The sequence below is a fragment of the Mustela erminea genome, chromosome X, assembly GCF_009829155.1.
Source record: "Mustela erminea isolate mMusErm1 chromosome X, mMusErm1.Pri, whole genome shotgun sequence".
NCBI lineage: Eukaryota > Metazoa > Chordata > Mammalia > Carnivora > Mustelidae > Mustela > Mustela erminea.
In genome coordinates, this window is record NC_045635.1 from 123,804,461 (window position 1) to 123,874,812 (window position 70,352).

General features: G+C 39.3%; 1 protein-coding gene across 15 annotated transcripts; it reads left to right on the forward strand.

The window, feature by feature from the left end:
• Nucleotides 1-13,795: 13,795 nt before the first annotated feature.
• FMR1 (FMRP translational regulator 1) lies at nucleotides 13,796-52,532 on the forward strand. Of its 15 annotated transcripts, none has more exons than XM_032329909.1 (17): nucleotides 13,829-13,980; nucleotides 23,880-23,932; nucleotides 27,666-27,759; nucleotides 30,339-30,410; nucleotides 30,691-30,839; nucleotides 31,803-31,896; nucleotides 31,983-32,099; nucleotides 34,318-34,488; nucleotides 34,583-34,661; nucleotides 38,550-38,659; nucleotides 39,544-39,678; nucleotides 40,201-40,263; nucleotides 42,522-42,608; nucleotides 45,123-45,318; nucleotides 46,863-47,045; nucleotides 47,524-47,606; nucleotides 49,787-52,532. In XM_032329909.1, the coding sequence occupies exons 1-17, from the start codon at nucleotides 13,930-13,932 to the stop codon at nucleotides 49,946-49,948; spliced, it is 1,899 nt and encodes a 632-aa protein (XP_032185800.1). In that variant the 5' UTR covers nucleotides 13,829-13,929; the 3' UTR covers nucleotides 49,949-52,532. The 15 variants fall into 15 exon arrangements, with proteins under 15 accessions (XP_032185815.1, XP_032185800.1, XP_032185802.1 ...); XM_032329911.1 differs by having other exon boundaries at nucleotides 49,838-52,532; XM_032329910.1 differs by having other exon boundaries at nucleotides 46,899-47,045.
• The last annotated feature ends 17,820 nt before the right edge of the window (nucleotides 52,533-70,352 follow it).

The following is a 70,352-nucleotide window of genomic DNA, read 5'->3' on the forward strand; positions in this document are numbered from 1 at the left end:
TTCATCTAGTCTTCTTATCATAAGACTTAACTGCCAGTGATCAGATTGACACCAGCCCTAAACCCTAGTGCTGAGGAATTAATTTCTCCTGAATAATTAAGTGGTTAGTTTCCATGAATAATAATAATAATGCTTAAACTGTAGCTCATTTTCTTTCTTACAAGACAAGATCACCATTTACTTGAAGAAAGTAGCATTTTCAAATACACATCTTCTAAGCCAAACTGATTTTCATTTCCTTTTTTATCATTCTGTATTTTGGTCAGCATCCATGAGTCAGATTTCATGTACTAAAAGAACCCAGCAAGTAGCAATCAGTTCTACAGTGAGGCCTTGCAAAATGCATTTTCATATAAATTGTGATTCTTGGGTCATACCAACCTCAGTGTAAAAGGAAAGTTGTGATGGCAGTTGCATGTTAGTATTTCTCTGTCCATGCTCCTCTTCAGCTCTGAAGAAACATTGGCCTCTTCAGTATCTCAAACATACTTCTGGTGAGTCCCCTGGCTCTGCTTCATGTGTTCTCCTAGAACCAGCCCTCTTGGTTCCTGTGGCATTTTCTGTGTCCCTCTTCTCCCATACTGACATCTCGTATCACTAAAATTATGCTACCATTGCCCTCCAACTAGGCCACTGATGCTCAGGCCCATTGCTAACAGTCCTACAATAAGAAAATAAAGGATGCACACTCCCATCACCACTAAAACACCTCATGTCATGTCTACTGCTTGGAGAAAATCATGGACCCAATCCAACTGACCCCTTACATCCTCTGTCAGCAAGCTTTGTGAGCTCTTTATTGTTTTTCTTACCTCTAGAACTCTGACATGATGCCAGGGATTCTAGAACTGGGATATAATCTGAATGACTGATAATACACTATACTTAGAATTGGTCCTCTTGTCCCATGGTGCCTTCAGTCCTTGAACCACATTTGCTTGATCTCTCCACTTCAAAGATAAGTTCTGTCATATTAGGCTTTTTATCCCTCATGAAAAACAGACTCATGGTGGGACTTCCTCCCATCAGTTTTCTGGACATACCTAAATTCTCACTGTGAATATATCTTACACTCATACTATTACACTTGGATTCCATTCACTCTAATTACAGTTGCTGTTAATGCTGTTAATTAAATAGAAACACCTAATTCACCATGTAATAATTTTTCCTCCAACATTTCCTTAATTCTTTCAAAAACATTTTATGTTGGAATAATTTTCAATTTACAGAAAATTACAAAGGATAATCTAGAGCTCGCATAAGCCCTCACCCAGTTTCCCCTAGTATTAACAAACACATTACCTTGTTATATTTGTCACAACTAAGAAACCAACTTCTGTACACTACTGTTAACTAAACTACAGATTTTATTTGGATTTCACTAGTTTTTCTGCTACCTTCTTTCATCTCTTCCGAGACCCAAACTAGAACATCACATTGTATTTTGTCATCATCTCTTTTTAGTGACTTTTGGTTTATTACTATTCCTCAGTCTTTTATTGTCCCTTTAATTTTTAAGTGGTTGAAATATTTTTATGTCAGTTCTATAGGAAGAGTCTGAGCCCTGCTCTGGCTAGATATTAAAGGTTATGCAAAATATTTTCCCCATCAATTCTGAAAAGACATGTTTACCAATAAAGAGAGGAGCAAGAAAGCTCTAGAGTATAGTTTTATAATATAACAATTACATATTTCTGAGGTTGGACTTTCCTTTACTCCTTCAAAATAGGCAATGTTTCCATCAAGGCCAGGGGCAAACATCTCTACATTTCATTGACTCCCTCTGCTCTGTTGACTAGCTTGCAAGTGTTGGCTCCTCAGCTATTACTGTCCCACAGTTGACACTATGGATTCAGAATGTGGCACTCACAGCCAGCTGTATAACCGATATCATTCCCATCTCGTTCTAAAAAAACAAACAAACAAACAAACAACCAAAAACAACAAAAAACCAACACCCAGTTTTGTTTAGAGCTGCAATGTGTCTGGTTAAAAGATGGCAATCCTCAGGCTTCCTTGCAGCTATCTGTGGCCATGAAACATCATCTAGTGAGACATCATGCCAGTGAGATGTCAGCAGAAGCCTATTAGAAGGGGCTTTTGAAAAGCTAGGATTTTCTTGATTTTTTGAAGGAGTAGCTAGCCTGTACCTTGTGCATCCTTTTCTTCCCTCTTTTTCTGCATAAACTGTAAACTTAAGGCCTGGAGAAGGAGCAGTCAACTTGCAAGCATGGGGACATCAAGAGCAGTAAGTAGAAAGCAGAAGGATTCCCCCATATTTGCTCCACATTGCCTGTCTCCAGGCTTCTCATTATGTGAGAATAATAAATAATATTTTAGAAACCATTTAATTAAGTCAATATTTATCAGGTTTGAGTGATCTGTAATCAAGTGTAATCATACTGATAAATAGAGCCCTGCTTGCAACATGTACTGACCCAGTATTACAGCATACAGTAACAGTTGGTAACCTTTTTAATCTCTGAGAAATTAAGAGAATGACAAAAATGCCAGAAGACTGAAGACAGACATTATTTCACATTTCAAAGAGGATGGAGAGACCTCCAAGCTTAGTCAATTCTTAGAAGAACTCTAAAGGAGATTGTTACTCAACAAATTCATGCTTCCGAAGGACTTCACATACTTTCCCGCAGGTTAAAGTTCACTTGATTTTGGCAGCTCATTGAGCTCAAATAAATGATCAAATCAAGGTCCACTTCAACTTGGAAACATTTCTCTACCCTGCTATTAAGAACCCTTCTTGGGTTCCTTGATGTGTGAAGAACAAGCCAGTCATGTGTTGCTCCCCAGAGTGAGGCAGTGTCCCATGTGAGTTTGTGGCTGGTAATGATAATGCAGGGCAGAGGACTATGCCCACAATCCAGTTCTAATACTTTTGATACAACACTTCTGGTGTGCAGGCACTAGTTAAACTTTTCACATAGATTATCTCATTTAATGCTCATGATCCCTCAGTGAGGTGCATATCATTACTATCCTCATTTTATGGCTAGGGAAACTGAAGCACAGAGAGATCAAATAAGCCCAAGAAGACTGGTTAAGGAAGAACCTCTTATCCTGATTTCAGACAATTTGAGAAATCCATCTTTTGGTTAATTTCATCTGTGCAGTTCTGAGACACTACGATAGTCCTATCTCCTTAAAAATTGCCCTCTTCTCATGCTACTGGTCCCTGTGACTTTGAACTTTCACAGAATCAACATTCCCACCACATCTTACATAACATATGCAAAGAATAAATGGCAATCAGCAAAACTCTAGTCCCTGGTATTTCAACATTAAGATGAATCTTTGCTATAGTTCTTTGAATGGGTGGGTGTCAGCATTACTCTTTCATTGTAGTCAAACTTACTCTTGCTCTTTCTAGTGTTTATCTGTTAGATTCATTTTTCGGTTTTATAGCTCAGATTCCATATGGCTTAGGTGTTCCATGAGTTAGAAGTGCATATGTCCGTAGGTTAAAGAAAAGCCAACTTAAGAAGGCTTAATCAAACAGAGGTTTATTTTTCTGACTCAAGAAATCTGGTGGTGGGTGGTTGCTGACAATGGTTCAGCAAGGCTACCTGGACATTCCCTAGCCTTATGTATCAAATCTATAATCAAGGCAGGCATTGCAGAGGAAGTAGCAACACCAGCCAAATTTGTCTGCTTTTCTCAAACAAGCACTTTCTCAGAAGCTTGCCAATAAACTCATGTTTACATCTTATTTAAAAGGAAGGAAGGGTGGGAGAAAGGAAAGAAAGAAGGAGGGAAGGAGGAAGGGAGGAAGGAATCATGTAGCCATTTTCACCTCTGGGTAGCTGGAAAAATGCATATTTAAGTTTTCTGGCCTCTAGGGTAGAGGCAGCCAAGGAAGAATGAGGCTGGGAATAGAAGTGGAGTTAGCCAGCCCAGTGCCTGCCACAGACTGCATGCATATTTGTTCTTAAAAGATAAATAGAAAATAGTACAATTATCTCAAAATGAAGTAGACACTTAACTGACCTTGAAAGTTAATAATTCCACTTGTGTAGGCTTATTGGTGATGTTTGGGTCATGAACTGGAGTCCTGATACACAATCCCAAGATACAAGAGAAATTCCAACTCAAATGTCTAATATAGAGTTCTGACATACAGAGAGCTTGGAAGTTGTCACTTCCAGACTCACAACAAGAAAAATGCTGGGCAAACAGAAATGACTTTTCTTAGACCCGGAGAACTGAGGTCACAGGACAAACTGCCAGCCCAAAATGTGGAGAGACAGGTGCATACAGAGAATTGCAGCAGAGATCAGATTACTGAAGGCAGAAGTTGCTGGAGCCAATTATTGGTAGGAATGCTTAAAAGGTGGCTTTGATGAATTGGTTCAGGCTGGCTGTAGACTTAGTTGAGAGTTAAAAACTTCTGGGGAACCAATCTTGAGGGGAGGCCTATATTTTCATGGGTTTTGCCTCCAGGAACCCATGAGGCTCTCACAGTGAAGATCAGAGAAAAAGTCCCTCCTGTTTCCTGCAGAAAGTGGGGAAAAGCAACCATTCTAAAATATACCTCCTGCTCTCCACAATAAAAGCCTGCCCTCTAAGGGAAATTTACTTACCAGAGCCAGTGCTTACCTGAAAGAAGGGCTACTTGCTAATGGTAGTCCTCTCTAATCTTCCTGTAGCACCTAAAGGGAGGGAGGAAAAAGGTAAGAAGTGCTTCTGAAGAACACAGACCAGTAACTCGGGCTTCCTAAAACTCTGACAGTTAATCATAAGATGATAAAATGGTTCCCCTCCCTGCCACCTTGCCACCACATCAACAGGGTTCCAGGGTAATAGATTAAAACTAAGGGACCTGAGTGACAGACTATCTAAGAAGGAGTTCTCAGGGAAACCCAAAGATAACAAAAGAGACAAAAAAAAAAAAAAAACCTAGGATACTAAAAGAAACTGAAGTATCTGCCACCTACAGCTGCAACAAATAAACACAGCTCAGGTCCTACCCAAATTAACATAAAACGTGAAACTAAAAGCCTAATTAACTCAGTTCCTATTACGCAATGCACCATGCCTTAACTTCAACAAAAAATTACACCATGCCTTAACTTCAACAAAAAATTTCAAACTTTATTATAAAGCTGTGATCACCAGGACAGCATGGCACTGGCACAAAAACAGACACATAGATCAATGGGACAGAACAGAGAGCCCACATATGGACCCACAACTCTATGGTCAAATAATCTTTGACAAAGCAGGAAAAAAATATCCAGTGAAAAAAAGACAGTCTCTTCAATAAACGCTGTTGGGAAAATTGGACAGCTATGTATAGAAGAATGAAACTTGACCATTCTCTGACACAACACACAAAGATAAAGTTGAAATGGATAAAAGACCTCAACGCAAGCCAGGAATCTATCAAAATCCTAGAGGAGAACATAGGCAGTAACCTCTTCATCATCGGTCACAGCAACTTCTTTCAAGATATGTCTCCAAAGGCAAAGGAAACAAAAGTGAAAATGAACTTTTGGAACTTTTCAAGACAAAAAGCTTCTGCACAGCAAAGGAAACAGTCAAGAAAACAAAGAGACAACCCAAAGAATGGGAGAAGATATTCCCAAAAGACATTACAGATGAAGGGTTAATATCCAAGCTTTATAAAGAACTCCTCAAACTCAACACACAGAACAGATTATCACATCAAAAAATGGACAGAGGACATGAACAGACATTTCTCCCAAGAAGACAAACAAATGGCTAACAGACACATGAAAAAAGGTTCATCATTAGCCATCAGGGAAATTCAAATCAAAACCACATTGAGATACCACCTTACACCAGTTAGAATGGCCAAAATTAACATGACAGTAAACAACAAGTGTTGGAGAGGATGTGGAGAAAGGGGAACCCTCTTACACTGTTGGTGGGAATGCAAGTTGGCGCAGCCACTTTGGAAAACAGTGTGGAGATTCCTTCAGAAATTAAAAATAGAGCTTCCCTATGACCTTGCAATTGCACTACTGGGTATTTACCCCAAAGATACAGATGTAATGAAAAGAAGGACAATCTGTACCCCAATGTTCATATCAGCAATGGCCAAAATAGCCAAACTGTGGAAAAGACCTAAGATGCCCTTCAACAGGTGAATGGATAAAGAAGATATGGTCCATATGTACAATGGAATATTACACCTCCATCAGAAAGGATGAATACCCAACTTTTGTATCAACATGGACAGGACTAGAGGAGATCATGCTTAGTGAAATAAGTCAAGCAGAGAAAGTCAATTATATGGTTTCATTTACTTGCATAGCATAAGGAATAACATGAAGGACATTAGGAGAATGAAAGGAAAAGTGAATTGGGGTAAATCAGAGGGGGAGAAAAAGCATGAGAGACTATGGACTCTGAGAAACAAACTGAGGGTTTTGGAAGGGAGGGGGCGTGGGTGGTTGGGTGAGGCTGGTGGTGGGTATTAAGGAGAGCACAGATTGCATGGAGCACTGGGTGTAGTGCATAAACAATGAATCTTGGAACACTGAAAAAATTAAATTATATTTAAAAATCATGAAAAAAATATGGAGACTGTCAAAGAAGATGTGACTACCTATTGTCTACAAGATATCCACTTTAAATATAAATACAAATAGATTAAAAGTAAAGGGATGGGGAGAGATATACCATGCTAACACTAATCAAAAGAAAGGTGAAGTAGGCATATTAATTTCAGATAAAGCAGACTTCAGAGCAAGAAACATTATCAAGGATAAAGATGGGTATTATAGGGGCACTCGGGTGGCTCTGTGGATTAAGCCTCTGCCTTCAGCTCAGGTCATGATCTCAGGGTCCTGGGATCGAGCCCCACATTGGGCTCTCTGCTCAGCAGGGAGCCTGCTTCCTCCTCTCTCTCTCTGCCTGCCTCTCTGCCTACTTGTGATTTCTCTCTCTGTCAAATAAATAAAATCTTTTTAAAAAAGATGGGTGTTATACAATAATAAAGGGATCAATTCTCCAAGAAGACATGAAATTTCTAAAGGTCTATGAAGCCAATAACAGAGTATCAAAATATAGGAGGCAAAAGCTGATAGAATTACAAGAAGAAATAGACCAATCTTTGTTATATTTGAAGACTTCAATACCATTTCTCAGTAATTGATATACTGAGCAGCAGAAAATCTGTAAGGTTATATAGTTGAACTGAACAGCTCTATCAATTGACAACTTGATCTAATAGACATCGATAGACTATTTCAACCAACAGCAGCAGGGTAATTTTTTCTCAAGTTCACATGGAACATTCACCATGACAGTCCAACTTCTGGTCCACAAAACATAGCTTAACAAATTTGAAAGAACAGAAATCCTACAATGTCTGCTCTCAGACCACAAGAGAATTAGACTAGAAATCAATTACAAAAAGGTAACTGGAAAATCCCCAAATATTTGGAGATTAAACAACATACTTCTACATAACACACGGGTAAAAGGAAAAGTTTCAAGAGAAATATAAAACTGTTTTGAACTAAATGAAAAACATTACAACTTATCAAGATTTATGGGTTGCACAGACAGCTGGGTGGGTCAGTTGATCGAACATCTGCCTTCAAACAAATAAATAAAAAATCTTTAAAAAATCCTTTACCAAGCTAGACCATGTACACTGCTATCAGTATCTGTCTCAGTGGTTCAATCTTGGACATGCATTATAATTACTTGGATGGCTCATTTTAAACACAGACTACCAAGGATGCCTGGGTGGCTCAGTTAGTTAAGTATCCACCTTTCACTCAGAAAAGTCCTGCTTCAGGCTCCCTGCTCAGTGCTTCTCCCTCTGCCCCTCCCCGCTCCTACGACATGAGTGCACTCTCTCTCTCTCAAATAAATAAAAATCTTTAAAAAAAAGATTTATGGGTTGTAGCAAAAGCAGTGGTTAGCAATGAACAATGAGAATTTGAAAACACAATACCATTTACATCAGCACCAAAAAAATAAGATACTTAGACATAAGTCTCACAAAATATGTCCCTATATGAGGAACACTACAAAATCTTGATGAAATAAATCAAATAATATCTAAATGGAGGGATGTTCCATGTTCATGGATAGGAAGCCTCAATATTGTTATCATTTCTTCCCAACCGGATTCATTGCAATTGTAATCAAAATCCCAACAAATTATTTTGTAGATATTGACAGACTGATTCTAGAGTTTAAATGGAAAGGCAAGACTCAAAATAGGAAACACAATACCAAAGGAAGGGAACAAAGTCAGAAGACTGACACTGCCCAACTTTAAGATTTACTCAGAACTACAGGAATCAAGTGAATATGGTATTAATGAAAGAATACAGAAATCAATGAAGAGAAGAAAGAGACCATAATTAGACCCATACAAATATAGCCAACTGATCTCTTCCAAAGGAGCAAAGGCAATTCAATGGAGAAACAGTAGTATTTATTTAAAAAAAATGGTACTGGAATGATTGGATATGCATATGCAAAAAAAAAATAAAGAATCTAGACACGGACTTTATACCTCTCACAGAAATTAACTCAAAATGTATCATAGACCTAAATGGAGACCACAAGACTATAAACTTCTAGAAGATAACAGGATAAAATCTAGGTGAACGTAGGTTCGCTGATGACTTTTTTGATACAGTGCCAAAAGCATGATCATGAAGAAAAAAACTGCTAATTTAGACTTTTTAAAATTAAAAACCTTTCTTCTGTGAAAGAAACTGTTAAGTGAATGAAAAGAGAAGCCACAGACTGGGAGAAAATATTTGAAAAGCACAATTTGATGAAGGCTGGTATCCAAAATATACGAAGAACTATTAAAATTCACCAATAAGAAAATGACCCAATTAAAAAATGGGCAAAAGATATGAACAAAGACCTTATCAATGAATATATATGTACAGATGGCAAATAAACATAAAATGGTGTTCAACACCATAAGTCATTATTGCGAATTAAAACAATGAGACTACACTACACATTTATTAGAATGGTCAAAATTCAAAACACTGATAACCCCAATAGCTTGAGAATATGTGTAGCAATAGGAACTCTCATTCACTGTCAGTGGGAATGCAAAATAATACAGCTACTCTGGAAGACAGTTAGCAGTTTCTTACAAAGCCAGACATAGTCACCATACAATCCGGCTACTGCACTCTTAGGTATTTACCAATGGGTTGAACACTTGTGTCCATACAAACCTGCACATGAATGTTTATAGCAGCTTTTTTCATAATCAACAAAAACTGAAAGCAAACAAATGTCCTTCAGTTGGTGGATAAACCATGTGTATCAGATGATAGAGTATTATTCCTCACTAAAAAGAAACATGCTATAAAGTCATCCAAAGACACAGAGGAATCTTAAATGCTTATTGCTAAGTGAAAGAAGACAATTTGAAAAGGCTACCTACTACAGGATTCCAAACATATGACATTCTAGAAAAGGCAAATCTATGGAAACAGTAAAAAGATCAGTGGTTGCCAAAGGTTTGTGGGTTGAGCTGATGATATACAAGTGGAACACAATGGATTTTTAGGGTAGTGGAATTATTTTATATGATACTGTAATGTTGGTTACATAGCAACATTACATATGCATTTGTCAAAACCCATACATTGTACAACACAAAGAATGAAACTTAATGTAAATTATGGGCTTCAGTTAAAAACTATGTGTCAATATTGGCTCATCGATGACAACAAATGTAAAACAATAATACAAGATGTTCATAACAGAGGACACTGGGAGGGCGTATCAGGGAACTAATACGGGAACTCTTTCCTATTGCCTCAATTTTTCTGTAAATCTAAAACTGTTCTAAAACATAAAGATTATTAATTTTAAAAGGTTTTTTAACACCCAGTTCAAAGGACAGGTCAAAGTGAGTTGAAATTGTCAGAGAAAGTGTCATGAAAGAAGTGAAGCTTTAGCTGGGTCCTAGAGGATACATAGGATTTCTAGAATTAGAAAGGAGTAAGGGCATTTCAGCTGGGATTGAGGCATGAAAAATACTCAGAGGGCTCAAATTGTGAAGGAGCAGGAAATAACACAAAATAAATCAATGCGAAGACAACAGGCAGCAATTTAATGGAAGCTAGGGGCCAAGGCAAGGCTAGTAGTGCTGAAGCATCAATTCCACTATCAGATAAACATAGGCATGGGAGCAGACTTGATCTCAGCTGGGTCCTCAACCCATGTTCATTCATTCATTCACTCAGTAAATATTTAGTAAGCACCTGATATGTTCCAAACACTGTGCTAGGCACTGGGACAAGCAGTGAATAAAAGAAACAAAATCTCTGTTCTCCATGAGCTTATATTCTAGTGAGAGGCAACCTGCCTGGTGTTTTCAAGAAACTGCAAATAAGCCAGTATGGCTGGAATGGAGTGAAGGGGGAGGTGGAAGATGAGAGAGATAACAGAGGCCAGAGTATGTAGGGCACTGAGGCCAGAATAAATAAGCACTTTGGCTTTGACCCTCAGACAATCAGGGAACAACTGAAGGGGTTCTGAGTAGCAGAGTCACTTGACTGACACCTGAATAGGGCACTGCCTCTTCCATGCTCAGAATAGACAAGAGGGTAAGAGTGGCTGCAGGGAGACCTGTGAAATTTTTGTGGTCATCCAGGTAAGAGAAAATGGGGGATAGGAATATGGTCTTAGCAGTGCAGGTGGTAAGAAAAAGATTATAAACTCAGGAAAATATTGCTGTTGGATTAGGAATGTGCTGGAAAGGGTCAAAATGACTCTATTTTAGGCCTAGGGAACTAACTTGAAGACAGGGTTGCCAGTGACTGAGAGAGAGAGAGAGAGAGAGAGAGAATATGGGAGAAGCAGGCTTACAAACAGGACTGAGCCCATGTCTACTTCAGCTAAGCTTGTCCAGAAAGGGGGCACTGCAAGAGTTAGAGATAAGAACAAGGCTAAGATGCAATTAAGTGGGAAAGGCTAAGTCAGAGCACATACAGGAAGTGAAGCTAGACAGGTATTTATTCATCAAACATTTCCTAAAATCAACCACTTTGTGCCAGGGATACAAAGAAAAACAAGACATCTTTCCTGCCTGGAAGGAACTCACAGTGTAATAAGGGAAATAGAAATATAAATAAGTGATTGTAGTACATCAAGCATCATAGGAGAGGTATCCAACATTTACTGAATCCCTGCCATATGCCAAGCAGTGTGGTGAGGAAGCAAGAAGTGTATACAAACTTCTACGAGAGCACAAACACAAAAATTCTTGCAAAGGTTCGTAAAGACGTTCACAAGGGCTTTCACCACAGTGTGACATCAAGAAGTTGTCAGTAACCTAGACACCCTTCACTAGGGAAACATATCAGTAAAATCTATGGAATACTCAGCTGCAGTTAGAATCCAAAACTAGGTGTACACACAGCAACGTGGCTATAGCTCAAGAACACAGTGTTGAGTGACAACAGTGAGAAACACATTTCCACCCCAATACCGTCTCTGTAAATGTAAAGGCATACACAAAACACTGCATGTCTTAAATTACCAAGGATCTGTATCAGCACATTGCAGTTGGTATCTAGAAGAGGAATGGGAATGTGTATCGAGTAAGACAATGAAAACTAATAGCAACAATATAAAATAATAAAAGTAAGAGAGGGGCCTGGCAGTGACTGATGATGATAATATGCTGAGAACTGAGGAGCAAAGTTAACTCAACTCTCTGCACCTGAGGTAAAATAGCTAATAGGAATCCATCTGAGGGGTGTCTGAATGGCTCAGTCAGTTAAGCATTTGACTCTTAATTTCAGATCAGGTCATCATCTCAGGGTCTTGGAATCAAGCCCCGCATCAGACTCCGTGCTCAGTGTGAAATCTGCTTGGGATTCTCTCTCTCCCTCTGTCCCTCCCCCTGCTCTCTCTCTCAAATAAATAAATATATTTTTTTTAAAAAAGGAATCCATCTGATAACTCTAAGGAGAAGGGTAGTTCTAGAGAACCAGAAGTGCATGTAGAGACAGGGAGGCATGAAAGTGAATCATAAGTTCAGGGAACAGCACCAGGTTTAGCGTGGCTTATAGAGGCTCTGCAGAGCTGATAATGTTTGAAGGCCTTGGGTGAACTGAACAACACCCTACCTGTGGGTGTTATAACCATCCTAATCAATCTGTTCTCTTTTAATACGTTGGCATTAAAGAGCGGGCTCTGCTCCTATCCACCCTGTGGTGAGATTCTGTTTCAGCCATCCTGCAGTCTTCATATCTTGTGACTACCCTGGAAACCCTATTCCAACGGCTCATTTTTGTGTACTGTGGCTTCAAGGAATGTGGCCCTTGGTCCACTGCTTTAAAACTGGAGCTCCACACCAGTAACACTGCTGCTCTGGACAGGAGTAGGGTGGGAAGGGTACTGGAGGCCGAAGCATGCCTCTAATTCTGGGGCACCTGCCTGGGGCAGTTCACCCCACCTCACCAACTCTCCCTGGTCACAGTCCAGCTGGAGCCATTTCCCAGTTCTGACCGCCCCTCGCCCACCCCAGACTGGGTCCTGTCCCACTATCATAGGTTTACCTAAATCTTCATTGTCCTTATCACAGTTGCAACCCCACATTTACTTTTCTGATAATTTGATTTATGCCCATCTGTGCCTCTAGGTTCCAAATTAGATGCTGGCAATCTTTTTCTTTTTACTCTTCACCTTACTCAAGCTTTCCAAAAGAAACCTAGCTCAAAGTGGGTATAAGCACAGTGTTGAAAGAGGAATGAGAAAGAGCTGGGATTTGTTGTACTGTGGCAGGTAAAGGGGGAGAGCTGCAGGGAAAACTGGTGCACTGGCCCCTGTAGAGAAGTCACCTGACTGCGGCACACATGCCCACTGCACCCTCCTGTACAGCGTGGGCACACAGTAGGGGCAAAATATTGGGAAAATAAAATGTAAAGAAATTAACAAGTGTTTAAGACATATTTTTTTAAATGTCAGGTATGAGAGTGACTCGAGGGAAGGGAAGCACATGTGTCAGTAGTGGGTCTGAGGGATAAGTGACGTTTCCAGAGGTCCTGACACAATCCACTGCCCCTCAGAGGGCGCAGTATGTATCCACAGGACAGCCCAAAATCTCTAGGGGAGGGGGTGGCATTACTCTCACCTTCTGCCTCTAAGGGTCACACAAGTCTGGGTCATCGTGGTTGCCACTGTTACTAGTTCAAAGTCGTCTTCAATCTAATTCTTCACCTTTAGTCTTGTCCCCTACTCCACCTCCAGCTCAGACTCTGCCTCTGTCTTAAAAAAACAAACAGCTCAGACTCGGATAAGTGAATACACTTGATATATACACAGCAGGACCTTTCCCACGCCTGTACCTAACCTTGTAGAGGAATAGACGCTCTGGCCCTTGCCAAGAGACCCGAAGCGGCTCGACTTCGGCCAGCCGGGCGACCTGTCACCGCCCTTCCCGCCTTCCCGCCCTCCACCGAGCCCGCGCACGCCGAGCCCGCGCGCCTTACGTTGGGCCCGGCCCCCAGCCGGTTTCCCAGTAGCACGCATGCGCGCGCTCCTGGGCCCACGGGGAGAAAGAGGGCGGGGCCGAGGGGCCAAGCCCGCGGGGGGGAGGGGCGGTGTCGGTCACGTGACGCGGTTTCACTGTTTACACGCGGAGCGGCCAGAGCGTTCGGCCTCAGTCAGGCGCTCGGCTCCGTTTCGGTTTCACTTCCGGTGAGGGGCCGCCTCCGAGCGGGCGGTGAGCCGACGGCGAGCGCGGGTGGCGGCGGTGACGGCGGCGCCGCTGCCGGGGGGCGTGCGGGAGCGCGGCGGCGGCGGTGGCGGCGGCGGCGGCGGCGGCGGCGGCGGCGGCGGCGGCGGCGGCGGCGGCGGCGGCGGCGGCTGGGCCTCTTGCGCCCGCAGCCCACCTCTCGGGGGCGGGCTCCCGGCGCGAGCTGGGCTTTCGAGAAGATGGAGGAGCTGGTGGTGGAAGTGCGGGGCTCCAATGGCGCTTTCTACAAGGTACTTGGCTTCAGGGCAGGCCCCATCTTCGCCCTTCTTTCCCTCCCTTTTCTTCTCGGCCTCGGCGGGAGGCAGGCCCGGGGCCCTCTTTCCGAGCGCCGCGCCCGGGGGCCAGGGTGCGCTCGTTGGGATGTTGTTAGGGAGAGAAGGACCGGACTTAGGGCCTGTAGGAAGCCCCTCGAGCCCCGCTGCCTCTCCTTTGAGAGGCCCCGGCGCCTGTTGGTATGAAAGCGGGCAAGGAGAAGAAGGTGTCCTCTCGGGAGTCAAGGGAGAGCTGGGGATGGGCAAGGGCCGGCGGCAGGTAAAGATCCGGCGGGAATGGCCGGTATCCGCGCGAAGTGACGGCAGCGGCTTCTTTCCCTTTCCTAAATAACCTCTCCCAGTGGGATCCAGGCCTGACGTGTGGGTAGTTGCTGAGTAGCGGGGGGCGCTTCCGTCGAGCCGCCTCCTGCCTTGCAGAGAGGGTTTGAGATCTCCTTTGGCTTCTCTTTTCCGGTCCAGCATTGGGACTTCGGAGAGCTCCTCGGTTCTGGGCAAGGGGTGTGGAGAAAGAGTAGTAAGAAGCTGTAATCAGTTCCGAATCACAATGGCAACTGATGTTTAGTGGCCTCTCTCACTGAATTTCAGAAGAGATTTTAGATCCAAAAGTTTCAGGAAGACCCTGACATAACCGAGCAGTGCATTAGAGAAGTTCTTAACCTTAAATATTCACGGTCCCCCTCCCTTGTTATAAATGCGCCCAAATTCAGCAATACGGATGCTTCAGCATCTGAAAACGTTATAGCAACTCTGGTACTTAAGGAAAACGTTTTTAACTCTCCAAAGGCCTGAATATATGCCGTGAAACTTAAGGAAATTAACGGAAAGTACATCATTACTAGAGAATTTTAAATCGTGAGTGGAAATAATTGTTTTGTACTCCAAGTACTTGACTGTCTTCTCTGAATGTGTAATTTTGCGGTGGACGGTATTGAGGTTTTAAATAGACATGCATAGTGTTACGGTGGATTTTTCTTTTTTAAGTTACACCATTGCAGATCAACTAATATCTTAGATTTTCAAAAGGAGGTATAAAAATATTTTAATGTATCGGTCGTGCGTCTGTTGGTACGAACTTACTGTAGATTTACTGATCTATAAATTATCGCTTTCTCTTGAATGTTCCTCTGTAACTTCTGTAGGTAATATCCCATCTTAGTACAGTATTTGGGCAATACAAGGTACACGTGGAAATTAGCTATTTCCGTTGTCCAACACAATTCTTAAATTTATTATAGCATAACTTAAACGTTTCAAACGAGACTCATTTGACAAGGGAAAAATTAACAATTGACTTCATGTGTGTGTTTATCAATTCTATGGAGATATTTGGAGATCAGCATATTTATTTCATAAGTGTAAAATATGTAAACTGTTTCATACTTCTAGCTAAAAGAAAAAAACCTGCAACTATAAAAGGAAAAAAACCCAGCATTTATGTTCTTAAGTCTCACCAATATAAAATTGTTTCAGTAGACTGCAGGTAAAATTTTGGTTGCATTTATTTCAGTCATCCATAATAATTCCTACTAGTTAGTGTAGAATAATTTGGTTCCTAGATTGGTAGTTTTGCTCGCTAGGTTTGTGTTGCTAACTGTAATAAATATAAGCAGAGGTTAAAGATTGAGCAGTATTCTAATTTGTCTGTGATATGTGCTTAAATTGACACCACTCTTAATGTCTTTCGGTGGAATTTGCCTGCTATAAGAGGGCAAGTAGCATATAGTGGTCTTGAAGGATTTATTGTTCTCTTCCAACAACCTATGATTTGCTCTGGTGATTTTGCTTGCAAACTGATTGGAATAGAATAAGAAATGCCCTCTGTTTTTGCTATTAACCCCCCATTTTTTTTTAAAACGAATTTGTTTAATTCGAAGATGAATAAAAAGAATTCATTGTCCCTTAGTTCTTTGAGGAGAAAAGTGAAAATTGAATATTGATCAATATGTATTTTTAAGGAAACCTCAAATGGTCTGTGTTGGTAGAAAAATAGTTTCTATAATGAAAAAGTTTAAGTTTTTATAGGACTCATAGTATTGTTTTGAGTTATAAAGTAAAACAAAAAGTAAACTTGAGTTGCTTGTCTGGTAAAATAGGCAGAAAATATGGGAAATAGACCAATAAAAAATGAACTACTAAGAGTAATGTTCCATTTATGAAAGAAATAGGAACATGTTTCATTAGAGTGATAGAAAAGCCTTTAAAAAACTCTACTCAAATGACTTGAGTATTAGTGAATTTGACTTTGATTTGCCTAACAGAACCACCATATTGAAAGGGATGATTCTCCATCTTCTGAGCACATGGTTCAAGTTTACAATATAAACCGCATAGAGTATAGCTGGGCATGTTTGGATTCTTTCTCTGCAAAATATCTAAAGTTCAGGATTCAGAACTAACAGAACCATGGAACCTAAACCAAAGATCGGACGCCTCATTTCTGTTTTTCTCTCTGGTGTTTATTCTTTAAAACGTGGAAATTAGATTTAGTAGTTGTCAGAGCCACTACTTTTATGCTTAGCTATTTATTTGACTTAGAAGAAGTTAGTTTTGTGTACAACTTAGAGTCTTATGTTATTTAAGACATGAAGACACTTGGGTAAACTTCACCAAATCTTTATAAAACATTTCCTAAACACATAATGTTGAGATAAGTTCTTTTTTCTAAGGGCATATGCCTGAAATAGTGTCATGTTTTGGGGTTTTGTTTGGTTGGTTGGTTTTGTTTTGGTGTGTGTGTGTCCGTGTGTTCTTTTGGGGGGGACTGAGTTTTGGTATATTGAGAATGGAAATGAATTTAATTTCAATTTTAAGTACAGAATATATGATTTTCTGATACAAATGTACTATTATATCCTGATCCTAGCTTTTGGGTAGCAGTATGAAAATTACTAAAGATGGATAAATCATGTGTTGGAAACATAAGATATAACACCTTTTTGTTTTCTGAAAATACAGTGACTGATAACCAATTCATTAATGCAATATGGTGTGAATATTCTAAATTGTATTCTTATTTTTAGATTTTCATTTGATATATCTTATGTTTTTAAGTTTGGTATCTGAGGACAGACTTTAACATGATGAGAAATATTATGGAACTAGCAGCTAACTATGACAAAATATACAATCAGGAAGAATTTTTTTTTATAGAACAAATCGTTTTTTATTTTTAAAGATTTTATTTATTTATTTGACAGAGATCACAAGTAGGCAGAGAGGCAGGCACAGAGAGAGAGAGGAGGAAGCAGGCTCCCGCTGAGCAGAGAGCCCGATGTGGGGCTCGATCCCAGGACCCTGGGATCATGACCGGAGCAGAAGGCAGAGGCCTTAACCCACTGAGCCCCCCAGGCTTCCCAGGAAGAAATATTTTTAAGGAAGACATTGGTGGCCTAGCATGTCCTGTTAGTTACATAGCCTGCTAGAAATCCATGTTTTACCACAAATAAACTTGGATAAGTCGTTATTCATGTTTTCTCTGAAGTCTCTAGATCTAACTTTGCATACAGGTGTTGTTACAGGTGTGTATTTCAAGCAAGTGAATGATTCAGGTTAACCACTTTTTTTTTTTTTTTTTCTTCGCCGAGTCTGACTTTTTAATGTTTGGTGTCTTTGTGGAAGTATCATTTTTTCCCCTTTTGAACATGCATTTTCCAACTTCATGGTCACACATTCTGAAAACCTCCAAATTATTAATTAAATACAAAATTGAGTGATATAATAATTGGGTTTCTGTTTCCTGTCCACTGTGGGAATTTGCTTCATGAGATGACTACAGTCAAGAACACAGTAACTGTTAAGAGGTACTGAGAGCTTTTTAGGTGCCAGGCACTATTCCAGACACTTGTACATCTGTGAATAATTTAATTCTTTACCACAATCCTGAGGTACTGTTATTCCCGTTTTATAGATGAGGATGAAGATTACAAAGAGATTGGGTAAGTGGCTTACTAAGTGTCAGAGCTAGTAAGGGACCTCAGATCTGGGATTGAGTTCAGATAGTCTGACTTCCTGAAATGATGAAAGTTAGCTTGAAGAAACGAGCTGGATTTGATTTCCTGCCCATTTTTTAAATTTCATTGTACCCTTCAATTTTGTTTTGTTTTTGTAACGCCTCCTTAGCATTCTTTAAGTACAGTTGCAAAGTGATGTTACCACTTTTTACTTTTGGAAACAAAGATGTCAGGACATACTCAGCTTATGTATCAACTTCCTTTCTATTAACTGTTGTAACTTGTTATTATTACTTGGTAATTCTTCATATGAATGCCCACTAAAGAAAGAGAAAGCTGGAAATCTCCGACCTTGCTATGAAATTTGCTTTTGTTACATTGGAAGCACATAAGGACTGAAGTATTAAAAAGTTAGATTACAGGCACACAGGAAAGTTCGTACTATTCTCTCTCTACCTGTGTGTTGTCTTTGTGTCAGGATGAATCAAAAAGCATGCACTTTTCTCAGAATTTGTGGTAAGTGCCCAAGTCAACTCAAGTATTCCTGGACCTTTGCTGTGGTTGAAAGGGTTGTTGATGAGGTTAATTGAGGTTAATTGGTGTTTTCCCTTTCCATTTTCATTCACTCCTTTATGTTGTTAGTGCCCACATACAAAGGTAACAAAGTGGTAACTCCGCTTTATATGTAAAGCCTTGGGTTTGAATTCTATACCCCTGTCCTCCAGAACTATGTGTTTTCTTTAGGAGGGAGTTTTTTGCAGTGTTCTACATTTTCTCTAAGGAGAATTACTGCCCTACATATATGTTGTCTTCAGTGATAATGTAGTAGTTGTTCTCAGTGGTGGTCAGGGCCTTACTTTGAAATTTTGTCTATACAATAAGCACTCATGTGACCAGTGACTCATTTGTGAATTTACTAAGCTAAGGAGTGTGAGATTGGGGGTGAGGGTGAGTAAGAGTTCACCCAAATAAGGATGGACTTCTTAGTTTCATCAATCCTTATAATGTAATGTTTGAATTGGATAACTCTAGTCATCACACATTTGGATAAGTACAGTTTTGTAACTGCTTCTTTGATCTATTTGCCGGTAAGTTTGGGATCCCATAATGACTTTTTGATTTCTTGCTTATTCCCCCAATGAGGAGCGTGTATCTGTCTTTAGCACTGCACTTTAGCACCTTTTTCAAACCCCAGGGATTTTCATCACATTTTTTTTCTTCTCAGAGTCTAAATAACCTTTCAGTATTTAGTATCTTTGAGGATACAGCCTTTTCTTTTTGTATCCCAATTTTTAAATCTTTTTTTAGTGTGCTTTTGTTAAGATGTAACTTTCTCAACTGCAAGACTATTTATGGTTCTGCCTCTTTTATAAAATACGCCCCTCTCTGCCTTACCTCTCATTTTATTTAGTGCCATCTATGTCTCAGGCGGGCATTGTAGCAGGTAATAGACCCTTAGAAGGCAGGTCCAGTTCCCCCATATCCATTTGTTACTTGTATTTGAGGAGTCTGAGGCACAGAGACCACTTGGGGAATTGAGTCTCCCAGCTTATCTGGTAGAACCAAAATTTTGAGCCTATATCTCATTTACAGTAAAACTCTTAACTACGAGGTTTATGGACTCCTGTAAGATCCCTAGCTCTCATTCAGTGAGGTGCAGCTCCCTTTGCGCATTCTATTACTCAGTCTGCCTTCTTTGGTAATCTCTCAGGAGTCCCCTGAACCTGTCTTCTCCCCAGAGGATCACCACAAAATGTAGTTTTCCAGGTTGGTGGCTGGTGGGGTGGTAGTGCTCTGGGGTTGTCCAGGGCACAGAGGAGTGTGGGCCTAAGGGAGGGGTGGCCAAAGAATGGTTATTGGGGAAAATAGGAGCAGCAGGAAAATGGGACCCTTGTTGGAAATGAATGACAGTTTAGTAAAAAGGCCTTCGAAGTCAAAAGAGGCATCCTTGGTATGAGTGCAGGGCAGAATCAACCAGTAGTTTCTTTTATTTAGTGTGTTATAGCAGCAAGAAGGTATTACTTGCCTTCTGTATTTACTTAATATGCAAACAATGACTAAAAATGACTGATTTCGGAATAGTCATGTGAACATCCACATACAGATAAGCCTCATTAACTTGAAGGCCATGGGCTAGTAGGCTGTGATGATTATTCAAACCATTTCTGACACTCTACATCCGGACTGCCTTGGAAGCCTTTGAAAGCTTTTGTTGTTAATAGTCACAACAGTTGCAGACTTTCCTCCTTTGAGGGAATATTTGATTTTAGGAACTAGGCAGATGTGGTGAATGAGTATGATTAAACTGTGCAATAATTTTGTGTCAAAGAGAGAAAAATAAAAATACAGCAATAAAGTAATGAGACTGACTTTTAGAATACTTTTAAGGTGGGTTTGAAAACAGTCCCCAACATTTGTAAATGCTTTATTAAGTAATTAACTAATTACTAATTAGTTGGTTAATTATAGAGGGAGAGAGAGAAAAAGAGAACCCTAAGCAGGCTCTATGCCCAGTGCAGAGCCCAAGGTGGGGCTGGATCTCACAACCCCGAGATCATGATCTGAGCCAAAACCAAAAGTCAGACGCTTAACCAGCTGAGCCACCCAGGTGCCCCTGTAAATGTTTTAAATCCCTTCCATCCAATGGAATTTTCTGCAGTGTTGGAAATGGTCTCTACTGGTGTTGTTCACTACAGTAGACACTAAGCTGTGTGTGGCAGTTGAGCATCTGAAATGTGGTGAGTGTAACTGGAAGACTGATTTTTTATTTAATTGTAATTACTTTAAATATGGTCACATACGACCAGTGTCTGCTATGGTAGACAGAATAGTTTTAGACAAGGGCAATAGTACTGGAAAGATACCTGATTAAGCGAGAACAGTTCCTCACTCAGCTATAACAAAGTTCTCTTAACTGACTAAAGGACTTAACGTTTTCAGTGTAATATACAGTATGGAGCTAATGTTAATTATAGCCAAGTAATACAAACATAAAACTTCAGACAAGAATGAAAACAGAAGCAGTGGGCCTTCTTGGTAAAGAATGGATCACCTCCTAATAGGAGTCTTGATTTTCATCCTTGATGGACTGACTCCCTTCCCCCACAAGCAGATGTTAATTTGGTATTAGCTACCAAGTAAAAGAGGAGGGAAAAATGGGGTGGGGAGTCCTGTTATTCCCATTCTTCATAATTTGGGGGGCTTTATAAAACTAAGAGTAACCAATTCCTGTAACTTTAACTCAAAATCAAGCCTTTCTGTTGGTGAAGTAATAGGAAAACGACCCCTTAAATTCTTGGGCCATGCACCGTTATGAAATTTAGTATATTCTAAAACATCATGGTTGGTATTAAGCTAGAGTTTTCAAAAGCTGCTGAAGAAAGTAGTCATGATTTAAATACAGCTGAGGAAAAATAAGGGAAAGTGATGGGAAGAAAATATTAATTCCCCCTAAGCCAACATCTAGAGAAATATATACACATATTTAACTTAGAAATAATAATTTAGCCATGCTGGGCACAGCAGAACACTTGGATTCCATTATAGTCCACCTTGATCTTATAAGGAAACTTCTTTTTTTTTTAAGCATAGCTTTTCTTTTGTTCTTTTAAGCATAATTGCAGAAGATTGATGTGTCTGTTTTTCTAGTTTCTATATAAATATTTTCTAGGGCCCTGCCTCACCTGATTATTTTTCTTAGGAGCAACTAATTAATATTTGCCTGATAAGTTTTAATTTTATAGTTGAAGAAGTTTAAGGGTTTGTTTTTGTTTTGTTTTTTTAAAGATTTTTATTTATTTATCAGAGAGAGAGAGGGGGAGAGAGCGAGCACAGGCAGACAGAATGGCAGGCAGAGGCAGAGGGAGAAGCAGGCTCCCTGCTGAGCAAGGAGCCCGATGTGGGATTCGATTCCAGGACGCTGGGATCATGACCCGAGCTGAAGGCAGCTGCTTAACCAACTGAGCCACCCAGGCGTCCCAGTTTAAGGGTTTTTTTTTAAAAAATCCTTTCACTTCAAGTCTTTCAGGATGTTTACCAAGACATTTGCATTGGATCGATTGTTTATAATTCTAGCTCTTACTTTTTGGTCTCATGCATTTTCAGTTGATTTTTGTATATGGTCTGAGATAAGGATCAAACATTAATTTTTTTTGCATATGGATATGCAGTTGTCCCCGGGCACCATTTGATAAAAACACTGTTCTTTTTCACATTGAATTGTGTTGGCTTCTTTGTTCACAAAGGATTTATTTCTGCCAGACCCTAAGTTGTTTCTCCAGGTCAGAGCCTTTGTTCCTGACCTCCCCACCCCTTAGACCTGGTAGGCCTCCTGTATCTTCCACTCCCTTTTGTGTGGCTAATTCTTCCCCAGCCTTCAAAGTTTGATAAGGAAACTCACCTTCTTCACTTTGTCTTCCTTGATAAATGGAACATACATACCCCTCACACACATACAGTCTTTCCTCTAAGGATAGAATAGGAATCCCTTAGGCAATGGTTCATTGAATAACTACTCATTGAGTTCTTAGTAGTCACTCTGAAGTCCAACAGTAAATAAAATAAGATCTTAGGGAATTTTACTCTTAGTGGGGAAAATGGTAATAATAATACAGTGGGGTAAGTTTATTGTAGGGATAAGCACAGGATGTGCTATAAGAATGCAGAGGACGGAATTTAACCTAGTCTGGGTTTTCCCATAGGTGGTGACATCGGAACTGAACCCTAAAGACTAGAGGTAGCTAGATGAAAAGAGGGGAAGCACAATGGGAAAGAAGGAACAGCATTTAGGGAGAGAGGCCCAAGTAGTTTAGCACTGGGGGATCCCTGCCTCCAGGGATGTGAAAGATGAAGCTTGGAGAGGTGAGGGGTGGGGCTAGGTCATGAAGGGCCTTTTACAGCCAGAAAAGGAGCTTGGCCATAATCCCACAGGCAGGGAGAAACCAAGGAAGGAGAGAAACATGTACAGAACAAATTTGAGTAAGAAGCTTAAATCTCTCAAGCCATTTTAAAATGAATTAAGATATAAAGCCTCTTGGGTTTCCTTATGTTTTATCCTACTCCTCTAATTGTCAAAACAAAAACAAAACCTCCTTTCCTGCACCTATTAAAAACTTAATTTTATAGAATTACGGACAGCATGCTGCCTAAAGAAATCTTGATAATTAGTTAGCTATTACTTTAGTTATGTCATTTTATAGAATTACGGACGGCATACTGCTTAAAGAATTCTTGATAATTAGTTAGCTATTACTTTTGTTATGTCTTTCTGCAGATTACTAGCAATTGCGTCATCAGATTTAGAAGATTTAAACCTCTACTTTGTATTACTGTTTTTTTCCTCCAAGTGCCTATGAGATTGAGAATTTAATTAAACTCTGGTAATTGGACATTTTAGTGGTATTAGCAGCATATTGTCGTTAAGGAAAATTTAGTGTGCTTGTATATTCCTAAACTTGAGATTATATTTAGTCATTTACTGTGGTATTCTCCTAAAATTTTATCAAGGAGAGGAAGATAAGTTTTAACAGATCTATACTGATTGGCATGTGGCACATGGAACAGATTTCTTTGTTTTCAATAATTCTAGCCTAAAGTGCACCTCCAGGTTTGTACTCAACACCTGCATTGTAATTTTCAATTATTTAGCCCTCTCACTCTTTCATTAGATGTTGAACTCTGGAGCATTTTCTTTCACATTTTGTTTTAACTAGTCCGTATTCCCAGGGCCTTACACATAGTAGGTGGCCAGATACAGATGTGATCCATGAAGGAGTCATCCTCATAAACTAACAAACTTTTCATTTGAAGCTCCATTTTTTTCTTAAACAGGAATGTTTGGTATCTCTATAAAATTTAAATAAAAACGTGATCTTTAAGCTTAGAAGTTAACCGGTGTTTTTCTTACAGGCATTTGTAAAGGATGTTCATGAAGATTCAATAACAGTTGCATTTGAAAACAAGTAAGTGTCTTGATATAATTGTAATGTTCAGGTTCTGTACTATTTTATACTAATTGTTCTTTTTACTAGTTGAAAAAAATTCAAGTCTAGTTTGAGTGTTTTTCAGGAGTGGATCTTCATGTTACTGACAAGGAAGTTCCCGAAAAACTAAGTATTAAAACCAATGGAATGACTCTTCCCGCTAATGACCTTAGAGATCCCTTTCATTTAACCTTGATCCCTACATCGCAATCCCCTTGAATGTGAAGGAAAAAACAGATTCTTCTGTATTAATAACTGAGAGTTTGGATAGAAATATTTGTAATTGTTACAAGGTGAAAATGAATGGATTCGTGGGTATTGGTAGAATTAATGTGGGTTTTATAATGTTAAATCTAAAATTGATGGTTTTAGTTGTCTAGTACATTTTATCAGGAATAATCATATTTACTTATTAGCTTATTTTATATCTGCTTCGTGTATTTATAATCAGTAATAGCAGTAACCAACTTTCGTGCTAGAAGAGTAAATAGAAATACTTGTAAGCCTAGGAACATTAGCTACATGAAGACATTAAGTGGTATAGATGTTAGTATTTTATCAGGAGAGACAAATCTGTTGACTAAATTTTTTGAATACTAATAAAGGCTATTTTCAGAGTGGCCATTCAAGATGCTAAAGTACATATGAACTCCTTAGCCAAAGTGTCGATGTCATGATGTTAATATTATATTGAACTCTGAAGAATGGTCAACAATTATGTTTTGGATTTTGTGTACCGAGAGAATTTGATAGTATCCCAAAAGCAGGTTGCAAATCCTATAGAGAAAAGAAATAGCTTAGTAGTTGCTTAGGGCTGGAGGGGGGATAGGGAGTCATAACTAAGGACACGGGATTGCCTTTTGAGGTGATGGAAATGTTCTAAAATTGACTGGTAATGGTTGCACCTATCTGTTAATATACTTAATACCATTGAATTATACATAGACAAGTGGTTGGATTATATGGTACATGAATTGTATCAGTAAATTTGGTGAAATATAGTATCTGGCCCAGGCATACTATAATTTGACTGTTAGCAGATTCTTTTAGCTACCAAGAGGACAAATTAGTAGTACTCTTGGATGCCTGCAACACATTTAGGGAACAGAGATAAAAGGATTTAGAATACCCAATCCTGTTCTCAGCTCTAGACTAATCTCAGTCCAGAATACAAGCATGAATAATAGAATAACTTTTTATGAATGCATAGAGCCAAAGTTTCCAGAATTGGCCTCTGCTGGTTCAGCTATTCACGGATTTGCATGGTTATATACTAGATAGCAACATCACACTTTTAACAGAAGAATCTTTGATAACTTGAGAGTAGTTTTTTCCTTAGTAATTTACTCTTAACCTGCTTGCTCCCATCACTAGATAAACACTGTTTCCCACATAGGAAGAGTTATCTTTATTTGCCACTCTTTAAATTTCTCCTGTAGTCTTTAATCTAAAGTGTTAAGCAAACACTCATTTCCTCCATGCATTTAAGAATGTGTCTGCTTAATACACTGACTTATAAGATTAGTTCTCTTTTGTTTTCAGTCAGATTTATACTTTAAACCTAAAATTATTCTACATTTGGACCTCCTAATTCTCTTCTGTTCTGTAGCTACATAAAACTTTTTCTTCAAGATGTCATCCTGGGAATTTGAAACAAATGAACTGTTTTCCCTGTGTTCATGGAGTATATTTTAGATTCAACACTGGATTTGAGCACATCACTAGTGTATGATAGGTCTCTACCAAAGTGGTCTCTGCCCTTCCTTGGGTGTTTCCTTTTTGTTTTTCTGTTAAAAAAAATTTTATAGAACTTCAGACTATATTTACCCTTTCTTTCCTTTCAGTCATAAAGCAATTCCTATTACTGTAACACCAGCTTATTTTAGATGCGATGTTTTTACCTCCCATATTTCACATTTTTTTTAAAATTGAATAAATTTATTGAAAGATGGAAGAACTAAATAAATGGAGAGAGATACTATGCTCTTGGGTGGGAAAACACAAGAATAGAGATTCTCCCAAAGTGACACCATCAAGCTCAATATAATTCTGATCAAAATTTCAACTCATATTTTTTACAGCATTTCACAGTCTGCTTTTAAGATTGACATAGAAGAGTAAGGGTCAAGAAGAACGAAACAGTTTTGAAGTATTATGGTTAGATTCCCCCTACTACATATCAAATTTATACCTTAAGGTATAAAACAATAGTAAATTAATTAGTGGATAATGACACAGGTGAACAAACTAATGGAACAGTCTACCTTTCACTCTTTGCCTAACTTCTCTTTGTACACAACTATGTGCTAGCCCACTCAGACTGTATATTTCACATTTTTGAGGAAAGAATTTGTATTTTCATCTCTGTACACTTAAGACTTAAAATAATTCTTCCTTTGGAACTCAGAAAATTATATTATGTATTATTATGTTTTCCAGTCACCTTTAGCAATGAATTTGTGACTTGTTAAAAGTTATTAATTTTCAGTAAATATAAAAAGGCTTTTCTGAAGTAAAGACAGTGTTTTCTAAAGCTTCATAGTTTTCAAATTGTGTAATTCAGAGAAAGGGTTCCGTCTAATATAAACCTAATTAGATTTCCACAGATTCTGACTTAATTACCTACCCTCCTATCTTATATATGGCTCTTCTTAAAAAAAAATTAGGGGCTTCTGGATGGCTCAGTTAGTTAAGCATCTGACTCTTGCTTTCACCTCAAGTCATGATCTTGGGGTCCTGAGATTGAGCACCGAGTAAGGCTCTGTATCAGTGGGAAATCTGCTTGAGATTCTTTCCCTCTTCTTCCCTCTCTGTCATCCCTTCTCCACGTACCCCCTCATGCTTGCTCTCAAATAAATAAATAAAATATTTCTTTAAAAAAATTAGCACTTAGTAGGACTTTACTAAAGAAAGCTCTTTGGGAAAAAAACCCAGAAGTGACTGCTTCAGCAGTTGAATCTTCCAGTGTTTTTGCAAAGTTTGTCTTTTAATATTTTATATCATTTTGCACATAAAAGAATAATTTGGTGTTTTTCAAAATTGTTCCATATCATTTTAAATTTAAAAACATAGGCAACTTACCAAACTCCTGTAGGCTGTCTCCATCGGGTGTCTGTGGTTTAGCAGACCCCACCAGGTCATGCTGATCAGCAGCCAACTACCCGTGGCAAGAATTGACCACCTCGTGGGATCTTAAATTTAAAGGGGGAAAAGTGAGTTGTGAATTCCCGATGTGCTGGCTGCCCCATTTTGCTTGGGAATTAAGAGGGCATTTAGGACCAGTTTCTGTGGTCCTTAGAATGTGGTTCAAATTTCTTTGCAAGTAGAAGTATGGTGATGATGTTACTAACACTTACTGATACTAACATTTAATTTAAGCATCAGAGGAAATTGCTGTTGGTACCTTGCATTTAGCACTCTTAGAGGTTGAAATTACTGAAAGACTTGTTTGGAAAATTGTAATGTTGATCTATTGTGTTGAGAGGAATATTCCAAATAGAACTACAAGGCTGCTATGCTGCATGCAGACTTTGTTGAAATGTTTCTGCATTGCTATTATGCCCCACTCAGCAAAACACTGACCGTTTGAAAAGCATTTGCTTCTTTAAACTGGAAAAACAGAAGGTCACACTTAACCAAGAGTTGATGGCAGTGTGGTCACTGTTTCCATCAAACCAGAAAGCATGTTAATTATGTATTTGCTTATTTGCAGCTGGCAGCCAGAGAGGCAGATTCCCTTTCATGATGTGAGATTCCCACCACCTGTAGGTTATAATAAAGATATAAATGAAAGTGATGAAGTTGAGGTAAGTTTCCCCTGCCCTCAAGTTACTAAGCACTGAAGGAGGGAGCATTTAATTTGTGCCTTTTGTACCTGTTGTCTTTAACACTGCTTAAACTACCTTGAAAATTATAGCCATGATGGACGTGTGCTTTTGATTGAGCCATCTTAATAATGATCTGATATACTACATAATGCTTAAATGGGGCTGCCTGAGCAGCACTGAGGGTGCATCTTTAAAAGTCACTGCTAATTTCCTTTGTCTGCTGGGAAATTCCTTTTGCCCTTTCCTTCAATCTTTCAATCTTTATTTGAATAATGTATTGTTAGCTTACAAGTTTGTCTTCATTTTAAGCAAAATGGATTAGGAGAATTAGTCTTACAAAGAAGAAGAAATCATGCCTTGTGATAGAGCAGCATTCTAGAATTTCTTTAGCAACAAATCCTTCTGGTGTATTATTAAAAACCCATCTATGTGTTTTAACACAAGCACATATAGGGAAAACCTCTTTTTACTGGGCATGCTGTGAACCACCTGACCCATGTGCCATTGATGTCTTTGACCAAAATGTGTTGTAGAGATAAAGCACAGTAACAAAAACGTTGTGTTCATAATTTCTCTAGCTACTGAAAATTGTTTTGGGACTTGAAGCACTTGGAGTCTGCTTTATGTCGTAGTTGGTCTGTGTGGTACCCTCTCCTGCCTCTCCCTTCACACCATTTGAAGTTGCTTCTCTTCTTTATCCACAATGTCTTGTTAATAGTTGCAAGGTCATGAATATTTGCGGTATGAAGGAAGCAGCTAAGCAGACATTTATATACAGATAGGGTAAAGCTCACTAGGTCCTTGAATTCTTACTTCCTGTTGTTGCTAGAGTACAGATGGTACAGTGAACCAGAAGAGTCCTCTGCCGTTGGTGAGGTCACATTCTTGTCAGGGTATCCAACATTATGGTAGATGGAATACAAAAGTGAGAGGATGTAAGGTGATCAGGGGCTGGAGTACTGTTCTAGAGAAGTACTCAGGGAAGGTCTCTGAATGTCCAGGCCTGTGTTCGTCTGTCTTCTAAAGTGGAGTAGAAAAAGTACTATGTAATTACCAGAAATGTACTCAGTACCTACTAGGTATAAGGGACTGGGCTTGGTGTTGTGGGGGATCCTATTAGGAAACAAAAACATTGTCTACATTTAAGGACCATTAGTTGTCCACTATCCCAGGAGACTCCAAGCTTCCTGAAGGCAAGGACATTTGGTCTGTATGTTAGAAACGCTCTAATAATGTTGGGATGGGCAATGCAGACGTTTTTTTTCCAACTGAGTCACATGACAGGTGGTAGCCAATGAGATGCTGTTGCTAGAGTGGTCTTACTATATTGCTTCACAGTGATACATAACGGAGGTTATTGCTCTAGGTAGAGAGTTGAAAGGCCTGGGTGGTGGCAAGAGGGGAAGGTAGGTTAAATTAAGTTGTATTAGTCACTGTATTGTATAACCATTAACTTAGGTTGTAAAAAGGGACACAAGACACTGGGTCTTCTGGTGTGTCTGTATCAGGAATGCTCATAATAGTGATGGATTAAGGGAACTTTTCCCCCAACTTAATCACATGACGTGGGGGACCAGGGAGGTCCTGTTGCTAGGACGACCTCACTGTATTACATAACAATTAACTGAGGTTATTTCCCTGGCTAGAGCAGAATTGAGAATAAGTGATAGGACAAGAGAGAAAGGTAGGTTAAGCTATGTTTAGTCACTATGTAACTTCAGTTGTAAAAGGGAGTCAAGAATTGGAGCCTTGAGTTACTCATCAGCCTTAGGCTCTGAGCTCTATCTCCTCTCCTCCCTGCTTTCTGTTTCTGAGTATTTCTGTCTGTCTCCCCATATATACTATGCCATCTCTTTTCCCATTATCCTTGATTTGCTGGTGTCTTCACAAAAGGTTCCGTGCTGCACGTTGTAAGTGGACTTTAACGTGGTCACCAGAGAGATCAGTTAGAAGAAATGATCCAGTGTGCGAGAGCAGGAAGGTTGTATCCAGAGGATTGCCAGCCTATAGTTGTCCATTTTAGTGGAGTGAGAAAGGGGACAGGAGACCAGGGAGTGACCAAGGATTTATTTAGGCACCAGGAGACATGAATGCCAGAGTGGTATCCTTAGTGGGTTCAAGTGGTCAGAGGCCCTTACCCATTTAGTGACCAGGCAGTAGGCCAGGTCAATAACTTCCAGTCAGTTATTTACCTACCAGAGTAAAACAAAAACAAGTTTATACAGTTTTAGATACATTTTCATAGTTGACAGAGTATCCAAGGCAAGTATGCCCAGGTTTATGAGCAATCTGCTTTTCTTGAGCATTCGTAATGCAGGGGACTGATTATTATTGATCTGAAACAAAGAAAATAGGAAGGTGCTTTGTTCAGGGCTCTCCCAGGTAATCAAGTAGTTTCTGATTATGTATCTGTAGGGTTGCAGTCTGCTTTAAGGCATACAGCATACGGGTTTGCAAGACACCTGGCTCATTTTAAGAATTTTCTTCAATGTCTGATAATCTATAGATTTCTGAATGATGCTAATTATGAAATAATCTATGTTGTAATTTTTGTGTAGGTTTATTCCAGAGCAAATGAAAAAGAGCCTTGCTGTTGGTGGTTAGCTAAAGTGAGGATGATAAAGGGTGAGGTAGGAAACTGCATATTTAAAAATTTTTGTACTGTTTGCCTTTTCTAAACCCAGGTATTAACATTTCAGTGTGGATTTCTATTTTAAATTAATATCTGACTTGAGTCATTTTATTAAAATGTTTTCTCTACGTGTTCAGTATGTTTTGTGTATTTTAGTTAATTGATCAAATAGAGTTTTTTCTTCCTTCTAGAGAACTTAAAAATAACTGTATAGGTATAGCTTATTGTTCTTAATTTAAAAACTATGACCAGGAATGACTTTTATCTGTTTCTATCAGTTTTATGTGATAGAATATGCAGCATGTGATGCTACATACAATGAAATTGTCACAATTGAACGTCTGAGATCAGTTAATCCCAACAAGCCTGCCACGAAAGATACTTTCCATAAAATCAAACTGGACGTGCCAGAAGACTTAAGACAAATGTAAGTTCATATGCCAGAAATGCTGAGAACTTACAGGTGATAGGCAGTTAATTTAAAAGAATATAAATTTTAAAATAATATCAGTTTTTAAATTCAACGAATTTTGGCAAAAATGGTTTGCAAAAGTAGTGCAGAAATAAACTTTGTTCATAGAATTTTGAAATTTTGAAAAATGACTAGTGTAGATCTTAATATCCCCAGATAAATATGTAATGAGTAGAGTAAAGAAGCTTCCAAAGGTTGTCTCAGTCTTATAATCCCTGGGCTGGAGTTATGCTTAAAGACTTTTTTAGGTGAGAAATTGCTTTTTAAAGGTTTCCTCAGGGGGGGTGTAATGAGTTTGCTTTGGATGTGTCACACTTTAGATAAACATTAACTTGAAATTCAAAGTGCATAGAAATCCTGCTTTTTCAAGTGATTACATATATGTGTAAATTTTTGTGCTTTCTGATTCATATACATTTCCTTCTTTCCCTTAAATTGGTCTGCAGTTTTTCTGTGAAAAGGAGCAGCAGAATAAAACTGGGTAACATGTAGCTATCCCCAAAAGTTTTCAACAGTTAAGAAAATTACTAATCTTATGTACCTGAAATAAGGAAGATTCAGAGGAGAGTGACTGTCCTAAATAATGCCACCTTTGGTAGTCTATGACCACTAGCGATCCCTTAAAAGCATAACTAGTTTTTTCGTTTCTCTGTAATCTCAGGTGTTTGATTTGGCTGAGTATGACAGAGGTGGACAGCAAAGGAACCTTTCTCTGTAATCAAATACTTGAGTGGGCTAAAAGTATTTCAGGGATGTCCAGCAAAGGAACTAAACTTTTAAACAGAAACAGCCTTTTTTGTGTATCATGTTTAGTATGAATTCATACTTCTACTAAGTATAAGTCTCTGCATAGACTTAATGCCAGTAGTTCGCAATCATTCATCTTAATTTCACAGTGGATATTCTTTTTATTTCTAGGTGTGCCAAAGAATCGGCACATAAGGACTTTAAAAAGGCAGTTGGCGCCTTTTCTGTAACTTACGATCCAGAGAATTATCAGCTTGTCATTTTGGTGAGTGATTTTGACTTGTCTCTTTTGATGTACTTCATTTGGAGTATTTAGTTTGATAATAATAGTGTTAATTTAAATATCCTTAGTCTATCAATGAAGTCACCTCGAAACGAGCACACATGTTAATTGACATGCACTTTCGGAGTCTGCGCACTAAGCTGTCTCTGATACTGAGAAATGAAGAAGCCAGTAAGCAGCTAGAGGTATGTGGCTTTCCCTAGTGCTGCTTGTAAGGCTATCTAGAAATGGTAACTGTGGAGTTTCAAAACTTGAATATGGGCAGGTTGTCCTTTATTTACTGTGTCTTAGCAATTCCCTATATTTTCTATTTTGAAAAATTAAATTATATAGCGCCTAATCATACTAAAGTTTTTCGTGGCTAAGGTTTCAGAATTAAGCAGCAGTTGATTATATTAAGGAACTTCTGGTCAACTCACTTTTTCTGGAAGTCCATCAAAGCTGTTAATAAAATGAGGCAATGCTTCTTCCATATAACATGTTGTCATTTAAGTACTAGAGAGTATTTAAGTATCTAATCATATTCCTTTCATTATGTATGTTTATCTCTGTTTAAAAGGGTATAGAACTTCTTCATTCTAATTGGTTGTCACTCTTTAAAACTCCTGTCTTCAGATTCCTGCCAGAGGCTATTTCCCTAACTTACTATTTCGTCTCTTCAGGTGCATTTTATCTACTTTTATTAATCTTCCAGTAATTTCCATCACCATACATTTATTTTCATTGTTAACTGTCTAGTACTTCCATCCATAACCATAGAAACTAAATGGATTTTAATGTCCCAACTCAAAGGTATTACTGTCAGATTCCAGAGTTCTTCATCATTATTCATTTCATAGAGGGAAAACACCATGCAGTTGAAATAATAAAGAAAAAAAAAGTTCCAAATTGCATATTAAGAGAGAAGGTAGTCAAGGCTATAGTCTCATAAAACCCTATGAAACTTGCCACCTTCCCACTTGATGTGTGATTGCTGAACTCTCAGCAAGAGAGAAGACACTCACATCTTGTTTTGTTACTGTTTTCCTTATGGCCATGGAGGTCTGTTTAAATGGTTTTTACTCTCATTCTTTCTTGATGTCCCTATGTTCACACATTTGTGGTTTCTTTAGCAATTCTTTCATAACTTTCAGGCCTAAACAGCCTCCTTACTGTCATTGTGAGTATTATGGAAAATATACTCATGCCTCTTCTTAAACATCTAATTCTTCTTAAATGATCTGTTATGGTACCTTTGGTTTACCATTTATCAGTGAATTATCAGTGAAAAGAATAAACCAGGTGAATGAACCAGGATTCAAAAAACAAGACTTCTTGAAAAATCCTAGGAATATTTCATACATTTTGTTACTCTTATCTACAAAATGGTTATTAGACTTTTTAAAATTGTTTACAGTAGTTAACACTCATACATTCCAGTTAGTCGGTATGTTGAAGACTGAGAAACTAGTGTGCATGCCTATCTTTCCTCACTACTAATATTAAAGAGATCCACATATTCAGATAAGAAATTTCCATTTTCAACATGAGCCACTAATATGTTTGGTTTTCATTTATGGCATGCTAGAATAAAACATTAAATTTTGATAATGCTGTTTAAAGAGAGAGCAATTATCCACAAGTTTGGGGTGTTGACTGTAACATATTTGTCATTACTGAATATTTGAAAGAATTCATCATACTTGTGGATCCAGATCACAAGGTCTTACAGACTCTCATATTAGGTTCCAGGTGCATATGCAAGATAAGTTGTAAATCTTTGGCATTTTATAATCATTTGATTTCATGACTGCACCAACAGTTTTTATGATTCCATTCCTCAGGTTGGGGAGGTGGGGGAAGGAAAGTATTTTAATATCTCCACTTCATGAGAGGGATGGATATCTAGACCACAATATCTAATGATAAGTTAAATAAATGGAGCAGTTTCCAGAAGAAAACTGAAAAAAAGTATATGTACTGATATCCTTTAATAAAAATGAAGTGAATTCAATTTTCTATAAAGATGGTATTTAAAAAAAATTTTTTTTTTTACTTAAATAACATTGAGTCTGTCAGATCCGGTGGGCTGGTTTTTATTTGGGAACCTTTTATCTGCTTAATACTACGTTATTGATGTTATTGGTTACCTACGGCAGCCTTGAAAATAGGTTTTTAAAAGTTACCTTAGAAAGTTGACAAGAAGCCCTTTCCTATTAACAAATATATCAGATGGTATAGACCTTCAGTAACCTAAAAAGTGCTTATGCTGTGGGAGGTGTTTTCTAAAATCTTTTAGTTTACAATTGAAACTAATTTATAGGCCCCTGATACATAGGGTCAAGATTATTTATATGGCTGACCTAAATATAGCTGCCTTGATAGTTGATAAAGCATATTAATCAGACGTGCATTTTTCTTCAGAGTTCAAGGCAGCTTGCCTCAAGGTTTCATGAACAATTTATCGTACGAGAAGATCTGATGGGTCTAGCTATTGGTACTCATGGTGCTAATATTCAGCAAGCTAGAAAAGTACCTGGGGTCACTGCTATCGATCTAGATGAAGACACCTGCACATTTCATATTTATGGAGAGGTAAATATTTTACTATGTAGTTTTTTTCTAAAATAACAAAGAGTATTTCATAAGGCTCATCTTTTATCTTAAATCTTTTCCTCTTTGTTGTTAGGATCAGGATGCAGTGAAAAAGGCTAGAAGCTTTCTTGAATTTGCTGAAGATGTCATACAAGTTCCAAGGAACTTGGTCGGTGAGTCAGAAATTACTGTTGACATACACTACAAACACACCAATTAGGGAAATAGTTCAGTTATTCTGCTAGAATTCCATGTTCACTCACTTGGAGAGTCATTTAATTGAAGCTTAATCTTTGAAATATGGTCTGTTGTTACAGTATACAGAAAATATTTGATAAATATGATACTCAAAAATTAGAAGGTATACAAAAGACACTGCTTTGCTAGTTCAAACCTGTTAGAGCCTAGAAGAATAAATTTTGTACAGCCTCTTCAGTGTGTAGTTTCTGTGTCTTAAAATTAAACATTTTTTCAAGGGACACCTGAGTGGCTTAGTGAGTTAGGCATCCAACTCTTGATTTCGACTCAGGTCATGAACTAAGCGTCGTGAGATCGAGGTCCCATGTGAGGCTCTGTGCTCAGCGAGGAGTCTGCTTGTCTCTTCCTCTTTCTGTCTCCCCCGCTCACGCTCCTGTGTGCTCTCTCTGTGTCAAATAAATAAATCTTCAGGGACGCCTGAGTGGTTCACTCTGTTAAGCATCCAAACTCTTGGTCTCAGCTCATTTATTTGGTGACCTTGGAGTTGTGGGATTGAGCCCTACATTGGGCTCTGTGCGCTGTACAGAATCTGCTTGGGAATCTCTCCCTCTGCCCTTACCCCCTGTGTATTCTCTCTCTCTCAAATAAATAAATCTTTAAAAAAAATATCTTAAACCATTTTTTTTCAAGATGAATGACATTTGAGGGCTTTATAATATGGAGGATATTTGTATTTATTTGATCTCTCTGATGGGACTATAAAATGATAGCATTCTGAATTATCTCTGAATTGAGAATCTGAATGTAGGTTACTTAAATCTAATGAGTTGCAAAGCTAAAAGTAACTCTGAATGCCTCTGAGGAATTTTGCAACACCAGTGGTAGTTCTTCATTTTGACTTAGAATACTTCTGTTTCATTACTATCATCATCACAGGTACCAGCAAATACCAGAAACTCTCTACCAATATTCTCAAATGCTGAAGATCTTTTTAGCAGAACATACCAAGCCAGTTGCAGGTTTTTGGTTGTGTTTTTTTTTTTTTAAATCAAGAATACTATCTATGTCTTTATACATAAAATTGGGACATAGTGCCTATACATTTTTAATTTACTGAACTTGAAACCACAACTGATTATAAAAAGTAATGCATGTCCTTTGGAAAGTTTAAAGAACAAGAAAATAAGAACTTCTATGCATTTTGTTCCCATAGTTTCAGTCCTGCTTAGCCTGCTTTAATTTTTTGTCAGCATAGAATTAATAAACATCTTCCTGTGCCATTAAAAACACTTGGAATAATATTTTTCTCTTGAATAAAATTAGTTCAAGGGTAAATACCAGTGAAATTAATGCAGAATTATTCATTCAGCTGTGTTGTACAGACAGCTAAAGAATGTGATGTTATTGAGGTAACTTGGACACAGTTGTGTGTGTGTGTAGCACTGTCCTTTTTACCTCAGGATAAGTGGGGTTTTGAATGATGCTTATTTTCCTTTTAGTTACAGTTTGCCAAGCAATTGTATACATTTTATAGTTAGAAAAGTTGTTTTAAATTTAAAAATTCTTATATAGCCAGTAGACAGTTTTTTCAGTAATTATCAAACAGAAACTTTGTGTTCGATTCATTCACTACAGTTCATTTGGGACGTGGCATTATGCCTCTAGGGGAAAGTTCTTAGGTGTTGGAGTTGGAGTTGAATGTAGATTTCGGTCCCTACCTCACTTTTTGGTAATTTGACCTTGTAACTGACTCCACCCCCTTGAATTTTATTTTCCTTACCTCCAAAAAATGTGAATAATAGTGTCCACCTCACAGAGTTGCCATGATAACTAAACAGGAAGATGTTGATAGAAAAGGTTTAGAGAAGCTTTGAACATAGTATGGGACTCTGTAAATGTTACTTCTCTTATCTCCTCCTCATTTAGATCAATTCCATCCAGTTCAGTAGAGCAAAATTGTAGTAAGCTGTCAGTTGGGATTGAGAAATAACCATGTGGTATATAGAATTGCATTATCTGTTATTAAAAATAGATTCTACCTCTGGTCATACCTGAAGAGAAGAGGGTTCCAACAGTAACCTTTCACCAGAAGGCCTGCTGAAGTACAATCAGCCTCGGTTTTCTTTTGTTTCTGGTGAATAAAATAAAGCAAGTCTCTTTTAGAGATTGGAATGTTGAGAGTTTTCAGAAAGCATTTTTGTGTAAGAGAGTTGGCAGGGCACATCTTTAGGGAGATGTCTAATTAGTATTGCATAAGTTTTCTTTGAGTCCCACGGTATGATTTATGATCTCTTTATTTTTCACAAACTCTGTCTAGCACGTACATGGATTTGTCATTCTTTTCTAAAAATTTGCTTGTTTTTCATCCACTTTGACAGTGAATTGGTTTAATTATTCAGTTAATTATAGTTAACACAATACTTAGGATGGTTAAGCTATTAACAGCAACTGTGCCAAGCTCAATTTTCTTTTTCCTGACTCATTGACACCTTTTTAAAAATCATATTAATTCATGAAAATATAATAAGTGTTACAGATTAAAAACAAACTGGGTGGGACAACACCGTGTAAAAACCTCTCTTCATTTGAAGACAGGAGTAGCAGAAATAATTGACAAAAGGACCTGCCTATATCAGGAGTCCTGATTTAATGTCAGTTTTGTTCCCTGACCAATGAGCAGTCAGAAAAGGTTATAAGGGCGAATGAGGCTTTCTGATGTGGCTGGAGTGCTGGGGTAATGCTGATGAGAAGAACCACAAGTTCCTATTGTGACGCTTTCCCTGGTTTCTTCTGTAGCATTGACTCAAAGCAAATTTTGGCTTCCAGATTTTTCCCCGTCCCTGCCTTAGAGGAGATACTGGGACAAGCACATGATGGTCTTGGCCAGTATAAGGGTGCTTTTTAGGTACCTTAGGAAAGCACTCAGATGCCGATGTAATTCACATGTAGACTTCTGGAACCAATAGTTCTTTTATTTGCAGGGTCTTGCTTTACACTAATGGATTATGATGGCTGTGAAAGCAGTCATTTCCCAGTTAAAGGGTATGACTGAGTTTTCTAAAATGAGGGAAAGAATGCCTATTTATTACCAGTATTCAAAGTCTTTGGAGTTTTAACAGATGGTATTGAATAATAATTAATCTTGAACTGGTTTTTAAGTTTTTTCATTATAGTTTTGAGTTATCTTAATAAAGTGTGATTTCTTAATCTTTTATTCTGTGGCTAATAAAAGATTAAGAAGTCACAGTTCACCTTTTAATATACTGATACAATCTATGAGTGATACACAGGAGTAATATTATGTTAACACATTGGCCTGGAAAATGTGTACTTCTTTTAGATGTATGTACAGCTGCCTAAGTCCCTTTTAAACTTGGAGTATCTTTTATAAATGTGACATATAAAATTCTAAAAATATTTATCATGGGTAAAGAAGCAGATTTAAATCAGGTACAGACAGAACTAAAATTGCCAAATGAATAAGCAAATGTATTTTCTATTATCTGTCCTTTCCCTTATTTCTTTTCATAGAACTTTGCAGAAAGAGTGATATATACCAGTGTACCAGCAAGTTTCAAGTAGACCCTTTTAGGCAAAATAAGAGCCTATCTTCAGACTTCCTTAAAAATTCAAAATTATCCCATCAATTCATGAGATTTAAATACCTCTGATACTTGACCAAAGTAGTTTAAACAGTGACAGACAACCTAATAAACAGAAAGCCTGTTTAACTCTGTCTTTTTGAAAAGAGTTTCTGTTTTGGTTTTGAAATCTTACGTTTTATGTGATAGTTTACAGTGGGGTACGCTTACTGGTTTGAGATAAATGTTTTTAAAACCAAACATGAATTACTCATTTCTTAGGCAAAGTAATAGGAAAAAATGGAAAACTGATTCAGGAAATTGTGGACAAGTCAGGAGTTGTGAGGGTGAGAATTGAAGCCGAAAATGAGAAAAGTGTTCCACAAGAAGAGGTATGTGATAGTTTCTGGTTTGTCTGATAAAAATTTCTTACTGTTTTTTTTCAACATGTTAATTTAGAGGCCTCTGTAGTATGGTATGCACATGCTAGGAATATAAAAATTCTGATAGTCATGCTAGTCATTGTTGTAGCCGGATAGTGACTTGGGACTAGTCACTTGAATGCCTTCAAATCTTTCTCGGGCTTTAAAATGGATGGCCATAAATTCTAAAAAGAGTATAAGGCACTTTTCAAATATAACTTTGATGTTGCTGACAGAGACCAAGTTGGGACACTAATCAGGTCTTCTGGCTTTTATCCTTTGTCTTTTTTAGTTTGTGTGTATATGTGTTTATTTTCTGTTCTTTACATTTTTATCTGGGCATAATAATCTCTTCCCAGTCATTAAATTTTATAACCCTCACTTTCATCTTCATGAATATATGGTTTTTGGTAGCAACCTTTAAAGAATTTATGTGGGTTGGGGGAGGTAAGGGTGTGCTCTTCTGTACAACGATATTATTTAAAATAAAATCCCCCCAAATTCATATTATTCAGTGCAAAAAAATCCATATGAAGCCTGTGGGTTTTCAGTGGCACCTGACTCTTCAGCTGGTCATTGCTACTGGGAAGCGGTACCTTGCCTACCAGATAAAGGTCAAATTTTGCCATATTTTCACATATTATCTAGTCTTTCCTTTTGTGAAAGGTTCTTTTAGCTGATGTTTGATGTTTTGGGGGGTTTACTTCATAATATTTGCATTCTCTAATTATTTCTGCCAAAAATGTTTACAATAATTTGTATTCTTAAAATATGATCATTGATATAAAAATGGGGCTAAATACAGTCTTGTAAATTGGTTCTCTTTTCCCTTTTGTGTTTTGTTTTTTACCAAGGAAATCATGCCACCAAATTCCCTACCTTCCAGTAACTCAAGGGTTGGACCTACTCCCCCAGAAGAAAAAAAACATATCGATATAAAGGAAAACAGTACTCATTTTTCTCAACCTAACAGTACAAAAGTCCAGAGGGTAAGAAATATTTATCACTTTGAATTATATTAAAAGGAATTTCTTTGACCCAGATGTCACAGTTGGTGTTTTGGGTGTTTTCTCTGGTTAGGCTTATAGACTACTCATGTGTTTTGTTTTGTTTTGTTTTGTTTTTTAAATCTGATTGCCATCTTATGAGAGGTTACAAACCAAAGTGATACCTACTTCTCAGTTTATTCACAGTGACAAATGTGATGGTATAAACATAAAATATGGGGTTACAATTAATGATCACATTTTTTTTCTTTTGAGGGTGGTCTTTCATTTTTTCATGCTGTTTCTTGAAATTTTGCAGGTTGTGGTAGCTCAAAATGTACCTTCTGTTAGATACATTTAGTTACTACTTAGAATCATGTTTTAGAAACTGGTTTTCAATATTTGAACTAACCTAACTATTTAGAAATGGGTTTAGAAGTCCTACAGTGAAAGTCCTGCGTTCAGGCTTCTGTGTATCATTTGTTATAGTTAATGACATCACTTGCATTCCTTATACTGCTTTAGGTGTTAGTGGTTTCATCAATTGTAGCAGGGGAATCCCAGAAACCTGAACTCAAGGCTTGGCAGGTAGGAAAACATTCCTTGAAAAATACATTTTAATTTTATATTTTAATGTTTATTCCCCTTGTTAAGAAAGACTACAAATGATCAGCAGGGTTGGGGGATGGTGGAGGAGTGTTTTGGGGTATGTTTATCCATTGCCCTGGGGAGAAAGCTCAAGTTCCTTCCTGTTGCTTATCAGGCCTTTCTTTGATGCTCACCTGTCCAGTGTCACCTCTTCTCATTCCCCTCCTTTGCCTTCCAGAGTGGCTTGAGCCATACTGAAGTACTTAGGGGTCTCTGAACACTATTGCCTCTGTATGCATATGTATCCTTCACCAGAGTGCTCTTTACCCTCCAACTTCCCAATTTGCTTTGACCTTACTCCTTGTGCAGCTTTCCTTGTGTACTTGCCACAGGTCTCCTCCCCCTGAGTGGCCCAAGGGCCTTTCCCCCTTCTGTGTTCCAGTGTGCTCATCCCTCTCAGTAGCACTTCCTACATAGACATTCACTTGTTAATCTGTTCGGCCACAACATGAGTTCTTTGAGGGTGCAGGGCCCCCTACCTGACCCGTGAGAACTATTTATGGGAAAAATGTCATGGCTCACCAGAGACTAAAAGCAAGAACTGCCATTTTATAAAGAGAAATAGAACCACAAGTGGCTGGGATATTCCTCTCTGCCTTTCTCCTTGCCTCCGTATTGAAGGCCGCTGTTGTGCTCTTGGCCCTTCTTCATTGGACGATTCTAGTCCCCTAGTGATGTGCTCAAATTAGAGTGGCACTTGGGTACGACAACAGTTTGGATGTGGGGAAGAAGAAAATGTTTTAAAACTATTTGCTCCAAAGTGATCAGACTAAACCTGTGACACAGGATTTTAAAGTTTATTTTGGACATACATGATCTAGAGGGAAGAGTGTAACATTTCATCATACGACATTTTGGGAAATGATAAGGTTTAACTGCTTTGTAACAACATCAGTTGGGGAGAAAACAGTCAAAAATGTTTTTGAGAAAAGGAGATCGGATGCATAGGCCTGATCATTTCCATAGTTCATATATTATTCAGTGCAAAAAAATCCATACGAAGCCCGTGGGTTTTCAGTGGCACCTGACTCTTCAGCTGGTCATTGCTACTGGGAAGCGGTGCCTTGCCTACCAGATAAAGGTCATTTTACAAGCATTAATTCCTAATTGTTCAGGTTTGTTTTTTTTTTTTTCTCCCACATCAACAGCCATGTTAATGTGGAAGGGAAAAGAAAGAAAAAACTATTCCAGCCCCACATACATTTAAGCAGCCCAGCAGTAACCACACCTATCAGATGAATGCTCTTTTTATATAAAAGAGATGATGCTTGCTAAAGAGACAGCTTCTTGATTTTTCACATCTAGAAACTTCGGCTAGAAAATTACGTCCTCATCAAAGCCACCATATGGTCATCTGTGGTCACGTGTGTGAATATCAATAACCATGTGTATTTCTCCAGTAGTAAAATATTAAAGTATTCTCGATTTTGAATGTCCTAATTGCCAGCTGTAAGTTTACACAACACCTTCGCTTCTTTAGAACTTTTTTTTTTTCCTCATTTGCACTGATGGGCTAGAAGTACAAATTTTTTTTGTATACTCCTTTTTGAAAATCTGTCTTTATATTAAAGTAGTACCATAGAGAAAAGATCAAACTTTCCTTATGATTCAGCCTTTTACAATTTTTAGAGTACATTATTGAAATGTTCAGTTTTGTGCTCATGGATCTGCCTCTTACCCTCAATCCCCTGCACAGAATAATTAGTGCAGGGGATTTACCCTAATTCTTCTTGTTTGTGTTTTGTTTGTACTCTCTTGACTTGGTTAGCAAAATGGATTTAGTTTTACTTTTGTGCCCTGGTATTTGACTTTGAATTTCTCTGTAAAGAATTTGATCCAGATAAAACCTGTAGTGTATGAATTAGAGTACCTTAAAGTATTCGTTTTGTTTATGCATCTCATGTCAGAGCTTGTATAATTTTGAATTACATAATTTGTGATTTTTGCCAACATTTAAGTGTAGCATTTAAAACATAATAATCTGGTACACTCAAGGGGTTGCTGTATTGATGTGTCGTTATTCACAATAGATGTGTATAATATGCCAACTTTTGTTTCCATGTATTGATTTATATTTTCAACAAACATTTGTGTACCTACTGTTTGTCAGGCCCTATGCTAGGGATTTAGTTATTATTTGCATTTTTGTCAGATTAATCCATTATTTTATAGGATTATTGTTGCCATTTATTTTTCAGGGTATGGTACCATTTGTTTTTGTGGGAACAAAGGACAGCATTGCTAATGCCACTGTTCTTCTGGATTATCACCTGAACTATTTAAAGGTGAGAGCAAGAAGAACTTTAACTTCTAATCCTTTTGTACTAAAATATAAAAACTCCACAGTCAGTCTTTTCAGCAGTGAAGTTTCATTCTAGCCTGTATATTATAATGAATGACCTCTAAAAGGTAATAGAGCAAATATTCACTTTGTTTTGCTTATTATATTTCTTTTGAAAACTCAAGTCCATTTTCTATCATTATAAATTTAAGGAGCAATATCCCAGTTCTCAATAAATCCCCCTATTTCCCATTATTTTTCTGTTAAACCCTTAACTCTCAATGTAGGTACTCTTGTACATAGCCTTTTCATCCAGTTGATACTTTCTAGCCTCTCAGTTTTTTCAAGGCCAGATTTTGTCTGTTAACACTTGCCTTTGTTTGTCCCTTTTATGTTATTTATTAAGGAAATCCCAATGTTTCATGAAGTCTTCTGTTTAAATGTTTATCCTTTGTATTTTTCTCTATACTCTGTTATACAAAATATAAATAACTCGTGTCTTGTAGATGCTCTTTTTAGTTAGTATTTGTACAGTTATACTTACTCTAGATTGCAAACTGGAAATCAGGAACTGGGAAGCTACGAGGTATAGTGGAAAGAGCACTGGATTGGCTTCTAGTCTCTCTCCTACCGTGAACTAGCTTATGTGACTTTAGGCAAGTCACTTCTCCCTTTACTGGATGCTTTTAAAAATTTCTTTTAGCCAAGATATTGTATAAGTCAATGAAATAAAATCTTACCCATGTCACTTTTATAATTTCTTCTTTATATCCATATGCATCAAAATTACAAGTGACTAGTACTAAATAGGATTTTAAAAATAATCTAGCTTTCTGTTTTATTTATGATCCTGTCTTAAGAATGTTTTTGCTGATTTCTTGAAAGAAAGAAACAATTTTGGGATGCAATTAAGGGGGAAAATGTACAGTAGTTAGGCATTTCATTCATCTTATGGTGGTCAGTTAATAATTGAAAATGGGAAGGTTTCATCCAGCAAGGTTTGCATGGGTAGGATACCCCGTTAGTTTGCTTATTTATTTTTGTTTTAAACTGTGTATTTTATTTGTAATCTGTTCTGTGTGTGTGTGTATGTGTTGGTTTTTTTTTTTTTTCCATATTCTTAGCTTAAATAATTACGATGACCTGGAGAGTTAGGGTTGCATTGTAATCAATCCCTTGTTCTTTTGACTAATGTTCTTTTTAAGATCTTTTTATTTATTCTTCACAATTGAATATCTTTTTTGGTTATCAGCAGCTGTCCCATTGCCATTCTTTTCATCACCAGATCTTCCCTTGATTGGGCCTGGCATCTCTCACCAAAAGGTGACTGCTTTGCCCCAGTGGGATAACCTGGACTACCATTCTGTTTCGCAAGATAACACCCATTCCATGAGTTATAACTATACTTGTGGAGTAAACTACTCACTCTCTCGTTGCTCAAGTCCTTTGTAAAACAGAAATTCTGGTTCAGAGCACAGATTAAATGTATCTGCCCTTTATTTTCCAGAAGCTTCCACAACCAAGATTTTAAGAACTTGGCTTAACAGGGGCTTATCCAGTGACTGTCCATGTCAGCAGTCCCTATGATGGCCACTGCTTTACTCAGACACCCAGTACTATTAGAGTTATGGATACAGTTCCCTATTAGCCAGAAAAGGAGATCTTTAATGGGTAGATTGGAAGGACAGAGGTTAGAATTGAGGCTTCATCTTGATTTGACAGAACCCAACATATCAAACATATCAGAAGCACTATGTGTAAGGGTCTGTCAGTTGACCCAGGTGTATATTTTGATCAACATTAATACTGTTCATTGTACTTGTTCTAGCATAGTTGTAGTCTTTAAGAGGTTTCAAGGCATGATGTTAAGATCTAGCTTTTTTGGTTAGCTCTTAAATAGTTGTATCCCCCCTTCCCTGAGATATAAGGAATAGGAGCATTTTCAGTTCCCTGAAAATAATTTTTCCTTAATGGTGTAATCATATCCAAAGACCTACCATAATACATGTTCTTTGAAAGCAGAAGATGGCCCAAACTCAGTGCTTCATAAATTAAGATACTAGCTGGCAAATATATTTTGATTAAGATTATTTACAGTGTGTGATTTTTTTCAGGTTAGCTCGATAAACCTTAAATGTCATTTACCTACATTTTGGAGTTGCTTTATTCAATATCCTATCATCAAGAAGTCCCCCAACTAGCATATCTGTGCCTTAGCAGATTCTATTGGATAATAGTGCCAAATCAAACAACTTTAAATTCTATTCAGTAGAATTTTAATGCTGAGTATTTTTGTTATATCTCTAATTATGGACATCAATAATCTGTTATCTATAGTAATTTTTCTTTTTAAGGACACCATTCAATTTCCTGATAATTCTGTGTAATAGTGTTTACTATAAATTTAGAACTGAAATTGAAATATTTCCAGTATATTTTTTATCTGATGAAAAGGAGAAAGGTATTATTAAGTAAAATGTCAAATTATTTTTACTGTTATCTTGTATATTTTAAATAGGAAGTAGACCAGTTGCGTTTGGAGAGATTACAAATTGATGAGCAGTTGCGACAGATTGGAGCTAGTTCTAGACCACCACCAAATCGTACAGATAAGGAAAAAGGCTATGTGACTGATGATGGTCAAGGAATGGGTCGAGGTAGTAGACCTTACAGAAATAGGGGGCACGGCAGACGCGGTCCTGGATATACTTCAGGTACAAACTAAGCATTTTACTCAGTAACTTTATCTGTTCCTAGACTTAATAGCTGCTAATCTCTAATATTCATTAGAACCCCATTATAACGGTTTCTCACTACATGGTTTCCGAGTCACAGTGGGTCAAATTGTGTTGCAAGAGACATACAGAGTTAAAACCTGATGATAACACTTAGAGTTTACAGGGCAGGTGTGAGTTCTGTCCACGTTCTGACTTGGGGATAAATCTGCTTAAGCCCTTGTGTGTTGATGACTTTCTTAAGGCCTTTCCTGATTTTATTACTGTATAGCCAAAATTATTTTCATTTGTGTACTGTGGCTCATTTTTTGTCAGGCATGTGCTGGTCATACTTGCTGGATGGACTGTGTAAATCAGGGCTCTGCATCCTATGGCTCATAAGGTGATTTTGAGTGTCATGGCCAAAGTCAGCCCTAGGCACAGTCAAGAAGTAGGCAAAGTTTCTCTTTGCCTTCCCAGCTCTTCTGTCAGTGCTTCTTTCTTCTCTCCCAGTGCCTTCCACTGAACACTGTCCCCACCTGCCAGTGCCTACTGTCTTTCTTGCTCAACTGTGTATCTACTATGTAACTTGCTAATGGTGGTATAAGGTATAATCCATCTCACAAATATTTGCATTTCAAAAAGGAACTCTTTAAGATGGAAAAGCCTTCAAGATCCACAGGAAAGAAGCTATAATGGTGAAGCTATAATTGGTCATTAGCTCCAACAGAGGAAGAGAGAGAGGTAGTAGAGTTGATATTCTGGAGTGGGGGAGACAGACACCTACTCCTAAGGCAAACCTTAAACCTAACCCCTAACCCCTCTCCCAACAGTCTGTCCTTTTTGCTGTTGAAGTCCCACCTCACCATGGAGCTCTTTTCTCCCACTTCCATCCCCCTACATCATTAATCTACCCCCTCATGCATAATGAGCTTATCTTAATAATTCCCTTATTAATGATAAATTATTTCAGTGGGAGAGGGAGGGAAGGTTGTGGACCAAGCATCAGGCAAGCATATCCCCTTTCAGCTAAGTTCAATCCCGGATCCCACAAAAGACCCTTCCCTGAGAGAGTTACCATGTTGGCCTTCGCCACCCTCTCAGAGGTGACCAAAATGTATGCATTCCCCGCTGTCCCTGGGCCAAACCTTGTTAAAAGGAACTCTCTTTATAGAGGTTTATTTATCAAGGTATTGCATTTAACTGTTGTAGACAACTCTTCCTCCAGAGAGCGCAGATGTTTAAAGGAGCACAGCTGTTTAATGATGTGGCATACTCAGGTTTGAACTTAGATGGCTAATAAAATACCTTGTTTTTTTATGAGAACCAAAAACATTTAAAACCAAAATTACCTCAAATATTGTGAAACCCTTCATTTTGAATTTAAGATAATTTGTTTTACAAAATGGAAGGTGATGATACTCTTTGGGTTTATAAATTGGGAAGAGTGTTGGATTACCCCTGAAACGTCTCTGGAAGCTTCTGTTAACCTAACTTTTTTTTTTTAAGTCGGACAACGGTATATAACTTTTAACTCTCGATAGGAACTAATTCTGAAGCATCAAATGCTTCTGAAACAGAATCTGACCACAGAGACGAACTCAGTGATTGGTCATTAGCTCCAACAGAGGAAGAGAGGGAGAACTTTCTACGCAGAGGAGACGGACGACGACGTGGCGGTGGAGGAAGAGGACAGGGAGGAAGAGGACGTGGAGGTGGCTTCAAAGGTACAGAGGTGTTCATTTCTTAATAATTGAAGGTGAATTTTAACAACCAGAGTTCTGTGAAAAATCTTGGTGATTCAAGGATATATTACTTAAAACCCCATTTTTCCTGTTTTCTATTGGTCAGCAGAGGAAGGGCTCAGCAGTAGTCAACGGAACGTCAGCCTTCCCATGGTTTGTGTAGAACGTAAAAATAAACACCGATAACTAGTTCAGCTTCTTTGGGGATTCTGCACATAACGTGAACATTAGCTCAGGTTGACCTGTGACATAGTTGATGCAGAATTGTAACGCCTTTGAAATACTTTGTGCTTCTTGGTTACATGCTAGATTTCTAAGCATTATGTAACTGGAATCACTAGATTGTTGATTATGTTTTAGATTCTGTGGTCTAAATAAATCGAGAGTGTAGGAATAAAGAATTTCTAATAAGCACATCAGAATCAGTTAACTGTTGAACCTTTTAAAATTGACCCTGTAGGAAACGACGATCACTCCCGAACAGATAATCGCCCACGTAATCCAAGAGAGGCTAAAGGAAGAACAGCAGATGGATCCCTCCAGGTAAACTGGTGCCTATTTACATCTAAATTATTTGAATTACTGTAGTTTGAGACTTACAAGTTTATTTTACTTTATTTTTAAACATGTTGAAAAGTTGCAGAATTGATACATTTGACATGTTTTCCTTTCAGCATTATAATTGTGGGCAGTCTTAGTTCTTCATGACAAATATACCAAGAGAATTTCTCTAGAGACTATGCAGTCTTAAGCATTTGTGAAGACTTCGACAGTCTGTTAGGACTTGAATACCAATGCCACATTGGGGGTTCCCTGCAGTTTCCGCAAGGAAAGGGACATCCCGGAATGTACTGGGAGACCTGAGTAACCCTGTGGACCCCTCTTCCCCTGAGTTGCAGGGATAGGGTGATCTCTTTGAGTGGAAAGTAAGGAAAAGGAGGGCTCTGTCTCATAGGTAGTAATTATGGTAGACAGGGCTGCTGGTGCTCTCAGCTAGTACGTGCGAATCAGCCAGCTGTTGGTTTATAACCAGCCTCTGTTCTGAGATCCCTTTTCAGTTGGTCATCACCTATGCTGAATCCATTGTTAACGTTAAAATTACTCCTGAGCATGTCAGACACCATTGCTAAGTGCTTTCTGTGTGTGTGTTACCTTATTTACTCTTTCAGCAGCCCCCTGAGGTAAGTAGTTTTATTTTTTATTCTTTAGGTGAGTAAACTGAAGCTTTTAGAAAGATTCAGTCCTTTGTCCACAGTCACATAATGATCATATGGTAGAATGATATTTGAACTCTGGTATATGATTCCCAGAACCCGTATTCTCCTCTGCTTCTTAAATTCTTAATCCTTAATCCAAGTAGTTAGGGTTCCTTATTGACTGTGGATTGGTTTAGGACCAACATTCAAGATTAGTGAGATGCTTTTCAAGAGCACAAATTTCCTGACAGAATATTCCATGGGATTCCTAGCAGTTGTAAGTAGGTGTTAATTGTTGGCAGGTTCTTAAGGAATAGAAAAGACCTTAGATCTAGGTAAAGAGATGAGGAAATGATGTACGTACATGTGTTTTGCAGAGATAGAAGGCCTTTATCTGCTGTCCTTTTACTTCTCTACTTAAAGTGACATGTTCCAGGAATTTGGCAGTCAGATCATATTGGTTAAAAGGGTGCATATTCATAATTGTATTTATAATTAAAATGGGACAGCGAATAAAAAGGTTTGTGTTTTCCATGTAGGAGAATAGATCCAAGTCAAAGCACTAAGCCTTTGATGGCCAAACATCTAGAATGCACACTGAGACCCAGCACTTGAACACACTTTGAAATTAGAGCAATCCATTTTGATATCTATGTAGCATTTGTATTTCAAGCAGATCAATAGTTGTAGTTGTTTTAAGCCCATTGGTCAATATTATCTTCTTTTATACAGCATCTGGGATTGTTAGCATTGTTTTAAGTGTTCTGTGTTGGCACGTAAACTATTTCATAAATCTTAGGATACTGTTTTCTGGACTGCATTCATCTGTACACATCTGTACACATGTCTTGAAAGTCCTTTCACACATTAGTGTTGTCGGATTTCCCTGTACCATTATTATTCTTCAGAGTTCAAGTCTTATGATTATCTGACTTGCCTTACTGAAAATACAAGCTATAAGAAAGCAAGGCTCAAATTTTTCTACTGTAAGACAGTGAGAGCCCCAGTATAGAGAGGTTAATCTTACCTATGATAGATAATTCAGGTGTAGACTAAAGGCTAGTTACTTAATAAGCAAGTTGAGTTCTTATCCTGGTAAAGGGGAATAGGAAGGCATCAATCTGGGTCCCTTGTGGGTTTCACAGTCTTTAATAACCCATTCTTTTGAACTCTAGTGTTATAATTACATATTATCTCGTAATTAGTAATAGTAATTAATTTTAACTATTTTGTTTCTCACTATTTTATTCTGCTTAGAAGAAGACTCGGTAGGATTGTGAGTTTTTATCTAAGTTTGGACGCAGTGAGATGACCAGTGTGTTCCAGTTAAAGAAGAAGAGTGTTTTTAAAATCATAAAATAAATAAAAAATCCTTCCTAACTTTAATTTCTTGCACTTCCTCTATTCTCACTCCCGTTTCCCCTTTTACCATGTGGAACATACACTTAGGCTTAAGTTTCTTGTCAGGCCAGTTACAGATTACAATAGGATATGGTCTGTGTATATAACAACTATAACTTGTTTTAGATCAGAGTTGACTGCAATAATGAAAGGAGTGTCCACACTAAAACATTACAGAATACCTCCAGTGAAGGTAATCGGCTGCGCACGGGTAAAGATCGTAACCAGAAGAAGGAAAAGCCAGACAACGTGGATGGTCAGCAACCACTTGTGAACGGAGTACCCTAAACTGCATAATTCTGAAGTTATATTTCCTAAACCATTTCCATAACTCTTATTCCATATTAGAAAACTTTGTTAGGCCAAAGACAAATAGTAGGCAAGATGGCACAGGGCATGAAATGAATACAAATTCTGTTATGAATTTTATTTTTTTGGTATTGGCCATAAGCAACAATTTTCAAATTTGCACAAAAAGATACGTTGAAATTTTGAAACATTGCTTTTAAGTATACATTAGCACTTCAGGGCAGGATTTTAGTTTGGTTTATTTTTTAAAGTACTGAGCAGTGATATTTTTTGTTAATTTGGACCTTTTTCCTGCATCGGGTGATAACTTGCCGGTATATTTCAGTTTTTCTGAATAAATAGCATTTTTAGTAATCATATTACAGTTCTGTTTTCAATCTCCTATAGAAGTCCATGAAATACTATGTCATTTCATGTCCTGTGTCAGTTTATGTTTGGTCCACTTTTCCAGTATTTTAGTGGACCCTGAGATGTGTGTGATGTGACGTTTGTCATTTTCATTAGCAAAAAAAAAAAAAAAAAAAAAAAAAAAAGTTGTATGATCTGTGCCTTTTTTATATCTTGGCAGGTAGGAATATTATATTTGGATGCAGAGTTCAGGGAAGATAAGTTGGAAACACTAAATGTTAAAGATGTAGCAAACCCTGTCAAACATTAGTACTTTATAGAAGAATGCATGCTTTCCATATTTTTTTCCTTACAGAAACATCAGGTTAGGCAGTATAAAGAATAGAACTTGTTTTTGTTTTTGTTTTGTTGCACTGAAGTTTGACAAATAGTGTTATTGAGAGGGATGTGTAATTTTTCTGTATAGACAGGAGAAGAAATAACTATCTTTTCATTTGAGAGAGGCTAAAATAAAATGTTTTCAGCTAGGAATAAATCTTCCTGGTCGAAAGTTAATAGGATATGCCTGCTCTTTGGCCTGATGACCAATTTTAACTTAGAGCCTTTTTTTTTTATTTTGTCCTCCCCAAGTTTTGTGAAGTTTTTCATATTTTAATTTCAAGGTTATTTGGGGGAGATAGAAAGGTCATTTTCATGTGTGCATAATAATCCTGTGAAGTACAGGTACTTTGTCTAAAAAAACATTGGAAGCAGGTTAAATGTAAGCCTTGAAATATGAGCTCTAATGTATAAGTGGAATTGGAAAGCAGACTAGAATTGGTTAACAAATACTTCTTTAGTTTTTTTTTTCTTTTGTTTTTTGATGTGTTGGGTTTTGGTTCTGTTTTTGAGTCTTTTTTATGAATGAAATTTACTGAGGAAAAATATGTGAAGGACCTTCACTCTTCAGATATTATATTTTTCTTAAAAAATAACTCCAAGTAGGGGTACCACTGAGTCTGTACAGAGCCGTGTGAACCGAAGTTCTGCCTCTGATGTATTTTGTGAGTTTGTTTCTTTGAATTTTCATTTTACAGTTACTTTTCCTTGCATACAAATAAGCATATAAAAATGGCAACAAACTGCACATGATTTCAAGAATATTAAAAAGTCTTTTAAAAGTATTGCCAAACATTAATGTTGATTTTTAGTTATTTATTCTGGGAATGTATAGTATTTGAAAACAGAAATTGGTACCTTGCACACATCATCTGTAAGCTGTTTGGTTTAAAATACTGTAGATAATTAACCAAGGTAGAATGACCTTGTAATGTAACTGCTCTTGGGCAATATTCTCTGTACATATTAGCGACACCAGATTGGATTTTATGTTGACATTTGTTTGGTTATAGTGCAATATATTTTGTATGCAAGCAGTTTCAATAAAGTTTGATCTTCCTCTGCTAAATTGATGTTGATGCAATCCTTACAAATGATTGCTTTTAAAATTTTAAGATAGGAAAAGAAATCTATAGAAAGTGTTCTGTTACAAAATGTAACTGTTACCACTGGAAGTTTCACATGTCTTAGGAAGTTAGCTGTTATCTACCAACTTTCAAGAACTTGATCTTGTTTAATAAGGTGGAAAAAAAATCAACAAAATGGTACAAAAGCACATTGTGCCATTACAATATGCACTAAGTCTCTTTTTTTACAAAGGCTGAATTCAGCAAGGCGCTAACTTGCTTAAATGTGAATTACTAACTTCTAAAACTGTAATTTGATTCACATGTTTTCAAATGGAGTTGGAGTTGATTCGTATTACAATATTTGTGTGCTAAACGTGTATGTTTTTCAGTTCTAAGTCATGTTTTTAAAATTTTATTAAAGTTTCAAAAATCTGAAGATTGTTTATCTAGATGTAAATTTTTATTAAAAAGTTGCACTTATGAAAAAGCAAAAAATTAGTCTGACAGATGTTTGCTCCTGGTCTTAAATTTCTAAATATAACAAATATTAGCAGTATCGGGGGGTTTATTTATCATTCAAAGCATATATGCCTTGCAAATAATGTTTTACGTGCCCTTAAAAGGCAAAAACATAACCACTAGAAAATGCTTCTCCGTATTCCCAGTCATAATATTTCAACACGTTAATTACATAAGGTGCCACCAAACCATATTGAACACACACTCCTGTCTGTGCACACATAAATAAACCCTGCCATTTGAAAATACTAAATGTGTCTGTGTAGTTTAAAAAAGAAAACCATAGGAGCGCCTGGGTGGCTCAGTGGGTTAAAGCCTCTGCCTTCAGCTCAGGTCATGATCTCAGGGTCCTGGCATCGAGCCCCACATCGGGTTCTGTGTTCAGCAGGGAGCCTGCCTCCTCCTCTCTCTTCCTGCCTGCCTCTCTGCCTACTTGTGATCTGTCAAATAAATAAATAAAATCTTTAAAAAAAAAAAAACCATAATAAAACAAATGATGGGTTTGTAGGTAGAAGGTGCCTGAAATGGCTGTTGTAGTCACTTCAAGGAACTCGGGCACAGCTGAGATAAAAGGTTAAAAGTGGAGAGGAGATGGAGTCAAAGTTCTCTGTGTTAGCATCCAAAATGATTTAAGGATGCAGGACAGTCTCTTCTATATTGATGGCCTGCCTCTCCCCTCCCCCGTTCCCCCTCTGAAAACTCCGTCTTCGTTTTCTGCCTTTCTGCTACCTTGTTCTGCCTTCTGCCTCGTTCTGGACTCTTCCAGGGCCAGAAGAGCTGAGCACAGTCCATTCGATGTGATAGGTTAAAACCAATTTACGAGTAATTTGGTTGGGTTTTCCTGGTTTCACAGTGGTCTTCAGTGCTACATATGAAAAGCCTGTTGGCAACATCCACCTTGACACTCCATTTGGCTTACTCAGATGCCTTTCTCCCATCTGATCATGATCTTAGAGCTCCTAGTGCTTAGGACTAGTGTCTTTTAGAGTCAGTATACTGATTTGATCCCTGTTGAGTCCATTTGTCTCGTGGCCATAAATAGCATCTTTCCTTCATGACCTTCTGATGCCTCAGATAACCAGTTATTCTGAAATAGCCATTAGCAGATGCTAAATCTTTATCGCTCAGAAAGCTTAACAGGTACCAGTACTTATTTATTCTCAGATTTTATTTATTTGAAAGAGATAGTATGAGCATGGGGAGGAGGGGGAAATACAGTCTCCCCATTGAGCAGGGAGCCTGATGCCGGGCCCGATCCCCCCTGGGATCATGACCTGAGTTGAAGGCAGCCACTTAACCGACTGAGACACTCAGGTACCCCACAGGTATCATTATTTAAATCTTGAGCATCTTTTCCACTGTATGTTTATTTCAGGCTGTTTAAAATTTTTATTTGGGGCTACTTAGTTTTCTTATGCAGCGCCTGGGTGGCACCGTCACCCAGAAACATTTGACTCTTGGTTTTGGCTCAGATCGTGGTCTCAGGGTTGTGAGATTGAGCCCCGAGTCAGGCTCAGCACTCAAGAGTCTGCTTCAGATTCTCTCTTCCTCTGCCCCTCTTGCTCGTTCTCTCTCTCAAGCTATTTCTTTTTAGTTTTTTTATTTGTTTTAAGATTTTATTTCTTTGTCAGAGAGAGCACACACAAGCAGGCAGAGGTGGAGAGAGAAGCAGGCTCCCCGCCGAGCAGAGAGCCCGATGCGGGACTCGGTCCCAGGACCCTGGGATCATGACCTGAGCCGAAGGCAGCGACTTAACCCACTGAGCCACCCAGGCGTCCCAATAAATCTATTTTTAAAAAGAAATTTTCTTACCATTTATTTCTGAGAACTTGCCATGAAGAAATGGGGAAATCCTTTTTTTTTTCTTTTTTTTTAGTGTGAAGGAGTCTTATGTTAGTGGGAAAGGCATTAAAACTCTGCAAGTTGCACTTGCTAAATGATTAAAGAGTAAATTTAAAAATTAAGTGCTTAAAGGTTTTCCCACCAATTTGTGTATACCATAGATTTGATTACGTGGGTAGGTTGAAAATTGGAAGACTGAGTGTCAACAAGAGACAGTTAAACAGAATCCTGGGAATTGGGGAATATGATAATGATTCAGCATCATTCAAAATCTGGATGGCTTATGCAGGAAGGGAAAAAAAATTCCAGTGTTATTTCTTCAAGTATTAAGTTCTTTTGATAAATACTAAGGCATCTCTGTCAGATTTCCCCTGAAATCAAAACCTGTAAGATACTGTGTCAATAAACAGTACTGGTTCTCAAGGAATATGTATCATTAAAAGTTGCAAATGCATTGTAGCCACTACATGACAGGAAGGCACATAGAGAGTTATGCTGTGGAAAATCAATTGCGGGGCGCCTGGGTGGCTCAGTGGGTTAAAGCCTCAGCCTTTAGCTCAGGTCATGATCTCAGGGTCCTGGGATCGAGCCCCGCATCGGGCTCTCTGCTCAGCAGGGAGCCTGCTTCCACCCCTCTCTCTCTGCCTGCCTCTCTGCCTACTTGTGATTTCTATCTGTCAAATAAATAAATTGGAAAAAAAAAAAAAGAAAATGGAATTGCAGGGTAGATTCCACACTTGTCCAGAGCATAGACTGGCTCTGTGGTTATTGCATAAGTCATTTCAACTCTGTGTTTCAGTTTTTCATGTGTTAAAGGAATGATTGCTAAGGTATCCCAACTCCAAAGTTGTATATGCATTCATGTTTTATGTGGAGAAAGCTACAGAGAGTCCATGGTAATGAACCATCCCCTTGATTTCATCTCATTAAATCATTAATAAATATTTATTATATAGCAGGCCTGTGACAAGTTTCTTAGGGATGCAGGGATAATATCTCAGACCTTTAAGAAGTTCACTGTCAAACAGGACAGCTTGAGTCTATGGGCAGTGCAGCATACAGTACACGGTAAGTGCTAAAATGCGCAGGGCAAGGTGGGAGCATGCCGAGGGACCCGCCGCGATCAGGACGGTATGGAGCCAGGAAGGGACTACTTCCCAGGTGAAGCGAGTCCTAAAACAGATTGGAGGAGTTAGCCAGGTGTACAGGTGCTGAGGGCAATAATCTACGCATGAGGAAATCTGTATTTGGGAAGCTTCCAAGGGTTCCATGTGGCTAGGGCACAGAATTTGAGGGAGAGAGAGGTGAGTCGAGGTACCGTCAGGGAGGCCTACAGTGCCGTGTTAGGAGTTGGACCTCAGGGTGCCTTGGAAGGGTCTAAAATGACCAGGTTTCCACTTAAAGTGTGGCGCACAGACAGGATTGTCCCATGACTCTGGGAGCCCCTGTGAAGTTACCTTGTAACCAGCTGGCATGAGGGACTGGGCCCAAATCCAACTCTCAGGAGGCTCTTCTGCCCCACAGTGCAGAGCCAGCTTCCCACAGGGTCACAGGTGCCAGCCGCCTGGGTTCCCAGACAGCTCCCCTGACAGCCGGCAGTTTTAAGCCCTGATTTGATCGTCTGCATACAAGGTTGCTGTCAGGCCTGCCCTGTGGAAGGGTAGACCCCCAGAGAAGAAATAACCTTCTCCTGTGACCTTTGCATCTCTGCAAGAGAAAATGGGCATGCCTGTGCCTTGTCTTGCTGGTAATTTTCCCTTATTAAAACCTCTTCCTTCGGATGGTGGTGTGGTGTTCGCCTTCACCCACCCTTTCACAGATGGTGCCCAGCGTGAGGCAAATGCCACTCGTTCCAGCTCCGGCCTTTGGGAAACTGAAAAAGGGATCAACTAAGTCACACCAGGATGGATAGCAACCCACCGAGGGTAGTAGGAAACCTAGCCGAACTGCAGTCGCTGGTGAACATGTTATTGCGAAGGCCCTGGACATCTAAGCCCCTCCACGTAAGGCAGATTGAAATGATTGGATCCCTCAGCGCTCTCAGGCCAGCCAGCTCTGTGAGCCCTAAGAAGAAGGAAATCAAGAGAAAAGAGCCCTTGGTCCCAAGTGCCCTTAGAATAGTTGATTCAGTCTAACTTCTTGGATTTGAACCCTGTTCATTATGCAGTGTACCACCCAGGGGCCTGTCAGGGGTGGGGTTGAGGTACACTGACAGTCACACAGATCTCTTGAGGCTTGAACTGCTTGCATGATGAAGTTGCACCCATGAGGTGAGTGACGCTGAGTGACCAGCATTTGGGGTTTACCACAGGGTTCCCTTTTGCCAAATGAATTAGCTAGCCTGACCAATGAGGAGAGAGCAGATGTGCCTGACTTCCTGAGACACTGAATGCAGAGTGAGACATCCCTGCTGAGGTCCTAGCGGCCTTGAGGCACTCTGGCACTATTACCATGCTTGTAGGAAAACCTTGGGCATCGGGATAAGTTGTGAGCAAATGACTTTAATTCAGAGACCGCTGACAAGGTTGATGGCATCTTACATGAGGAAGACAAACCAAATTTTACTCCTTCTGTCAGGGAGTAAGGGATGGGAAAATCCTCCAGCGGCTGACTTAGGCCCTATCCAAAGGCGGAAGAGGTAAAAGGCCCTGTAAGGTGCCCCAGGTCTCAGCAAAAGTGGGAATTCATCAAAGCACCACTTCAGATCTCTTCTGAGGCTCCCTCAGGCAGCATGTTACGGTTCTGGGGCTTGAACGAAGGGATGGCTAAGTAAGGAAATGGGACAAGGAGTGAGGTCGTCGGGCTAAGTAGCCCAGATCACTATAAGGAGGTTGCAGAGAGAACAAAAGGAAGTATCCAGGAAACAAGAACTTACTCTTTAAAGATTTATTTATTCTAGAGAGAAAGTGAGCGAGCCAGCGGGGAATGGGGGGAGAGGGGAAGAGTGAGTGAATCGCAAGCAAACTCCCTGCTGAGCGCAGAGTCCCGCCTGCACACCCCCCACCAAAACCGGGCTCGATCCCATGATCTGAGATCATGACCTGAGCCAAAATCAAGAGTTGGGCACTCAACTGACTGCACCACCTAAACACCCCATCGATAACTGATTCTACATCAAGCACACCCTTACACAGAGCTGATGCCAAGAGGTCCTGGATGGGGGCAATTCCCTTTGGAGATGGAGGCCATTTTCCCTACTGCCTGGCCAGCAAATCTGCAAAGCCTCCTTGGAGAAGACTCCAGAGGAGGAAGCCAAGTGGTTAGCCATATCTTAACACTGCTGAAAGAGACTGTCGAAGACCCCATCTCCAGCAGGCCTGTGTGCCACCCAGGAGACTGATTTTCTAGCCCAACCATTAGTTGCCCCTTCAATTCAGATTTGAGTTCATTCAAAAGTGAACTTGGCCCAGGGTCCAGTCTTCTGCCCTCTGCAAGGGGACTGCTGACTTTCTGTCCTGGTCCTTGTAGCCTAGAACGTGTGGGGAGGATTCAGCAGGCCTGGACCTACCAGACACTAGAGCCCGAGGCACTGTTGTTGTTGGACCAGTAAGTGCACAGTAAATGAATTTCCCTGGCAGGGTTTGAGGTGGGTTTTACTTACAGCCAAGAGACTCGGCACAATTACTACATAATAGGTATGGACATGCTGGGCTCCCTCAACCCAGCGTGGTACAGTGACCTACTGAGTGGGTGTGGCTATTGCCATCTTTCCCAGTAAATGCAGAGCCTCTTACATTGCCAAAGCCTGCCACGACTGGGCAGTTGAAACAGAATCACATACCAGTAGGTGAGAAAGAATATATTCAAGGCTTATCCCATTGCCAGGAGGGAGTGGTAGGTCACAGTGTCTTCCAATTCCCAGTCCTCTTTAGCCAGTGAGTAAATCCAGTGCCTGTCGCCCCTGATTGCACATCACTATGGTTTTAGTGGTGGCTGCCATGACAGTCAGAGCATCTGATACACAGCAGGTGACTGAACTGATGGCAGCCGTTGCTGGCATCTGGTATGTGGCCTTAGCGTGGCACCGTCCAGTTCTTCAACCACTAGCCACTCGTGGCGGCTTTTGAGCGCTTGAAACATGGCTGGGCTGAACTGAGATAGTCTGTTAAGTGCAGAATATACAATAGATTCTGAAGACTTATTTTGAAGATTATCTAACTAGTTTTTTTTTTTACATTTAAATACTGTTTAAATGTTAATATTTTGGATCTATTGGGTTAGCTAAACTATGTCATTAACATTAGTTATACCTGCCTCTTTTTACTGTTTTTTTTTTTTAATTGGTCTACTAGAAAAAAAAATTTTGGAGATTTTTTAAAAAATTTCTTTATTTCAGAGAGAGAGCACAAGCTGGGGAGACATGCAGAGGGAGAGGGGGAGAAGCAGACTCCCCGCTGAGCAGGAAGCCTGATGGGGTGCTTGATTCCAGGACCCTGTGATCATGACCTGAGCCGAAGGCAGATGCTTAATGGACTGAGCCACCCAGGTGCCCTGAAAATTTTTAATTTTTAATTACATATGTGGCTTACGTTTTATTATTCTCAGACAGAGCTGCCCTAGACATTCCTCATGTCTTCTCCAGATTTCTCTAGGAAGAAAAAAAATTATTTTGTTTTCACTTGACAAAGCATGAAGTTTACCTTTATTGTCCTGCCTCAGGTATTTTGAACTTCCCCAGCAATACTTAATAACTACAACGTATCAGTAATGAGTTGGGCAAGTCCACTACATTATATTTGATGATATTTTGTTTTTAAGTAGACTGCACCCAGGGTGGAGCCTAATGAAGGGCTTGAACTCACCACCCTGAGATCAAGACCTGAGCCGAAATCAAGAGTCAGACACTTATCTGACTGAGCCACCCAGGTGCCCCTCTCTTGATGTTAATTTTCTGGTGGCCCTCACAGCTCTCTATGCATGCCCTCAACTCTGCACAGGTGGCAAGACCTTGAATTAGGATAGAGACCAGGACCAGGCCACTGGTGCCTGGCTTGGCTATATAAGCAACTGCCCAAAGAGCTATTCCGCAGCCTAATCAGGAAAAACTGTTGGCCTTGCAAATACTAGCTACACCACTGAATGATACCTGCCTTTTGAATGACAGTTATTTGTCCTGGTGGGGACACATTGTCTCACTATAGCAAAAAAGTGTGATTCTCAATCCCAACATTCCCATCCTATGATGAGTTGTTGTCACAAAACCAAATTCCATCACATCGGGGTATCAGTAATGGTCCTGTTGGGAAACTGAAAATCACACTAGTGCTTTTAACAGAGAATTTAATATAGAGATTGGCTAGACATACATTTAAGGATTGAAAATTCAGAACAGGAACATTAAGGTAACACAGAGGTTGGGGTCCACAGGAAGCATCCGCCATCCTGAGGCCTTCGGGAACAAAGGGATAAGGCTCAAAGGAGAGACCCATAGAATTCAAACCCAGACCTCCAGGAAAGGGATGCTGTTGGTTGGTACTGGTACCTTGGTAACTCATGGAAAGACCCCCATGGGGCTGAGACTTAGAGCACTGAGAGGGAGCACCTGCCAACTGGTTGATGCTGCTGGTGTCTCCGAGCAGACATGACGATGTTTATTCTCTGGCAGCAGAGTGGGGGGAAGGAAATCAGAAATTGGATTCATCTGCTGCTACGGGAGCAAACCATTCCCGCCAGAGTGAAGAACCATGGACCACAGTGTTCCAGTCTCCCTCTAGAGACTCTTAGGGGCAGAACCCAATAGGCAGCACTGGTGACAGAGCAGAGAAGAACACGGAAGGATGGTCTGGAACTGAGAGACAATCGCTTAATCATTGACAACGTGCCACAAACTGAGAAAATGTGAAATGGAAGTACCTCCAATCGGGGGTTAAGCCACCTGCAAGAATAGATGGCTACCCACTCAGCAGAAACCGATATGTCCCCACCGGCTGCTTGCCCTGAGTGACTGGCTTAATAGGGGCCTCCATTTAGAGACTCGGTACCATACAAGGAAACTTGTTTTACTGGTGGGTGAACAAGTTCCGTAGAATACCAGGCCATCTGTTATGAAGATGGTAAGTGCTGACAACCCGTGGCATTAGTTGCTCTACACAATGGGGCGACCTGAAAAGTGCTGCTTTTGGTAATAAAGCATTCTGCTCCTCAATGGATGAAATACACATTTTCATGGACTCATGGGCTACTGCAAGTGGCCTCACTCCAGTCAGGCCTTTAAGCGACCCAGGCTGAGACTAGTCAAGTCGTAACATGAAGAAAACAAATACAACTCACCCCCAAGCTCAATTAATAAGTCACGTATGTATTTGTCTCCACATCCTCAGAAAAGCAAAGCATCTGCAAGAAGTAAGTCAACTGAGCCCGTGAGACATCAGTCATATCCATATCCATGGTGGCCTACTAGATCTATGTCCAGACCCAGCACAGTGACAAAACCAGCATGAAGGGCTGTCATTTGACATACAAAGAAGCTACACTCACAGGCAGCATCCTAAACTGTAATTCAGGGTGGGCTTTTTCATACTACGGAAGATAGGACTGGCTCATACTGGCAAACATACTTCACGGGCCTTAAGAAGGATGGGGTAGGAAGGATCTCAGGCTATGTTACAGTTCCAAGCAAGTTTCAACCAGGCTGATAGGGAGTTCTTTAACTAAAGTTAGCTGTTACAGGGGTTCTCCTCCTCCTAAGAATGGATCTACATTTGTACCCCCACTGTTGCTCAGTCAAGGGCTGGAAGTGGTCTACAGGAAACATGACCTTGGCACAAATACAATCCTGGCTGCAGAAGGGTAGCAAGTGGGGCTCTCAGGCACAGCTGCACGGGCACCACACTATGTAATAATACTTCCCCCTCTCTTTGGACCTGCACTGACCATAGTGAGTAACTGGAAAATTTTTACTACATAGATCACAGAAATGTGATGAACACAAATTTAAAATGGCATCTCGTGTCCTTCCCCACCAGGCAGACAACTCTGACACTGGGTTTTTCATACCCCTCCTCTGCAGGTTGAGGACACTCTTGCCCATGCAGTAAGTCACCTTTACACTGAAGTCATCTTCCTTGATGTCAAGGTACTGATTCCCTTTGGTAATGGAATTGTGAGCCCCTGGTCTCTGTGGAGCTTTTCACTCCAGCATATAAAATATGGCCTGGTTTATTACTGAGGGGAGCTTATGGACCCCAACTGATTAGGCTTGGACAGATCCAACTCTGGGAAGCAAGTGGAGGATCAAGAGGCAAATAACCTCTCTTTTCCTAGTCCAGATATGGATAGACTGTACTTGTCTGGGGCAGTGACCATACTACTAGCTATCAGAAAGCTAGCTTTGTCACCCCCAATTGATTTGGCTATGGGGGAATCTTATCAGCACTGCACTATCATATAAGACCTCTGATATTGCTTCTACCAGGCAGGGGACTCAACCACTCTGCCTTGATTTTCTACATTCATGTATCCATCACCTGTGATGTCCATGCCAAACGGGTACAGAGATTCACCTTGGACCCAATTCAAAGCAGCATTTGTGCCCTTCTCACCCACTTCCAGGGATAGTTTTTCTATGTAGTGGGACCACCTCCCTTGTCTCCCCTGCCTCCTACTTAGATACACGGTTACCCACTTCCTAAGAACAGCCATACAACTCTTTCGTAGCCAAAGAGCCAGTGGGCACAGACTATATATCTCCAGATTCTGGTCCCATTAGCAAGATCTACCTGAGGGCATGAGGGACACAGTTTATCACCATTTTATATGGGTTTTCCTCCCCTCAGGAGATGTTTCTAAGGCTGACTCCACGAGATTACCAATGAGATAGGGTCTCACTACCAAAGATATTCTTGATTCCCTACCTCTGCTTTGTTGGATAACTGCATAGCTTTGGCTCATTTACTGACTAAAGACAAAGGATCAGTACCTTGACATCAAGGTGGCCAACAGCTCCTGCTGTTTCTGCCTGAATACCTACCTCACTGCAAGTGGCATTATCTAACATCAACTATAGGAGCTAGCCGCATGGCTCTCAACCACCTCCTACAGAAGCCCTACAGTTTTCATGATGAACTTTGTATCTCATTTGGGACCCTCTTCATTTTATAATGCCTTCTTTGCCATTGTTACCACTTCTAGAAATCCCACTGACAAATCCAATTAATTTCTGGTCCCAATGAGAAGACAGGTTTCACTGTGGGATAATGACAGAACATGAGACCGTGTGCCTCATCTTACTAACACTTAACAATTAAACCTATTCTTGTGTCCATTATACAGGACTGGTGTTTTATTTCACTCACCTTCCAGAGATACATTAAAGGGATCAAGACTAGAGACAGGGAGGCCAGGTTGTTTGAATAACGAGCCAATGCAATAGCATCAAGAATGGAGATGGTGATATTTATGATATTTAGGAGAGAGAATCAGTGGGAGTTGGTGATTATTATGTGGGTACAGAGAAAGGGAAGAAACTAGGGTTATGATTCACATAGTTTGGGCTTGATTAATAGTTTTCTTTTAGAGGAATGAGGATTTATTCATACAACTAATGTTTATTAAACATACACCATGTAGTACCTGGGTAGCTCAGTTGTTAAGCATCTGCCTTTGACTCAGGTCATGACCCAGGTTCCTGGGATCGAGTCCCGTTTCAGGTTCTTCTCCCTCTCCCACTCCCCCTGCTTGTGTTCCCTTTCTCTCTCTCTCTCTCTCTCTCTCTCTGTCAAATAAATAAAATCTTAAAAAAAATACACCATGAGTCAGTGTATTTGATGTGGAGATGCAGAAGAAAATTACACTGGGAAACAGAAAAATTAACATAAGATAATAGATAATTACAGGGACAAAGAGATAATCATGTCTCTTCATATGATGCACTGAGAAGGGCACAGCTCACTCAGCAGTGTTCTTGTTAGAAAAATTAATAAGCTTAATCTAATAATGCGGAAACATCAGACAAGTTCAAATCGATGGACATTTTACAAAATTAAAGGCTTGTATTCATCACAATTATTGAGGTCATAAAAGACAAAGAAACACCGAGGAACTGTTGCCAGTTGAAGCATACTAAAAAGGCATGACAGTTAAGTACAGCATGTGGCCCTGCCCTGGATCCTGAACCAGAATATATTGTTGTCTTCTGCTACAGTAGGCATTATTGGGAAACTTGACTATGAATATGGTCTATAGATTACATAATAAGATAATGCTAATTTCCCATTTTTGATAACTGTACTATGAGAATATTCCCAATTTTAGGAAATACATGAAGTATTTAGGAGCAAAGGGCTAAGATATGAGCTGGAAGAACTTTCTAGCAGTAGCAGAGTGGCTAAGCATGCTTTGGCTCTGGGGTTAGACTGCGAGAGTTCTAATCCCAGCACAGTTATTTACTACCAGTGAGGCTTTGGGCAAGTTATTTAAACATTCTTTAGTGTAAGTTTCCTCACTGGTAAAATGGACGATGTTAATAACAGCACCTAACTCATCGAGATGGCATGAGAGTGAAACTGGCATGTGTAAAGAGCACGGAGACCTGTGTCTGGCATGTCTGCTTAACCAGCGCTGGCTGGATTTCAGCTCTTCTGCCTTTGGCCTGGAAATACAAAGAGAAATGGGACATGGCTCCCTTGTTCAAGGATCCACCATCTAGTGGAAAAAATAACAGATAATAACAAAACCATATGACGAGGGTTCTGCTAGGGATTTGAGCTGAGTGCGGCTGAGCCTGGGGCAATGAGCTCTGCAGAAGGAAGTCAGAAGTTTCACAGAGGACTTCTGGTTTGAAATGGATCAGCAGGGGTAAACCGGAGTTTGCCAAGAATGCACTTTTCCTCCTTTGGTCAGGCCCAGGGCATCATGGGCGCAAAAGCACAGAGTTCTGGAAAGGGCATTAAGAACGAGGGTACGGCATCGGGAGTGAGCAGCAGCTGGCAGGTTCAGATCCCAGCTTAAATATCACCCACAGCCTCCAACAAATCACGCAATCTCCCTGAACCTCAGTTTCCCCCCAAATATGGAGATATTAACACTTGCCTCAGGCCTGTTAGAAGGATCAATGTAATGTGCTTAGCACACTGCGCTGTACATGGCTCATCCTCCCCCAAAGGACTGCTGTTTGTATTCATGCTAGTGTTACATATTTCTAGGGCTCACCATGGTTCCTGATTCTTCTTTCCTCCCAGGCACATGCCTCCCTTGACTGAAGCCTGACCCTGTAATTTCCTGTAGCCAATGAGGTGAAAGCAGAAAGGAAGCACAACCTTTCTGGGCCAATGAGATGACAAGCCAGGATGCTGTGATTCTCCACACTCTCTAACCCGGACACGGCAATTTGGAAGATCAAGTTGAGATGACAGCATCATAAGACAGCGTCACATCCATCGATCTGGGTAACAGGGACAACGATGAGCAGAGTGTCCCTGCCCACCTGTGTGGGGCATGTAGCATGAGCAAACGATAAACTTTTATTGTGTTAAGGGACTAAGACTTTGGCATTTTATCTTCTTTAGCCCACCCTTATAAACCCTGAAGAATCAGAGACTTTTTTAGACACTTTGGTGTCTCATGCCAGTTCCAGCTGGGGAAAATAGGCATTCTTCAGTCTCCCCCCTTGTTGACAGGGTGATAAAAAGATGGATGGAAGATTTAGAAGTATGTGTGTTTAACAGAGGAATTCAAACTCAGTGTAAACAGTGTAAACAAAGTGTAAACAAAGAAAAGTCATCCTGACCTGCAAAAAACCCCAACAATGAGTGGAGGAGGTGATAAATACAGAGCAGATCTTTCTTTTTCTGAATTCACTATGAATTCGGTTTTTCACATTCAAGCATGAGTCTGGGCAAGTCATGTGTGGCCATCAAGGAATGACAGAGAGCGACAAGAGCTGAGGCCAGGGGGTTAAGACAAATGCAGAGCAGGTGAGCGCTCATGAGCCAGGAACCAAGGAAAGGCCTCTGGGCCATAACCAGCTGCCTTCGAGGTTTACAGAAAAGGAGAGTGACCTAGAAACAAGAGCAGTGGACGGAATAGAGACATTGTGTATCGGTCAAGGTTCTCCAGAGAAACAGAACCCACAAAATTTACAGAATAGATATTGATTTAATTTGAGGAACTGGCTTGTGCAACTGTGGAAGCCAGCAAGTTCAGAATTCCTAGAGCAGGCTGGTAGGCTGAAAATGCAGGCCAAAACTGATACTGCCATCTTGAGGCACAATTTCTTCTTCAGGGACATTTCAGTTTTGCTCTAGGGTCTCTCAACTAATTTGATAAGGTCCGCCATGATTACTGAGGGAAATGTCCCTTACTTAAAGTCAACTGATTGTAAATGTTAAGCCACAGCTATAAAACACTTCCACAGTGACACCTAGACTAGTGTTTGATGGAATGACTAGGTTCTATAGTCTGGCTGAGTTCACACAGAAAACTAACCATCACACTTAATTTCAGAGTTGGAATAGAGAGCTTTTGTTGATTGACTGATGGGGATTGAAAACTATAGAGGACTCAGTGAGGACTCCCAGATTTCCCCCTTGAGCCACTGGAGAAAAGGTAGTACCTCCGATTGAGATAGTGAACAGCCAAGGAAGGGCAGATTTGTGGTAGATAATCATTCAATTTGGGATGTGAGCAGATTTAAGTGCTATGAGTCAGCCAAGCAGAAATGATGCTTCAGTGGGGCTCAGGAGAGAGATCTGAACTGCAGTTTTGTGAATAATCAGGACATAATGGCAAGTCAGCTGCAGGAGTGTACATGATCCTTTGGAGGGACAGGGTAGAGTGAGGAAGCAAAGAGAAGAAGGCCTAACAGCGAGCCCAGCACCAAAGAGAGAGACTGCTTCCTGAAGGAGGGAGCAAATTTATTGTTATCATTTATACTGTAGCCTTTAGGGATCCAGCAGAGGTTATTTGAGTAGGAAGAATGATTTGACTGCAGTGAGTAGGGTGCATTAGAACTGTGAGACCCTACTTGTAGAGATCTCTCAGGAAACCTTTGCTGGTCAAGGGAAGAAGTAATGTAGGTCTAAGCTAGGACTCTTTAGGTAGAACTAGAAAGGAGGAATGAACTGAGGAGTATTTTGTAGCAAAATCAACAGGCATCTAATTGGACATGAGGTTGTCAATCAAAAGGATCAGAAGGATGGGAACACTCACAGGAAAAAAAGAGCAGATATTGGTTTGGGAGAAAAAGATCAAAAGCTTAGGTTTGTACATACTTTGAAGTATGGCAGAATATTTATCCCTGACTCTCAAACATACCATATCTATCATGTCCTTCCATTCCTCTGGGGCTCTGTTCGGCCTCCTCCATGAAAAAAAATCTTTCCCATCTTGTTGGCCTGAACATTTTCTATTCAATCTTCAAAACTTAAATTAAATGTCACTTTTCAGTAGCTTTCAATGACAACTCTAAGCTGAATTATTTGCCCTCTCCTCTGTGTTCCTACAACACTCTGTTCATACCTTTGTTTTGAAGAGCATTCATCATACTCTGTTATAATTGCATTTTACATGCCTGCTTCCCACACTAGAGTGCAACTTCCAGAGCCCAGGGCCTCTGACTTATTCCATCTGCTTCTCCCAGAAGCAACATCATTGAACTTGCTTTGTTGATCTCCAGCTTGGAGCTCAGGACAGGGTTGAGGCTAGATATATAAAGATGACAGCATGGCTGACACAGAGTGACCACCAAAGAAAAGAAAATAAGTATGTCACTCAGGAAAAAAAAAAAAAAAAAAAAAAAAAAACAGCACAAATAGGTACCAGAGGGCTAAATCTCAAGGAATACCTACATTTAGCCAATGAGCTAGGGATTAGAAGGATGTGAGAATTGTGCTCTGTCATAGCAATTACCATTAAAATATATTTATTCAGTGGCTACTATGTGCCACTCACTGTGTAGGCACTAAAAATACATCAATAAATAAGCAAGATCCCTGCTCCCATAGAATGTACCACACTGTAGGGACACAGCTTCCCTCACAGAAGGAGGAACGTTAACAGTTTCAAATGCAGCAAAGTGTTTGAGGAGGATAGATACTTCAGTGCCCTTCTGATTTGAAAATTGGAAGGTGAAAGAGCCATGTAGCCAGTTTCATTGCAAAGATGATGGTTGAGAATTGAGATGTAAAGAAGAAGAAGTAGAAGAGAAGTAGAGAATAGAATTTAGTAGTAGTAGGCCCTTGGGATGTAGAAAAATGAAAGAGACGGTATAATCAGATAATGTGAGTTCCCAAACAGAAGACTCCACCACAGGCAGTGAAACTATGGCCCGAGGCAAAGGGATCTAAGGTGTTTACTGACAACTAGTGACTTATCTATAGCTGGTTTTTAAAACAGGATCCGATCAAGTACAAATTTATTTTTAGATACATAGTTTAAAATTGCTGGTCTGATTTAGGTGTGCAGTAGACAGTTCAAAGTACAGGTCATTCAAAAGTCGGTCTATATGAATGGATAAAGAAGATATGGTCCATCTATACAATGGAGTATTATGTCTCCATCAGAAAGGATGAACACCCAACTTTTGTATCAACATGGATGGGACTGGAAGAGATTATGCTGAGTGAAATAAGTCAAGCAGAGAGAGTCAAGTATCATATGGTTTCACTTACTTGTGGAGCATAAGGAATAACATGGAAGAAGACATTGGGAGATGGAGAGGAGAAGTGAGTGGAAATAAATCAGAGGGGGAGACAAAGCATGAGAGACTGTGGACTCTGAGAAACAAACTGAGGGTTTTGGAGGGGAGGGGGTGGGAGGTGGGGTGAGCCTGGTGGTGGGTATTATGGAGGGCACGTATTGCATGGAGCACTGGGTGTGGTGCATAAACAATGAATCTTGGAACACTGAAATCAAATCAAATCAAATCAAATCTTTAAAAAAAAATGACCATATGTTGTTGGATGCAACAGGTGCTAGGCATTGACCAACTGGAAGTTTTCTAAAACTGGAATTACTCCAACTTAACTTCCATGTAAATACAGTGTGGATTAAAGAATATGCGATTAAAATGTTCTGAATTGAAGCTTATATATGTATTATTACAACTCAACAGTAGTTACAGCAACTTTTTGCTGTGAATCCAGTGAATTTTTTTTTTTTTCAGAAAATAAGCCAGGCAGAGAAATCACATACTTTGCGGTATCTTTTGTATGTGGAATCCTAACTTTTTAGAAAAGTCACTCATAGAAATAGAAATAGAGATTAGAAAAGTGATTGCCAGATGTGCACCTGAATGTTTATAGCAGCGATGTCCACAATAGCCAAAATATGGAAAGAGCCTAGATGTCCATCAACAGATGGATGGATAAAGAAGATGTGGTATAGATATGCAATGGACTACTATGCAGCCACCAAAAAATGTCCCCCAAGTCTTGCCATTTACAATGACATGGATGGAACTAGAGGGTATTATGCTAAGCGAAATAAGTCAATCAGACAAAGACAATTATCATATGATCTCTCTGATATGGGGAATTTGAGAGGCAGGATGGGGGGTTGTGGGAGTAGGGAGGGAAAAAAAATGAAACAAGATGGGACCAGGGAGGGAGACAAACCACAGAGACTCTAAATCTCATGAAACAAACTGAGATCTGCTGGGGGGCGGGGGGAGGGATAGGGTGGCTGGGTGATGGACAATGGGAGGGTATGTGCTATGGTAACCGTTGTGAATTGTGTAAGATTGATGATTCACAGACCTGCACCTCTGAAGTAAATAATACATTATATGTTAATTTTAAAAAAAGAAAGAAGAAAGAAAGGAAAGTGATTGTCAGGAGCTGGAAGGTGGGGGAAATAGAGAGAGGTTGGTAAAAAGGGTATAGACTTTCAGCTATAAGATGAATAAAGTCTGAGGATCTAATGTGCCACATGGTGACCGTAGTTGATAACACTGTATTATATCGTTTAAATTTGCTGAGAACTTAAGTGTTCTCACCAAAAAAGGAAGAAAGAAAGAAAAGAAAAGAGAACAAAAGCAAAATATAGAGCTAAATATGTGAGGTAATGGCTGTCTTAATTAACTAGCTAGAGGGAATCCTTTCACAGTGTGTATGTATCAAATCACTATGTGTAGATTTTAAATATTTTACACTTTTTTTTAAAGCAATTATACCTTAATAAAGCTGACAAAAAGAGGTTGGCCTAATAGAACAATGAAATCACCTCTTGAAAACCTGGTATGACACCACCTAGGAGAAAGCACTCCATGAATTTGAGGTGCTGTTTCTCAACACTCTGAACTAGGGCCCATCAACATACATCGTGGTTTCTCCCATAACAGGACCCATGAGGCTAAGAATTAAGGGGTAGTGGTAAGAAATACCTAATGACCCACTTGTAAAAATTTTGCACTTTTCCTCTCATTCCCACAACTCTGGCTTCTGTTCTTTTGGAAGTTTATTATCTAGGAGAGGACAATTTCTTTTAGGGAACACAACAATGCTTCCACTGAACTAGAAGCTAAGACCGCCACTTCATGCCACTAGGCAAAGCAACAACAACAACAAAAAAAAAAAAAAAAAAAAAAAAAAGAAAAAGAAAAAGAAAGAGAGAGAGAGAGAGAATTACTATGTTGGCTAGGGTGATTGATCTTGACTGCCATTAAGTACTATATAGTAGTAGTACACTACATTATATGATGGAACTATACTGTGAGACACCCTTTACACTGCTTTCACTGAAACAAGGAATGTCTTTGTATATGTCTCCTTTTACACATGGATGACAGGATAGATCCCTAAAGTAGAATTTCTGCATCTGCATCACAAACTATATGGATATTTAACTTTACAAAGTGTTGTCAAATTGCACTCCAACATGGTTGTACCCACTTACCTCGCCACCAGCAATGACTGAATTTCTATTTTTGCATATTCTTATGAATATTTAATTTTTGCCAACCTGATGAGCATAAAATGATCTCATTGTTGATTAATTTGCATTCCCCTGATTACCAGAGGTTGAGCATCTTTTCCGTTCTGTCTATGGCAATATTTAAAAAATAGTGTCAATTCTCAATTTTCCACAAGAACAGTAGTGGCATTCTGAGCAGTGGTATGTACCATATCATGAGGCAGTTCTTGTATTCATGCCCATACAACAGATTTTCCTCCCTAATTAGGTCTGGGTCTAGTATCAAATTTAGCTACCCCTAGAATATAGAATGAAAGAGGGACGCCAGTGCAGAATTTTAAATCACCATCTGATAATCTTCAAAATGGACAGTTCAC

Excerpts from the sequence above, each read along its gene's own strand:
- FMR1 (XM_032329909.1), top strand. The coding sequence starts at position 13,930 with ATGGAGGAGCTGGTGGTGGAAGTGCGGGGCTCCAATGGCGCTTTCTAC. Across the intron at positions 23,933-27,665 it reads ACAGTTGCATTTGAAAACAA|CTGGCAGCCAGAGAGGCAGA; the intron begins GTAAGTGTCTTG and ends GCTTATTTGCAG. Across the intron at positions 32,100-34,317 it reads AAGCCAGTAAGCAGCTAGAG|AGTTCAAGGCAGCTTGCCTC; the intron begins GTATGTGGCTTT and ends ATTTTTCTTCAG.